General features: G+C 33.0%; 1 protein-coding gene across 3 annotated transcripts; it reads right to left on the reverse strand.

Moving 5' to 3' along the window:
• Positions 1 to 8,773: 8,773 nt before the first annotated feature.
• On the reverse strand, positions 8,774 to 42,878 carry LOC118186152 (gastric triacylglycerol lipase-like). 3 transcript variants are annotated; one of them, XM_035356203.2, is made up of 9 exons: positions 42,721 to 42,878; positions 31,100 to 31,295; positions 30,868 to 30,982; positions 30,261 to 30,411; positions 19,051 to 19,143; positions 18,812 to 18,964; positions 18,605 to 18,676; positions 13,262 to 13,330; positions 8,774 to 10,865 (listed from the first exon to the last, which is right to left on the reverse strand). In XM_035356203.2, exons 2-9 carry the CDS (start codon positions 31,122 to 31,124, stop codon positions 10,617 to 10,619), a joined length of 927 nt encoding a protein of 308 aa, XP_035212094.1. In that variant the 5' UTR covers positions 31,125 to 31,295; positions 42,721 to 42,878; the 3' UTR covers positions 8,774 to 10,616. The 3 variants fall into 3 exon arrangements, with proteins under 3 accessions (XP_035212094.1, XP_035212093.1, XP_035212095.1); XM_035356202.2 differs by lacking the exon at positions 42,721 to 42,878 and adding an exon at positions 42,347 to 42,682; XM_035356204.2 differs by lacking the exons at positions 8,774 to 10,865; positions 42,721 to 42,878 and adding exons at positions 14,563 to 14,619; positions 42,347 to 42,685.
• Positions 42,879 to 72,089: the final 29,211 nt, after the last annotated feature.

A 72,089-nucleotide genomic window follows, 5' to 3' on the forward strand; every position in this document is an offset into this window, starting at 1 on the left:
TCTTCGATCGACTTGTTATAGGATATAAGAAAAAAAAAAAATTATGACAATCCTAGTTGAATAACAGTCGTTGCAGAATACTGTTAAGAAAGCTACATAAAATGATTTTTTAAATCAACTGCTGAATACAACTGGATGTTGTGATCCGCAACAGACCTTTATAATAGCGAAGATAAATGAAAGATCTTATACAATGCGAATCGGCTACAACTCTGTTTATGTTGTATGTGATTTTATCTCATCTGAAAATAATAATACTTCAAAGAAAATTCTTTGAAATCTTAATAAAAGAATCAAATATTTATATTTATTTACTTACTACATAAACTGTAAAATCGCTTCTAAATAATAATTGGTCGGTGGAACAAAAAATTTAGTCTGTAACCGACAGGTGGAATTCTGGGGTTAAAGGAATTCAAAGTCGAACAACTGCCAGATGAAAATCTATAAGTCATTTCAGTGAATGCATAAACAATAAAAGTGTCAAAAATGCAGATCAGTTGTGGCACGCTTGTTTAAAAAGAATATTAAAAAATATCCTATTTATTTGCGTATTTTCCGCTTTTCCTCCATTCCCCCCCCCTCGAGTATTAATTACGCTTTGCATATCATATCTAAGGGAAGGGTTTAAATGGAGTAAAATCACATTAAAAAACACTTATTAATAAACAAAAAAGATACATAATCATTTATTCAAAAAAGTAACTTTAAGTTAACAATTGCAATAGCAGTCTTTTTACTGACAAAGCATATTTTTCGTTCTGTGCATTCACTTTAAGACAAAACAGAAACTTTAAAATCATGTGATGATGAAGGCCAAAGGAGGGGATTACGTGAAGAAGAGAAATATGGGGGCAAAATACTGTAATAATATGTTTTTTAATTTTAAAATCTCTGTTGAAAATCAGTATAAGATAACAAATGGCTGTTTTTAAAAAAAAATATGTAAATTAGATTAATCTTTGCATGTCCGAAAATGAAAATCCAGATTACTTAAATCTTGCTTAGTCGACAGTTAGTTCTTTCTATTTTTAATTATGCGGAGGGGGGGGGACTCGTCGGACGCAGGATATGGCAAAATTCTTGGCATAAAATTTGGGAATTGAGAGTTGCAGCTAATATCTATAGGCAGGCCAAAAACTGAAGCAGATTGTTTTTTAAAAAAGGTTTCTATGAACTGTGGAAGATATTATAAAAGGAATGTAAATAAAGATTTAACAGATGTTAGGTCATATTATACGTTATTGTTTGCAATATGGTGCTGATACATTCTTAGGGCAAGAAGAGATTAAACTGTGTCAAAATTTTTAGTTATTTTCGTAACGTACCAATCAAACAGAAGTCAAAAACTTCTGTGAATTTAATGAAAACAGTTATTAACAACTTTCGTCTCATAGCAATACAAGCTTTGTGCAGCACAATTTTATTTCCAACCGTCGAAAATATCATTGCGTTATTTTCTGTTCTAAAGGCTGTTTCTACCTCGACCTATAAAATTTGTTCCTAATTTAGAAAAATCTTTCTTTGATAATAAATTCTAATAACTATATGTATTTTCCCTTTCCTTTCCGCATGCCTTCGTGGCGTAATTTAGAAAAATCTTTCTTTGATAATAAATTCTAATAACTATATGTATTTTCTATCTCCTCTCCGCATGCCTTCGTGGTGTAATTAATTGGGAGCCTATTCGGTGCGTATTCGAAAGGACTAGGATCGAATGCCGGTGAAAGCACTGTACATTTTTCATCTCTCGTGCTTAAAAAAAAACCCTAATGACGCCACAGTGGCGCCCGAACTAAAAAGGTGGGGCACATTAATTCGTCACCACCAGGAGTTGGCGACTGGGTCCCCTACTTCCCCTTCGCCCTTTAAGAAACAGCAGCATGCCTTTGTAATATAAAGGTTGTAGATACATTAGTATTTTTTGGAAACAAGAGAGATTGAAAAATATGCAATCGCTTTCGCCGGGAATCGAACCACGTACCTCTCAATTACTCGCTGAGCGTGCAGACCACCACACCACGAAGGCATGACATGAAGGCGGGAGAAATACCTCATAAGGTAGCAAACTCGACGCGTATTCGAGCAGTTCAATTTCGAGTCCCAGCGAGGGCATCGCACATTTTTTACGGCTCCAGCAACAAAAATTCTAGTGGCTCTACAGTGGCGCCCGAAAGGAAAGGTGGTGGAAAATAATTCGCAACCACCAGGATTTGGCAAATGGGTCATTAATCTCCAGTCGCCCTTTAAAAAGGGAAGTATATAAGTATTTTCTCTGTCCTTCCAGCATGCCTTCGTGGTGTAACGGTAGCACACTCGGCGCATATTCGAGTGGTCGAGTCTCGGCGAGGGCATTGCACATTTTTCACTTCTTCCTGCTTCAAAATAACCTAATGGCTCTACAGGTTTCTTTATTCAAACATGCATATTTTTGATGAAAACTTTTCTGCTGTAGAAATTCTGCCAGAAAAAAATTATGTTGTAGAAGTAAACTATTCCTTAGTTTTGGCATCGAACTCTTTCAAAGCAGCGTTAGAGAATAAATTTATGACCCCGAAATTAAACAGACTTTAAAAATGGTTTCAAAACAGAATTTAATATATTATCGGAATGAAATGCTAGATTTTAATGAAGTGTACATTGATTACCGGCATAAACGAAGCAGCCTTTTGTGTGTTTCCAGTGGAGTAATCAAAGACAGAGTTTGGTGAAGTTATTCCTTGTCTGGGGTATCTTCATAACGAAGTTGAGTTTATAGATGACACAAAACGTTTAATTAGTTTTTCAGTGCTAAAAGATACATCACAAGTTTTAATGTTAATAAAAATTTAATTCTTAATGAGCAAGGGTGCAAATATTTCAAAGCAACAAGAGCATCAAAATATTCAGAGAACTTCTTAAAATTTGTCAACCGCCTCCCCCCAATACCAAGCCATAATGCAGCATACGATAGAGTGTTTTCTCTAATCAACACTCGATGCACAAAAGAAATAAATCTCACAATAATATCTTGAGTTAAAGGGATGATTATGGTAAACCATAATTTCAAACATATGACGCATATAAATAGTATTTGTTGCAAGAAAGTACTATTTTTCTGTCGAAAGTGAAGACTTTGGAAAAGTATTAATCTGTTCCAGATCAGTAACCAACATATCTTCACTGTTAACACAGTTATGACAGAAGCTGTTTTAAAAATTCTAAAAAAAAAAAAAAAAAAAAAAAAAAAAACTACCTTTTTGAGGAAAAGACAGGCATTGTGTGAAAGAATGCTTTGCATTTGATAATTTAGACATGGTAACCCTATCTATACCCAAAATTATTTTTTCAAACAATTACCAAATTCAGCTCAGAACTGTAGTGACATTCCAGATACATGCAGAAATATTACATGCAGATATTTAATATACATGCAGAAAATCTGTCAGCTGAGTAAACAGATACGATAATATTTTCAAAGTTTTACTTATTTTATTTAAAGTATTCCAAAGTTTTACTTATTTTGATGAAGGAATATTTTGCAAAATATTCCTCAACAATATTTTTTTCGTTTGATTTCTGGGAATAAAAGCACATTATTTCTTCTCATATAGAAAATTTTATAGTAAACCTCTATTTTATAGTTACTTATTCTGAAGCTATCAAAATGCTTTTGTTATATTTATCTGTTATATCACTGAAATTACATTTCTTACTGAAGTAGAAACGATATAGCTATTTAGTTAACATGCAGAATTTTTTCATTGAAATATTTTTTTCTCCATGCTATTAGTTCCGTCTAATACAAATTGAGGATTAAGAAACTATTTTTATAACATTTTGATTTCAGTACTCATATTTATCTACAAAACACAAGATTAGTCAGTTTTCATTAGGTTATTGAACAATTACAGTTTTCAAAGAACCGAAAATCTTTCAGAAGGGATAATTTTTGGTCAAGTACGAATATGTTTTCAAAACTATGAAATAAATAGTAAGTAATGAAAAGGAAATCCAATTAAATATTCAAATCTCTAACTATTTTAACAAAGCAATCTGCTTTGATTGAATTTTTATAATACAATATATTTTAAAGCAAATTTCAGTGTAAATGTCATGCGAAGATTATGATAGTACCTATAGAGTTTCATTCTATTTTGCAGATAGTAATATTAAAATACATTTTATCTGAGTGATGTTTTCATAAAAGAGGTCGGTGTATGCAATTACATAAAAGAACATATATTCAAACTGTATACTTAATAGTGTTTGCAAGTGAATACATTAATTTACTAAGTTCTGTTAAGTTAATGAGTATCTCTTCAGAATTGAAATACGATATTTAATCCCTAAGTAAATTTTTATGCACTAGGAAGACACATATCGTTTGAATTTGCTAATATCCTTTAATTTATGAACTTTATCATACTGCTAGTTAATATGCGAGAATACAGTTTGCAATATTTTTTAAAGAAAGTTATTACATCCTTACTTCATTTAAACTAAATTAAGGTAACCTAATGGATGTTCAGTAATGTTTTTATGAACCCTTTACTATCATTTAATTTATTTGAATAGCATTTTATTTTAGGACTGTATATCGTATATTGGTATTCAGTCAAAAATACAGAAAACAGAGTTAGTAAAGAACGATATTAATATATATAATTATATGTGTTAATATGTATATATATATATATATATGTAAGATATTATAAAATACGATGGCTGCGCTAAGAAATGATTGGCAACCTCAAAATTGACTATTCTAGATTCGATGTTCTCCCCCTAAGTTCATCCTTTCTCCCAAATTCGAGACCTTTCCAAGTTACTTAACACTACTTGAAAAAGGTTGTGGTGTGGTGTATTTAATTATGGCAAAGCACACTAGGGCTATCTGCCTAAGGAGAGGGATGCCTTCGTGGAGGACTTTCTAAGGGAAAGTCCGTATACACTGGCTCGGATACACTCCGAAACTGGCTCGTATACACGTTACACATGGGGAAAACCACGAAAACGTCCATGCAGCCAGCCCGTTCGCGTAATTCGGATCTCGGACCGAACTACCAGTGTTCAGCGACTTTACCGCTCGGCCGCTGGTGGGCCATTTGGAAAAGGGAACTAAAACCTGAAATTAACACAGATTAATCTTAAATCCCTTTGGCTTATAAAAACTTCCGAACATTCAATGCAACTTTTAAAATGGAAAGCTTCATGCTGTTTTAAATTATCATGTTCACCAAATATCTTTGAGCAGGATCTACACTTAAAAGTAACGTTATGAATTTTCATATGTCTGCGAACATTCAGTATATCTTTTAAGATGGGAAACTTCACGACGTTCCAAATGATAAAGTTCACTAAATTTCTTAGGACATTTACTATATCTGTAAGACCTTTCATGAGATTTCGGGTGTCTTTTCAAATCAGGTATTTTCGGGAAAACTTGTAAACATATCGCACAAGTAAACTTTCGAAGATGAATCCTTTTTTTTTTTATAAACTCTTAAGTTATCAATGCGAGTGAATTGCTTACAACGCATACTGCATTGGAAAGGGTTTTTTTTTTTTTTTTTTCAGTTTTCTTTCGATGTCGGACGCAGCAAAATGAAACTCACACATCTAATGAAACAAAAGAGACAATTAGAGTCCTCTCATAAAAATGCTTTAAGGAACACAAATTCATTATTTTTTTAAACTTTTTAAAAACATTTCAATAAGTGTATTGCCTAATTATACTGCAGAAAATGTCAGCTTAACCGAATATCAATAATTTTTATAAGTCAGTATGTTAAGAAAATTTCTTCTTATAACAAGAAAAAAAAAATTTTATTAAAAAGTTGAGCGAGTTGAGTTAAATAATTACTTTTTTAAATGAATGAACAATATTAGAAGAAATTATATTCTTTCCTATTTTCAGTTATAAGCCTAAAATCTTTAAAACAAATTGCAGAGGGTAAATATAAATAGTGCCTAAAATATGACAGGTACCATTTATTTATTATGTTTAGTCTCTTCCTTAATTTTTTTAGAGTTTTAACAAAACTTACTTAATTTCAAATAGTTTTATCACTGATAAAAATCACATTTTTCTTAAGTTTAATAATTTAAATACTGGATATTAAAACCTAACAGATTGAGGAAACGACATTAAATCTTAGTTCACGGCATATGTTCATTTAAGGAACGTTGTGCTAAGACGCCTAGATTTCAGACAACAAAGTGATTCTAGTTGACCAAACTATGGAGATATTAGAAGCCTAAAAATACGTAGAATTACAAAAAGTACAAGAAAACGATTGATCACTTTGAGAGAAAATAAATCACTTGAAACCCTCCAACGTGCTACATGCAAATACTCGGGGAAAGGGTAAGAAAGAAATGAAACAACCTAAACTTAACCAGACTGTTTTAGTTAGGCTGATTAATGAAAGCAAAGTACACTATTATCCATGGGAAAAACTACGGAAACCATACGCTGTCAGCACATTCGCCAGGTTAAGTCCCAGTGTTAAACATAATTAAGACCGATAAAATTTAAATGCGAAAAATATCCAAATAAAAATTTGCGGCTAGGTGTGGTGGTGTGGTGTATTTAATTATGGCAAAGCACACTAGGGCTATCTGCCTAAGGGGAGGGATGCCTTCGTGGAGGACTTTCTAAGGGAAACTGGCTCGTATACACGTTACACATGGGGAAAACCACGAAAACATCCATGCAGCCAGCCCGTTCGCGGGATTCGAACCTCGGACCGAACTACCAGTGTTCAGCGACTTTACCGCTCGGCCGTTGGTGGGCAATTTGCGGCTAGAATTCCTTGCTGAGGATTGCCTAAACAAAGCCAGACTTTTGCGACAAAGAATGTGTCCACGGAAGACGAGAGAATGCTGCCTATATCATTACCATGTTCGCGACGCAGAAAGAAATTATAAATTAGCAATTTTTGAATTAAAAATGAAGAATTGAAGGCATTTCTGTTTTCAGAATAGTAATTCACAGGAAAAAGTCTTCAAACTTCCTTAAGCTGTATTATTAAATGTTAGGACCTTTCCGTGTTAATTTAATGAAGAAGCGGCGTTAACATTGATAAAAATCCTCCTAGATACCGTCTTCCAAACAGGTGCAGAAAAACAAGGACGATCAAGAACAAAGAGAATTAAGAGAAAACCTCCATTGTTGTGAACGCAACAAATAACACGTATTTTCCTGTATTAAAAATCCTGCATCCCCAACAATCGAGAGGGGAAAATTATGAGAATAATTTATTTCCGAAGGATGAGATCACAATAAGAATGTAACAAATGAAAAGTAGTCACTGATAAACAACAAGTAATTATTGCAATATTATTTCTTTAAAAGAAAACTATTCCATTCAGAATACATAGTAATATTAGCATTACAATATCTAAATGAGATATCTTTGTTTCTATTTCCCTACGATTTGTATCCATTCAGTTTTTATTATTGGCTGTAGGTCTCAAATCATCTACAAATAATGTCTGAGAAATGATAGATTAAATTTCATTTCGTGTTTTCTTCGCTGTGATTGTTCGGTTCTTGTATTAGGTTGGCATAAAGTTCAACAGTTAGATAGGAAAGGTTCGGCGCGACATTCGAAGATAGTTTGAGAGGGTTTGTTTTTGTTAATAAAACGAAAATAATCATGTGGACGAATCCATTTTAAATTATAGGGAGCTCGTTCTTTAAATGTATTTAGGGAGGGGGAAATTATGAGATTATTTTTAAAAATTTCAGAAGCTGGCGTTAAAAAAAGCTAGGATGAAAATACACGAGAAATATGGTATTAAATTTGCTGATATGCCGCCTTTATCATCAACAGCAGAACAAGGAACACCATGCAAAAGAACGTCAATGAAACCTTAATAATGATATTAAAAGTTACTAATCTCAAATGAGAAATCTGGAACAATGATTTACTATCCCATGTTATTAAAAAATACCACAGCTATGTAAAAGATAATGATATAATTTTTTTTTAAATCTAACATTTTTTTAGCCCTAATAATAGAAAACAAATTAAATTGGATTCGATATAGCCAGAGAAATCTTCCTCCTTACCTAATAATATCTACAACAGGGATTCTCAACCAGATGGGAATACAGCCAACCTTTTTATTTAGGTATTAAGTATTTAGTTTTAGTTTATGAATATAAATAACTACTTTTATTAACATTTAAAGGTTGATAAATATTATTTATCTTTTTTTGCTTTTTGTAGTTATAAAACACATTAAAAAAACAATCTAAATCTAAATAAATGTACACATATATTTTTTGAGTTTTGGAAAGGAAAGGGTATGATCTTCTAATAATGGTGAAAGGGTTCATGTGGTATAGTAAGTCGAAACCCATCGATCTAAAAAATGTCATGACAAAATGGGAAATTGATATTACATGCTATAATTGAAAAAAAAAAAAAAAAAAAAAAAAAGTAAGGTATAGAGTTATTATATGAGTAGCACTTGTGTTCACAAAGAAAAGAAAAATTACTGTCTGCATTTCCTAGCTCCTTCATATCAAGCATCACAAAATGCTATAAAACTACATCTAATACAGCATTGTATACATTCACCCAAATCAACCCAAATCATCCCTTTGCATGCCCCCCCCATGAAAAAGAAAATGTAAAATCTTAATATTTAAAAATGACAGTTCATTTAAAAGCATATCATTTGAAGCCACAAGTAAAGAAGATTCGACAAAAAAGAAAATCTGCATTCCTTTTGGCCCTTTTTGCATTATATTTTATAAATAAACACATGACACAGGAAATAAAGAAACAATATCTTTATAGTTTATTGATTCAGTAGTAACATTCAGAACAACTTATAACTATATCCGATTCATACAAACTTAATTATCAAAATAATGTGCAAGCTGGAACTTTTGACTTTTTTAAATAGATGAACTATTTAAAAAAGCAACAGAAAACACTTCAAGCAGCTCTTAATACATTAAATAGTACATTCACACCACTTAAAATATTCAGGTACGTTAATTTGTTTTCAACTGTTATAAAAATGTAATTCTTTTCACTTCATTAAATTTGTAATAGTTTTTAATCTATAAATTTACACAGCATTCTTTCCAAAAGAATTTAAAAATGAAAAGATTTCGTGAATTTACAGTTTACTAAAGCATCAGTTCTGTTCTTATTTTTAGGATTTCCCATTGCAGAATAAAAACTTTGCTAAGCACTGAGCTTTTCTTTAAAACAGATAAACTTTACTTTAAATGGTTTTAGTAAAAGATCTCAAATATTTACGACTATACATAGGGATTCTGGATCAGGATTTTTATTCTAGCAGGTAAAATGTTACCATTAGCATGTTAATGAATACAACAACTGTGTCTTGAAAAATCTCCCCCCCCCAGTTCAGAGACTGAAACTCAGAAGCTTTGAAATTTTAAAGCACAAATATAATATATTAATGTTTGACCTTTAATCGATATTGAGAAAAAATTATGCTTAATTCATATGGTCATATCTAATAGATGCATAAATCAACCCATAATCCAATGGATCCATAATGTTTTGCACACAATTTTTAAATACATAATCAACTATATACAGAAATAATTAGTAATTAAAAATAAAATATGCTGAATATTTTCACTGAAAATAATGAAGGCACCACGGTACACATGATATTTTCCAGGGCAAAATTCGATGCTTTTATTCCTGAGATGCATATCATACCACTGAAGTTTAAGGATTAAGTCTAGAATTTTTGCAATATTTTCCCATTTATCCTGTAAAACTTTATATGGCAATATTTGATTACAAGAATACATATTACAGAAAATTCAGATTATATTTAATACATATACATACATATATGTATAAAATGACATATAAAGCTATTTTGTATTAAATAATTCTTTGTACGTTTAAAAAGCACAGCTTATTTAAAATAAAAGATCGTTAAACATGCAATAAATTTATGGTGACTACAGGAATCTCATAAATCTTTGGCACTTTTCTTCCCTCCTCTTTTATGTAAAATAATCATACATAAATAGGGAAGTTATATTTAACATTTGGACCTATAAAAACACATCTGATAAATATAATAACTGTACAAGCAGTGAGCAATTAAATGACTATCTAAAAAGTAGCTTATCACAGCTAAATGTTTTAATAAAATGTAAATAAAAGTTATTTGAAAGTTTACATATTTAAATCACTCAACAGGTTTACATGAATTTAGTTAATGGCGAGAAACTACCTCTGTTAGAAAGGCTTCCATCATATTCAAAATAAATTAATTTTTGCAATGTAAAAGCATAAAAAATCAAAATGTTAAAAATCTTAAAACACTTTTTACAACATCTGCATGATAATAACAACATAATTTATAATAAAAATAGTACTGACAGTACCCTGACTGATATAATCACAAAAAAATATAATTTAAATAATTTTAACGGCATAACATTTCTGGAAACGTTGGTCTAACGATTACCTATCCCAGTTACGAGGACGTTACCAAATGGTTGAAAGGATAGGTAATCGTTAGACCAACGTTTCCAGAAGCTTTATTAAAACGTCACATGTAAATTACTATGATAATCGCAGTTTACATGTGACTCGTTATTAGGAATAAAATTATTGCTAATAACGAGTAGAGTATTTTTTTAACAATGCTAAAACCTCATTATATACAAGGGTTTTTGCATTAATAGCCCAAACAAAGTCTAAGTGATTAAAACGATCAAAATTTACACAAGAGCTTGATACAAGTGACTTGAGCTTTCCCCGAAGGATAGCAACATCTTCAGGATCAGCCAGCTTATCATTTCTGGACCAGATAAGAGAGACAGGTGTAGTTATATTTTCAGTATAATACTGCGGAGGAGTTTTCTAAGAGTCAAAGAAAAATTATGGTTATAAAATATATATCTATATAAAATGACAAATTACTGTTTAACACGTCATTGAAAAATGAGATCTTCCTTTTTAATAAACTACTAAGCATGCTTACTAAATTATTATTATTGCACCAGCATATGAGTATTGAAACTATATCTCAGTAATAACAGGAATTTTACATATGCCAAAAAATTAAACCCATATATGCTGGTTTTTTAAAGATGTCAGTCACTTTCGCATAAAATCAGAAGCTAATCTAAATTCCTATTTTTGAATATCATGGTTCAGCACTTCCATAAATTTTGGTTTTAGCAAAGTGTAAATATAATTAACAACAAATTACAACACTCTTTGAGTAATTAACATTTAATTTTTATAGCATCTAACTCATAGTGCGGGCACATAGCCATGGGGGCACCCCTCGAATTACCGAATTATGTCAAAAAATACAGAAATTTTGAAAAGGGTCTGACATGTAAAATACAGTTTTTTTAAAACTCAAAAAATCGTTTCATTCCAAACGTTTCAATATCCTGTAAGAACATATCGGATTCTTTTTCAAAGAATTCATATCATTTCCCATTATTTATGGAGTACCATGCGATTTTTATTGCAGATGCTTACTGGATGACGCTAAAACTTGAAAGAAAAATTCAAATATTTTACAACTTTCTTGGAGATTTATGAATAATTAAGATATGTCATACAAGTTAAAAGACTTCACGTACTGTGAAACAGCTTCAAACCCACAAACCTATCTTCAAAATCTCAATACACGTGGAAAATTGCAGACATTTTCGTATTACTACCGAAGTTATGTTACTTCATGCGAATTTAAAGACTTGTTAAACAACTAGAATATTTATATGATTTAATATATTTCTCGAAATTTTTCGGAAAATAGAAGTTGATATTTCGCATATCAAACTATTACATCGAATCAAATAAATTCTGTACGCATATAATTAGCATTTTTTACTATGCAAAAGCGCCATATTCGCTATTTGTATAAGCTCTTAACATCCATCAATTTCGCTTAACAGTACAGTTACACAGCGTGAACTCGAAGGAAAGCTGAATAACTTTTTATCATACGCAGAATATAGAATAAACATTTTAAGAATTACTTAAAACATAAATTCAGTTTTTGAAAAAAGAACCATATTTTTTTATAATCATCTACACATTTCGGAAAATATATATTTAATTAATTCAGGACTTTGTAGTAAAATACAATTAATATTCAAATTAGCTGTAATGTTATACTTAGCGTCTGTTAATTGTTTTATCAAAGAGATAATGTCTATTCATACACGGCAAATGAATATAATATAAGATTCACATTAGTTACTTAACACAGAATTTTTCAAGTGAATAAAATCTTCTGGCTATATTGGAATTTAATGGTATTTCCAGAGGAGGAAATGAAAGCAGTTTGCATACGAAATACTGTAATATTTAGTTGTCTGTAGGGTAGAAAGTGTTTTACTCAAATATCTAAAGAGATAGAATATAATTCTAAGATGAATTTGTCTCAAAATAATCAATATTTTTTAAATAACATAAATTAAAATAGTCAAAACTAGAATTCTTTTACAGTATGTGATTATGAAAGCAACTGAATTTGTATTTATGACAAACGTATAAAATTTGACTACGAGATGTACATCGATGAATATACCATTTAAAATATCGAAGTTTGCTGTGAATCTGAACTGTTAACTGGTAAATAAATGCCTGATCATCTTTTTTAAAGGCTATTTAGTAAGCCATATATTGTTTTTCAAATAAAAAGTCTTACTGTTACATTCTAAGGCTTGATAAGTTATCATATAAAAATACTCGTTTTTACCTTACACTGCTTAGAAGAAATGATTTCTTACTGAAGTTTTATATTACTGGATTACAAGATATTACATTTCATAAAAAAATGATTGAAAAAATAGGCAAAGTTTTATTGTTTCTAATAATAATAACCAAATCGACGTGAACAGAAAACTGAAACAGATTTAACTGAATTCGGCCATGAAGCACTGTTTCGGAGATTAAAAAACATTTTGCCATATCTTGTCAGAAAGTTCATCATTGACGACCAAAATCTGAATTTTTTGAGAGGTGATTACGTATATAATATTAGCAGCTATTTTTTTTACTATCGCGTATTTTTAAATACACGCAACCTCCCCTCCACACACATGTATATATTTTTGACAAAAACTGAGAGGTCAAAGTTATCAATGAAAGTATTAATTTTAAAAGAACTTAAATAAAAAGATAAGATTACTTATTCAAAAGCTAAGATTACTTATTCAAAAAGCTAAGATTACTTATTCAAAAAGCTAAGATTACTTATTCAAAAAGCTAAGATTACTTATTCAAAAACTTACTTGATGATAGTGCAATAAATTGCCTTCAGTTCCATAATCATATTTTTGGAACGTTTTTGAATTTATCATCTAAAAATGAAGAAATACAAATTTAAAAATTTCATTTCAAATACTTCATTTATTAGATTAAAAATATTTCACCAATGCTTCAAAATGCTGCAAGGTCTATTGTAGACAGGTATATTGTAGGCCTATTGTAGACAGCAGCATTTAGAGGTAAGAAATATTATTAGATAAGCACAAACAAAATGTTAGTAGTTAACATCTGCTTAAAATAGACAACTTCCAAAATTAATTTTAAACAAACATAAAAGGCATGCATTCTGCATTCAACAATAATGAGTTATAGCTTCTAACAGTTAAGCAAATTTTGCATATTAACATATGATAAAGGTAAAAAAATGTCACTTCAATAACGAGCTTTATATAATAATAAAAAGAATCTTGTTATGTAATACATAGGATTATCTTCTTAAGGACTACAAGTTCTGCATATTATGATTTCAGAATGCCAATAAGGCAATAACGTAAGATCAGTCCCATTAAGGCAAATAAACCTGAATTCTGGCAGAGATGTTTTCTGATTCTAATCATAAATACATTGTTTTTAAATTACAAATTATAAAAACATTGATGCTTTAGAGATACATGTGAAAGAAGGTACAGTCATTAGGATTTTTCTGAAGCAGAAATCGTGAAAAATGAGCAATGCCCTTGCCGGGACTCCAACCTGGACCTCTCGAATACGCGCCGACTGTGTTAACCGTTACACCATGAAAGCATGCTAAAGGAGGAAGAAAATACTTTATAAGAATATTAAGACTAAAAGCATGAAGTACAACAGACGCCACCTAATGCGATCGCGGTCAATTTTACTCGGATATTGTTATCGATTTACAACACCCCGCCCGTTTGTATACGAAAGCATGGGAAATAAATCGCTCAGTGTGATCTACAGATCCGTTAATGTGATCAAAACACCACAGAATAAATTTTTTTAACTGGAGTAAATGGAAGTTAAATATTTCTCAACCCGTCCTATGACAGATTTTGAAGAACCGCGAAAATGCAATTTGCAAATTAAAGCAAAACCGAAATTAAAACCGAAACAGATGTGGTAGTTGGAAAACCACAAAGTTAAGAAAGTTTGAAGGTTTGCTTAACGGCAGAAATCTAAGATTTGGCCATAAAAATCGCGAAAGATTTTTGTAGTAAGAAAAGATGGTTGGTTTAGCCAATGGAAGAAAAAAGAAAACATTGTTTAAGAACGCATTCATGGTAAGTAAAAGATGCTGATTTACCTGCTGCAGGATCATGGTTGTCAAACGAATGGCCTAAATTGTCTATGAAGTACTGTCCTGAAAACATTTCTAAAGTCGATGAAACAGGTCTAAACTCTCATGCATTACTTCATCATACATATTTATTTAAAACTGAAAGTCGAAAATGATGTAAAATATCAAAAGATCATGTGACCGTTTTATACTGCGTCAGTATGTGTGGTAAGAAACAAAACTTCTAACATTAGGGAGGGGGGGATAATGTTTAACACTTTGACTGCCGAGTCACCCGTACTCGGGTGACGGCAAAAATGCTGATTGTTGAAAGAAAAACAAAAATGAGTGTTGCCGACAGCTAAATTCATTCCGTTCACTAAACTGAATTTTGCTTTCTTCGGTTCAACTATTCTTCCTAAACAACCAGTTCTTGTAAAATATAATCAGTAGTATCTGCACCACATTTATTATCACTGCATTTATCAGTTTTCGGATCAGAATATGAAGATATAATTTTGTTAAGAATTATCTTTCTGAAAAGTCTCGACTGTTCCTCATCGCTACTATTTGAATTTTTGTAAGTCTCGCTACAGGTTTCTTCTTCACTGCATATAATTCACTTAAAAATTATTATTTCATTTTTTTTAAACACCGCAAAAAATTTGAACACAAAAACCATTTGCCACTGCAGAAAACATATTTGGGAAAGAAGAAATAATTTCCGAATCTGGCAGCCTTTCTTAGATAATTCGTTCTTGAGGAAAGATTTTAAACTGAATGCATGTCCCAAAATGTTTTGTTCTAGACGTTCTTAACTCCTACGATCGGAAACAACTGACGCATAGTATAGCAGCCCTAGCGGCCTAAAGGAGATTTATAGTTAGTGGTTAGCGTCACTGACTGCCGTGGCGAAGGGCCCGGGTTCGAATCTCGAAGAAGGCATGGATGTTTGTAAATGTATAGTGTCCGTGGGGTATGGGGACACTCTAAATATGCGGCCAGACGAAAGTCCTCTCAAGAAGTTGGTGGTAGGGTAAAGAGGGGTGGGAAACCCTCGGACCCGTCTCCCCCGGGTTCTCTCCATCAAAGTTGGGGGCGAAACTGAGCTAAATCGCACTGTCACCTGTTAGGTGCTCAAGGCTGTTGCCAACGACAGGCGTAATCTTGTGCTCCTTGCAACGAGGAATTTCATGGGCTTGGGCTGATTATACCGCAGACAAGTGAGCATTAGTCAACAGCAAGAAGTAAAGAATTTACCAGTGGATTATAGGTACAATTCCAAGACGTGGATGACGTAATTACTATTTAATGAATGGGTTTTGGAATTAGATTAAGAAATGAAGAGTGCTATCTATCTTCCACTTTGATTCTTCTCCCTAATGACAACTGCATACCGCATGGCATGCCTCTTTTATGCATACTGAAGTTGTATATTTACTAGCAGATACCACAGCCACAATTCAGCCATGTCATTATTACAGCGATGAAAGAATATATTCACCGTGAAATGAGTGTTAGAATCCTTTATAACCTATATGATACGGATATAAGTGCAAATGAATTAGCACGGAAAACGAGCCTTCTTGATTCGAAGGATTTGCTCAATATATCTTGAACCCAAGTCTCAGAAAAGACATTAAAAAATTGCTTTTCAGTACACCATCCTTTTGATAAATGATGAAACAGAGTTCAAAAAGGAAAAATAGCTTCTCCAACTAACATTCATTAAGAATTTAATGCCTAGATGGATACTGATGAAAAAATTCAATTTGCAGTATGAATGATAAAAGAAGGTACTTGTCAATAAATTTCTAGTGCATCACGTGATGAATTTTCTGAAGAAGATGATTATGAGATCAGCGAATTTCCTACTAATGCTTAGGGATGTCTTACCAGTATTAAGAGAACAGCTTCGGTCAAATAATTTTCAGATAAATTACGAACAGTTCATAAGTACACTTTTGCATGACAATTACAGACATTCAGATATAAATTACCCTTTTCCCCTAATTAAAATTAATTTAAAAATGTTTCTAGTTACATTAAATTAACTGCATTCCGTTGATATTTTGAAGAATGTTTTCTTTTATCGGTTAATGTTATCAGTGAAGTCGTGGGAAAATGTGATTACATTAAGAAGCTCAAACTGTAGTCTTTTTGACGAGGAAAATAGGAAAAATACCACACCTTAGGTTTAAACTCACAATAAAAGTGATTACCTATCCCTAATACCACACAATAAATACAAGCCAGATGGATATTAATAAATTAAATCTAACTGACAGTTAAAAGTTAATGCATAAATAAAGTAGAGCAATCAAGGTTATATCTGACTCATTCCACATACAACAGCTAGCAGCAAGTGTCAATCCAGAGACTTCTGCCAGCTTTTTGGAAACGTGAAGGACTTTTGAGTATCATATGTTGTACGGCATAATTATTTTAGTAACTATTTTTATGATAAAAACAATTACATCATAAGAAATTCGGTCACATTTCAGTAAGTTATTTGATTTTCAACAAAACACATTCTATTAAAGTTATGCATCACAAACAAATAACTTGCAGCACGTCTCACAAGCATCCACTAAGTAAAGGTTTCTCATCATTAATCTGAATTAGAATCAAAGTCATTTAAATAATTCTGAATTCTGGATCACTCTCCTACTTGCATTCCATCACTTGTCATATGTGTTGATCATAAGACTGATCCCAGAAGAAAGACATATTTCTTTAAAATTAGTATGTTATTTAAATCAATGCTATATCATTTCTCTGTTAAAAAAATACTTGCGTGTTAAGGGTACAGTAGGTAACAACCAAGCAAATAGATCTACATATATAATTTAAGATAAGCACTTATTCTTAAACTTTCACTTCTGATTTCATTAATTTAAGATTTATTAAGAATCTACGTCTTTCTTTTTCCTTGTCCTGTTTATTCTCCGGACTTGAGTCCATGTGGCAAGATCGTGTCCAACGTCGTATGGCTTCTCAAAGTGATTACTTTTAAAGACATACTGCGATATTGTAATTTTAATTGAATAACAGATTAAAAAAAGTCTCATTGCTCTTTTATATACCTTGTATATTTTATTTTGATTATTCACTTTCACCTGTCTGCAGATATAAATATGCAAATATTTTGTTTTGCGTTGAGATTGGAAACCCAGTTCAATTTTAGAGCAATCATTTAAAAAAAAAAAAAAAAAAAATGCAAGCTTTCGTAAACCAGCAGTAAATCTCAACACAACAGGATGAAGATATGCTTTACAGAAATTTTAAGTCATTACAAATTTAATCTAGATTGATTAAAACACTATAAATGATTCTTTTGTGATTTTTAACTCATTGTTATAATGCAATGATATGTTTCAAATGCCTATTTTTCATACATGTTATAATTAATGGTATCTCAGGAAAGGAGGTGAATTTTCTAATAATATTTTTAATATCTTTCAAAATGAAATTTTAAGTCCTCGGTAAAATATGTGTAAGTACACAAAACATATACAGTTTTATTTTTTAACCGAGTATGCTAGAAAACAAGTTTTTCAAATAATATAAATGTACATTATAACTAGCACCTATTTTTACAGCTAGAATTACCATTAAAAGTAAACTTCTGGACTAAACTGGCTTGCCAAAACTTTTTATACGATTCCACACTTTAATATTCTTCAAGCCACTCTACTTCAAAATATTAATAGGCCAACTATTAGTAATAAACATGCTTTATTGGATGAAAAGGAGCATGAAGTTAAAACATGTATTTCGTGCATGAGGCATATGATTGTGATCTCACGATAAATACAGCAGCATAGCTGCCAATATTGAAATCTGAAAAATCGGGAGATTTTCACGCGAAAACCGGAAGTTTCCGGTTACATGAATTAGGTTAATGAGCAATTTATAAGTTAATCCTGAAGTAAAGTATATTAATATTTAATTAGTTATTCTAAATTTTATGTATATAGTTAAACTTTTCTCTGTGTTTTCTTTCGTTTCATTCTTTTTATAAAATAAAATACATAAAGTTAAATATGTGAATGAAATAAAATCATACTTGTGCATAATGAATAATACTTTGAGAAGATGCACCAGCTGGTGTATGAGCAACATACACACCAAGGCGAGTCTGTTAAAAGAAAATAATCAATTCATGGCACAAGAACATTTATAACATAATAGTCTATTCAAAGAAAAATCGTTATAAGATTTAAAAAAAAAAAAAAAAAAAAAAAAAAAAAAAAAAGGATTACATAAATATTACCTCATTTAGTTGAGAATAGTCGGTACCACATAAAAGAAAAATGATGTTTTCGCAAACAATCTTTAATTTCGTTTCACATACTACTGCACTGAGAAATCTCATTAATGCATTGCTTGGCAAAAATTCATTAATTCCTAATAGTCGGAAGAGGAACTGAAACAAAAATAGTTGTTTTAATAGGTAAAATATGGCAAAACTAAAAAAGAACTTATACAGTAAATTATGCATAGTTCTATTACATTAATATCTGATGTGAATGGAGCAAGATAACGAATAGAGCTTCTTATATTTCCAACATGAGTTACAGGAGCTAAACCAATGAAAAGTTTTACCTGAAAATATATGTAAGAAATATCAGTAATACTATTATACTAGTAAAAGAAGAATAATGAATGCAATTAAAAGCATAATATGAAGCATAAAACTATGATTGCAAATGCACTTTAATCATGAAAATAACAAAAATACAGCGAACAGTTATTTTTTGTTTAGAGTTGCTCTTAAATATCTAACTCATTAAACGTTTTCCAATATATTTTTAAGAAAAGGCATTCTTTCTTTTTATATAATGATTTGCGTACATAATGCATTTACTTAGCCATTTCATACAATGATTGATTACTTCTAATAATATTTTTAATATCTTTCAAAATGAAATTTTAAGTCCTCGGTAAAATATGTGTAAGTACACAAAACATATACAGTTTTATTTTTTAACCGAGTATGCTAGAAAACAAGTTTTTCAAATAATATAAATGTACATTATAACTATCACCTATTTTTAGGAGGAATAGGAGGCGTAACAAAATCAGGCATAATAATGGAAAATTTTTGGTTACACAAGATGGGCCATGATAAACCGCATCGGATATCGGACAGGAGAAAATGAAAAGCGTTAGTGCAACGCAGGAACAAGTAGTTAAACATCTCAAATGCCATGCAGCGAGCTAAATACATTGACCTTGTCTTTCATCTACTTGTATAGCATAACCTTACAGTTCATATACTATGCACTTGCTTTGGGTTCGGTATATCTTGGGCCACCCTGTATTAATAATCAGCTAAATTTAAAACTTATTTATGCGATTTGGTAAATATTACTACTTTTCATATATAAAACTGACTTAAATTTATCTTTTTATAAAACATATGTAATATTACTCTGAAATATCTGTTACTGTACATATATAAGTAAGCATACTGCTCAAACTCAGTTATCGAAGAATAAAGCATTAAATAGATTTGTTAATTCAGAAGTCAAACAACAAAAATCAGCGTTATACCTACAAAATTTTCACAGGACTGAAAGTCCTGTGAAAATTTCACAGGAATGTGAAAATTTTGTAGGTATAACGCTGATTTTTGTTGTTTGACTTCTGAATTAGTATTTATTCGGCGTGTTATTGTGTCTTAATTAGATTTGTTAACTTCGGTAAATCTTAAAAGGTACATCTCCCTAATTAGTTTCTAGTTGTCTTTTTGTAGCTTGTTTATGTATTATTTTCTCTCTGATTATCTGGAGTTTTCTGGCTTAAATATCCCATCACATATATTTAGAATGCACGTAACTGTTTTTTCTTGACTGCATACTTTCTATTTTCCCCCCTTATAGAGATTTTCCACTTTTGCTTTCAGTATATACGAGGGCAATCCCCCCCCAAAAAAGGTCTCCTATATTTTTAGATATACAAAGAACCGTTTATTTTCTATAATTGCTACATCACTTTAAAGATTGAAGAATGCTTTATTTTTCAACATAATCGCCATTTCGGTCGATGCATTTTTGTAGACGCTGTGGCAGTTTTACAATGCCCATGTCATACCAGCTTGCCGCCATGCCCTTCAGGAAGTGTTGAGGAGCTTCAGGAGCATCCAGATGATCCTCCGATCTTTACGCATTTTACGAACTCAACAATCGCGGAACTCAACGAATACGAACAGTTGAGTTATACTTACATAACTTTTCACTCAACTTTCGCGATTGTCTCGTCGGCAATTGACGGCCTCCCGCTCCTTTCTTCGTCATGAATTTCAGTACGACCGGCTGGAAACTCTCTACACCACTTGCGAACGTTTTTGACATCCATGCACGACTGTCCATACACTTCCGTCAATAGGCGGTAAATTTCAACCGGTTTAACGCGTTTTGCGTTCAAAATCGAATAACTGCCCGCACTTCGCACCTGGCGGTAACGTTTATCGGGAGCTCCATTTCGAATGGCTGCCAAGCCAAGACTGAGCATCCGAGCGAAGCGCCTGCGTGCTTATGTGGTAGCGGAAAAGGCACCACTCACAACAGTGTTGCCAACAACCGTATTAAAACTTTCTCTACGTCCCCAGAAAATAGGAGACCTTTTTTTTGGGATTGCCCCTCGTACATTCAAGTGTTAGGAAACACTACGGAAGCGAAGGACTGCAACAATAAGATTGGGCATGGAGTTCACAAGCTTCTGGAAATATTCTGCAGACAATGCGCACCATACTTTCTGCAAAGCGTTCTACAATTTGGGTGTTTTGTGACGATTTGAATTTCTGTATTCGATAGCTAATTGTATTTGCATAGCATGCCAAACGTGTTGTGTCACAGGTCTAGAAGTTGTTGCCCGCCTTGGAAATGCATTTTATTTCGGCCGGCCACATTGTACATAAATATATAAATTTTTTAGGTGAAAATTTCAAACAGAATACGTTTTTAAAAATTTTTTATTATCATTCATAAATTAACAATAGAACAGCTAAACATATATGACTACACATAAATAATTATAACAGTAATAATCAATAAAACAATCGAATAGCAATTATATAATTCAGTGCGATATTTGTTTCATTTCTTTCATATACTAGTTTTTTCAAGTTGATCTCATTATATGCATTTGCTTATCGTAAATGATGTTGCAGGTTTTCGCCAATTAAGGCGCCCGTGATTTATGACATAAGTTGATTCAAAAGCACATACAACTTTTTGGACCAGATTTCGCAAATTAAAAAAAATTTGTTATGTAAGTATTATAAAAATCAGTTTTTGATTCTGATGTTTCGAAAAATGCGTTTCAATTCGTCACTCCACTGTAAATCAATTAGTTTCATGCCGAGATTGTGCAACATAAATGGAAGTCAGTTCCCTTTATTATTTTCCCTACCATAAATGGAAGTCCTCCAGGAAGGCATGTCACCTACCCTTTAGGCAAAAAGCCTTCAAGTGTTTTCCCATCATTAAATAAACCAAACAAAACCAGAAAGAAGAAAGACAAGCTGTAGAGCATGTTGCTGCGTTAATATTTGACGATTAGTTCATTTCTCATTTCGAACTGGCAGTTGAGTAATATTGTAAAGATAAGAACTTGCAGTTTAAAGCATTATTTATTCTTAGACAGCGATCCAGGGCACTCAAAATCTCTGCCAAATTGATATCCAGAAACCAATGCTGTGTTCTTTCCTTCTAATTCTTACCTGCCTCTTGCAGCCTATGAATTTAACAGTGATAGTTACGTTTAAACGATATTACATGAAGATAATAATGCATCAGGTCATCAAAGCAACTGGCAGGGAAGATGGACCTAGAGATGTTTGGAATGTATGGAACGCAATAAACAGTACTGGAGACTCGCGGGCTGAAGTAAAACAGTCAACAATGAATGTTTCTGAAAACAGTTATGCCCACAATGACGAGTGATTTTATAAATTTTGAAGAAACTTCTGAAAGTGTCATAGTTGAGAGTTAGCCTAATGAATGAACTAAACTTGCAAGTCGACAACGAAGAATTTAATGAGTTGATTCAATCTCATCAGTACCTCTATCAAATGAATACTTTTGCGTGCGTACGGGTTCGTTTGAAATTAAATGCACAAATCCGATGAAAAATGAACAAAATTTATTATTATCACAACAAATATGCTTAAATTTCCCCAGATATTCGTACAACTACTCAAACGTTCAAGAGAACTTAATTCAAAACAGCTAGAGAAAGCTAATCTGCGAATTCGCTACACTCAACAAGAGCAGTTTTTTAAACAAACTCTTAAAACAACAACAAACTAACTAACAATTGAATTGAGAGGTTTTCCTCCTTTTATAAGATTTTAAATCGTGCGCGAGAATTTTCTGGAACTTTCTCGATATCAAAAAGAGATATTTATTTATTAAATATTAAATGCACGTGCTCTTGTATTTTTAAGTTTCCGGCTTTGCTTTAATATTCATCACGCGCTGCACTGCACGGGGAATAAAACAATTTAATTTATAATTCAACTAACATTAGCTATTTAAATACCAAATCCGTAACAATACTTTTGAACAAGAATTAAATGAAATACATAGTGAAAGTAAGGAAGGAGAAGCTGATGGGTGGTATTCAACTGACTCTTGACAAGTATGCTGATAAATAAAAATTTTAAAATACAAATTTTAATGGCTTTTTTTTTAACATCCCTCTACTTTCAAACATTCGGTACTTGCACGCATTTTCAGGAATCACTTATGTGTAAAAGACGATGTTCGCCTGTATTAGGAATTCCTTAAACTGTCGGTACGAAAGCGCATGCGATCGAATATAATTTACAGCCTTTATGGCTACTTGGATAACATGGCTCATCGATAACACCTCACAGCATAAATTTAGATAATAATTTAAAGGCACTGGTAATAATTTTTAATACTTTATTTTGGATTAATTGCATATTACTAATATCAGCTGGAAAAACCGCTGCCCAAGATGGAAAGGCGCAGCATAAAATTGGTTGGATAATAGTGATATAAAGTGTCCCTTTGCTCCTGAGATCTCAAATAGGTCTATATCCAATTACAGGCATGAGCAGCTGAATCACAGAGGTTTCTCCACTAACGCTAGATTTAATATTGAAATCCCACTTGAGATTGTGCCTTAAGATTACAACACCCCCCCGATTCTTGACTAGTTACTCTCGGGATTTCCTCGTTTGTTTTCTCTGAATTGGACGATCCATTTTGCATCTTCTCACGATTAAAAGTTGCGATTCGCATCAATTTATGGATATGCTTCAAGTTATGCAAATGGATAAACGTCATTTGCTTTACGTCATTCAATTTCGAGAATGTGGCAAACAAAAATCTGGGCACAGTAGATTTAACCACAATAGCGATGTCACCCGCGTAACGGGCTAGGACATTGATTCTCACCTTTTTTTTTTTGCACCACGTACCCCTTTCGTCACTGCTAGAGGATCACACCTCTTCCTTTCCCAGACTCGAAAAATACATATACATTTATTTAAATTTCAATTAGTTTTGTATGTGTTTTATAAATTAAATAAGAAAAAATATAGAAAATATTGATAAATACCAAAACTTGACCAAATGTAATCATTCCCCTCCAAGGGGGAAATTTCCTTTGTTTGAGAATCCCTGGGATAGGTCCTCATAATAGTCATTTCCTACCTTAGGAAAATCTGCAAAAATAACTAGAATGCCGGACCTAAGCAGGAACCTTGCGGAACTCTGGCATAGTAACTCTGAATTGTAAATTGACATTTACCTTAACATCGAAGGTATGTTAATTTAGGAAAGTTTGGTTTGGTTTATTTGGTTATTTGGTCTTTGTGGATGACTTTTTAAGGAAAAAGTCTCATATCCACGTCATACACGGTGAAAACCATGAAAATGACCGTGCAGCGAGCCCGTTCGCCTGGAATCGAACCCAATTACCAGTGTTCAGTGACTTCACTGCTCGGCGGTCGCTAGGCTAATCTAATAAGGACTTGACCATCAAAGTAATTTCTATGCTGAAATTCAGAAAGTAATTTATAAATCAGTCCGTTATGTCAGGCATAGTCTTTCGCCACTTTCAGCGTAACGAGTGCAGAGCCTTTCTTGTTATGAATAGCCGAACTTAAGAATTCAGTTTGCGTTGTTTTGTTCTGTTAAGCTCTTTCCTAATGTCAAATGTTTGTTAGGCTCTTTCCTAATGTCCTATTGTTCTTCAGGTAGCAAATCAGGTTTGGACTATTAGTCTTTGTATTAATTTTACAAGTCCCGATAGAAGGCTAATCGGCCGAAAACCATCTAGTATTGTATGGTACTTTCCGAGCATTGGAAATAAGAAACTATTCAGCCTTCTGCATGGTCGAGAGAAGTATAATTTTGTAAAGTAGGCGTAAAGTAATTTTGTAAAGTAATTCGGGATCGTATTCCTAGGGAGATTACGTGGTAGGTTATTTATAATCCTGTCGTCGTTTGGTGCTTTTCTTATGCATAATTTGTGACAAAATCGTATTTTTCATGTATGTAATCATATATTTTATAATACAGGGTGTTTCTAAATGAATATCGGGGTTTTAACGCTTTGAAGTATTTATTACGTAAAACTTAAAATCATTATTAATACATGAAACGAAAGAGCAACTCAAACAGTTCTGTTTATTGGTACGCGGCAGTGTCAGAAAGCGCTGGTTGCAGAAATGGCGACTACTGAACAGAGAGCTTTTTGTGTTTTGCAGTTTGCAAAGTTGAATCTGTAGTTACTGTGCAACGTGCATTTCGAATTAAGTTCAGATGTGATCTTCCAAGTGATAATAACATCCGTAGATGGTATCATCAGTTTAAAAATAACGGCTGCCTTTGCAAAGAGAAGAGTACATGACAAGCAAGGGTCAGTGTTGAACCAAAGGTTTTCGACGTGATGTGTATCGTGTGACGAAAGGTGCTCACGCTGAATTTTGTAAGCTTGTAGGTATAACTGTTTGAATTGCTCTTTCATTTCATGTATTAATTATAATTTTAAGTTTTACGTTATAAACACTACAAAGCGTTAAAATCCCGATATTCATTTAGAAACACCCTGTATTATTCTCACAGTCAAATTGAGCCATTCTTCGATTAAATTGTTCACGTGATCGATGAGGATAGAATCCGCAGGATCAGTATTTGGAGAGAATTGTTTCTTCATATGGTTAAGCTAAAATTTAGAGCTGTTCTTCATCGGAACAGACAATTTTATTTCCAAACTGCAAGAAATTTGTTACATGTTGCCTTTCTTCTGAGATTTGCGAACTTTCTGATGGAACTGTCTTGGAAAAAACTGAGGCTATAAATTCTGTCTTTCTTATATTCTTCAGTCCTAAGTTTTATTTCTTTACTGATCCTATTACTAAATACCTTGATCTTCGGATCACATTCTTGACCAAAACCGAGAAATGATTGGAAGATAGTTCAGTTTTTACCTCTAGGGTCATAGGAATACTTGTAATTAGAAAAATGTTCAATTTTATCACTAAATTGTCAACGTATGCTAACATGTGTTGGCTGATCTGGTGGGTAAACTGTAATAGGGTTCATGTAAATATAGCTGTAGAACTTTTTCCGGTCATTATTCGTTGCTTGATAACCATTCAACGTGCTTGACTTTAATCTTGCCTCCCCCCAGTATAAGAAGTGTAGAATCGGAGATCATGTCATTGAAAGCAACCTGAGTAAATTTGGTATCGGAAAAGTATTGCACTGGAAAAGTGATTTTGCTTGAGTCATCTACCGCTTTATATACATACTAATAAGGCGTGATGGAATATGCTCGACGTTGCTTTGTATTTTACGTAAGCTCCTCTGTACATTAGTTTTTTTTTTTTTTTTAATTGAGTGCATATTAAGCATAGCCTGGAACAAACACGCACTGAGTGTGATAAAGATAGAAAAAAGAAACTATATTTTGCTTGATAAAAGGCTAGCATTTAAAAAACTAGATTTATTACATATAAAAAAATGCCCCCTCCCAAAGAAAAGAAAAGATAATTAAACAGCTAAAATGCAAAATGTAACTGTATATTATCTGGCGCTTTTTTCATACAAAGTTTTGCGGCAAAATGATGTACCAATGATCAACTGAGAACTGTTAATTTTTTTGACAGAGACAGAGAAAAAATTCAATGCGGTAGATCCAAAAAGACAAATAAACTTCCTGGAATTAAAAATAGCATAAATGAATAGCATCTGTATGGATAAAATTGAAAGGAATCTCCACATGCTTAATATTTTGCATATTATGTATGGAAAAGCTTCAAAAATATCCATAAGTTTGCAGGTTTCATTGCCTGAATCAAACCACATAATAAATGTTATTTTGCAGTTTTAACTTTTTGCCTCTCTATTAACATGACATCATTCAAATTTTCGTGGTTAAATAGGTATTAAATATAACATGTCAAACACATTGATTCTATATATTCCATACCAAATATTACAAATTGTGTTTAATCAATACCATAAAACAGATATGCCTTTTTAAAGACAACTTATTGCCACTTTGAACAAACAACTTATGTATAGAAAATCTACATGTAGTTAAATATAATAAGTATCCAATGCTTGATTTTAATTTGCCAAATTCTTGGTATTATTAAGTAATGTTGCTTATTTATTTATTTTCTTTTCTTGGTTTTATCAAATTTGTTGATTTTTCAGGTTTTCTGGAAACTTTTTGATCAATCAAATTAATGAACTTTTTTTTCTTTTCTTTCTTGAACACTGGACCCACAAGTGGCCAAATGGTGAAGAATAGTGAGTGCTAATTAGTTCAACCTGAGTTTAAATCCCAGTTAGTGAATACACAGATTAGAACAGATGGTTTCATGATTTTCTCCATGTGTATTGTGAACATGAGCCAGTTTGCATTAGAAAGTTCTCCATCAAAGCATCTCTTTCTTTAGTTAGGTATTCATCATAGGCTCTTATATAATCAAATAACATGACTTTATTTGACAACAGTGGCTTATAAATTACATAGAAAAGAAATAGTTTTTTGAGATGGACTGGGAAGAAATATTCATGAAGTGGGGGAAAAAAAAAAAAAAAAAAAAAAAAATGTACATCACTTTCAGTAAAATAGAAGCAACAATAAGTTTTGTCTAGTTTTAATAGTAGCACTTCTTTTCTGAAGATAATATAAATCCCATGCAGCCATTTTGCAAGGAAACTTAAGAACAGCTGAAATTATTGGTTATCAGCGATTTTGCCCATTTAACCACTAATGAATTGGATAAGTTAACACCAGCTCTGAGTATTAAAAAGTTTTTTTGAATTCAGAAAACATAATTTTCAATCTTACTCCTCTCCTTTTAATATACCAAATTATAAAATTAGAAATGCAGAAATTATAAAATTAAAAATATGAAATCGTAATTTATAAAATAATGAGCAATTATGATCTAAAAGGTATCAAAATTTACAAAAAAAAAAAAAAAAAAAAAAAAAAAAAAAAAAAAAAAAAACTTAATATTTATTTGTTTACTTTATTAAACATTTCTTTCAACGCGCGCATGCGTAAAGCAAACATTACGCATAGTCGAAATTAGAAAATTGCAACCAGAAAATTATTTGATTTGTATTCGTGATATTTATAATGACGAGGAATTTGATTTAAATCATATCAAAGACGGAGTACATCGAGATGAAATACTACATTTAGCAAGGAATTATAAGCCGAATAAAATAAAAACATCTGCCCTGAAGATAAGGATAGTGCTGACAGATCAACTTCCAGTTCATTGCGCGCCGCGAAGTTCCCCCTCCTCGCCCCCGCGCAGAGCAGCGTGAAATTGATAAACAGTTTCGGAACGGTTAGATAAACAAAGGATATGCCTTCATCCATTTTTTGCAGCAATTCCACTTTTTGTTGGATGGACATCAAAACATACTTTCGTTTTGTAGATCCTTCGGGAGCTCCAGCATCGGAAATTCTATTTGACATAATCGAAAGTTCAAGCTTACTTTTATAAAATTGCTCTTACAGTCTGCAAAAAATAATAAGCCGGATCCAATTCGAAGATTAAGGAACAACGCAATCATCAACATTAACTGAAATAGATAATTAGATAATTTTAGCTTATACCGTCCGTTATACATTAAACGCGCATGCAAAAACGTATTCTGCGCTTGCGCACACGCATATGCGCAGTCAAAAGGTCTTACGCGCACGCGTAAACGCCTATGCGCATGAGTCAACGCGGCGCATGCGCAGAAACTTTTTAGATTTTGAGGTCCGGATTATAGATCATTCCGGATTATGGGTGTCCGAATTAACGACTTTTGACTGTATTACTTTCATTAACATAATAAATAATTTACATGTCTCTATGTTTACACATTTGCAACCACGCTGAAAATCTTATTTTATATTTCTTCCTTAAGTCATAAAATTTTTTGTTCCTAGCATGTTACTGAAACTTACATAATATTTTTCAAGGATGGTTCATTCAATATCCTACTTCTTTTTACGAACATTAGCTTCACTGCCATATGTTAGTTCCTTTTAAGAGGCATTACATATAAGTAATTTTACATACACACAGTATTTTTTTAATTATACCAAATGTTTTCTCTCTCTAATATGATTCAGTTTAAGAATAATACTGGAAATCCTGATATTGCATAGTTAGTACATTAGTCTTTACTTTCATCAAGGAACTAATTAGAAGCTACCACACTACAACAAATGTGGAACCAAATAAGCAACAACAATTTCACTTTTAATTGTTAAAATTTTAAATGACTAGTTAGTCTCATAAATGCAACTTACTCAAAATGCAATAATACAACTGCTCCAAACTTATACTTTTATCATTACTTTTTCTTAAATACTCTAAAAATATCTAGAAGAGCTTTAACTGTATATCTACTTGGATTATACTACATTCTCTAAAATACCATAGTGTTCATATTCTGAAATTAATGTGTTGCTCCTATGGTGATAATTTTTTAAAAATTGTTCTGGTACTGTTCTGTTATCTGGACCAGATAAAAAAATGCATGAATTTATGCACATAGGTATGTATTGTACATATACACAAACATTCATACTTACATATATACATACATTTCTGAATCCAGTCCTGATAACAGAACAGTACCAATGTTCTCTTCTAATGCCTCTCACCTATATTTGAAGGCAGAACTAATTATGAAGAAAGCAATAGGTTTTTAAACTTATAAAATTACAATGTTGATTATAACTTCAACCCTCTATTCTGAATTTACTTTTTGAAGAACTTACTTTTTTGTTAGCATTCATATTATCACTTATGGGCTAAAATCCTACACTGTTTTCTTTAGCTTGTCATGTTATAGTTTTTCTCAGATATGTAAATCATTTAAACAGGGACCTATGATAGACATACGATATTAAAATGGAGATATGTAAAGTAATTCCATGAGTTTAAAAATATTAAAATACTTATATTCTCCACATTTCTATTAATTATACACTCTATTATCTTATTTAACACTCGTCTCAAACCCACTTGTCTTCTTATGAATAAAAATATTTCAATTTAAAGAACTTCACAAAATACACACACATAGGTATATAAATAAATAAAAGTAGCATAATCTGAGTAAGATAACAATGAAGATTTTTATGACAACTCAAATATTGAAAGTTCTTATATAGCAAATCTTGGATGCTAGTATTAACAACTAACTTACTTTTTTATTATATTCTGGGCTTTCAGATAGTAATGCAAATGCAGAAGTTGTACCTTGTGAATGACCCACATAATACAACTGTTTTTGTCCTGTAGTATTTAACACAAAGTCAATCATAGCAGGTAAGTCATATTTTGCCATCTCATCAAAACTATAACAGAAATTACTTAATAAGTCTGATTTTTTAATGTTGCAAATATTTAAAATTAAAACCATTTTTAAAAAGCTAAATTGATCTGAATATTATTACATTTAAAAATTATTTCACTTAAAATGTACATATTAATATAATTAAATATAAAAAAGTACAAATTTGTATTTTAGAATATTTTTAAATATTATGCAAACGAAAAATTCATTACATTTTTTAATCATTTATTTTTTCTTCAATAAATTTCTCTTATTGTATCTGAAGTTACAAGGTAGCAAAGAATGACTTTGGGAGAAGATTTATTGCAAAGCAATATTATTTTTAGGAACGTTTAACCTATTACCCTGATTACAAGTTTGTATGAGGGCATCTAAAAATTTTTAAAAGCATGTGCTCAGTTTACTTTTTTAACTTTCTCATACATTATAATATTCTGATTAAAATAAACATGCAGACCTAAAAGCCCAAAATTCTTTCATATCTGGAGTATACTTAATGTGGCGTCTTGAATATGTATTGCCTCGAATATTCCCAAGCCAAACATCATATCCTGCATCAGCCAAAATGAATCCTGAAAGACAGGAGGAAATCCTTTTTATTATTATGAACTATATTAGTCTCAAAGCATACAAAACAAAAAATGACTAGTACATACCATAAAGAAAAAAAATTAATTAAAATATATCACCTAAGCTTTGCTCAGGAAAATTCATAACCCAGTCAGTAGAAGAAGATAAAAGACCATGCTGCAGGAAAACTGCTGGCTTATTTTGTTTTTTATTACCTCTGCCATGAGGTATTCTTTGTACAGAGAGTAAGTAACCATCTTTTGTCTGAACTGTGTAATCCTGAACAGGATAACCTTTGCTTGATATTAACAATGTCTGTAAAGAAAAGTCTGTGTCAAATAATTTTAGGTATAAAATAAGAATATGAAAGTTAAATTTAAGACAACAATAAGAATAATAAAACTTCAGCATAAAAGTGTAATTGAAACAAAAAAAAAAAAGTGACATATCATTTAAGATAGTCTGTTAAACTCATTGTACAGTATCAAACAAGTATAAAATATTACAATAAAATATATTTTTTACAATGAAATTAAGAATACAAATTGATTTCTTCATAATTCTTGAAACTGTGTAATCTTGATTCAGTTTAATACACATATATTGTCAAATTGTGTGTAACTTAAACGTATATACATAATAACCACAAACTGACCTTGAACGTAAAAAAAAAAAAAAAAAAAAAAACATATGGTATTGATCAATTCAGTATGACGTGATGTTTGTCACACTGAAAGCACTTCAAACACATGGGACTTAGTTATACAGTATTTACATTACAAATTAATGATGTTACTTGGTATTTATATTACAGACTAATTACATTGCCTGAAAAAAATTAATATGCGGCTTTAGCATTTAACATATTCTTTTAATTCCCCTCTTGGTATTGAACAAGAATAAATCATTACAATGAAATAAAGTTTTCTAATGGAATTAAGTATACAAATTCCTTCCTTCCTAATTCTTGAAATTAGGTAGTCCTGATTTAGTTTACAAACATATAAACATATTACTAAATTGAGGGGTTACCTATAACTTGACTTAAACACAAATGCATGTGAAACATATGGCATATATCTTGGCACAATGAAAGTACTTCAAACATTTAGTTACTCAGTGTTTACATTATAGATTACACATGTTTACCTTTTGATTTACACATTGTCCAAACACTATTTTCTCATTTACCAAGAGTTTTAAGGAAATATACTCAGTGTCTTAATATGAGGATCTCCCATAAGTTCAGGTAAAATGAGGCTCCCATTTTTTTAGATCTGCCATTGCTTATAAAATTAAAAATGGAAGATTTTCTGTATAGAAGTTTTCAAGGATCATAGAAATTAGTTTCATAATATGCAAGAGCTTTCCTAATAATAATAAAGAGAAGGGGCACCTGAAAGCAAGAAATCACAAATTTTATGAAACCACGGCCATTGTTACTAATATGCATCACAAGAAAACGCATATTGGGAACAATTCATAAAAAAAAGTTTCTTGGAAGTAACTCTCTTCTTTAGTATTGTAGCATGTACCTCTACAAAATACCACATGCACAATATCTTAAGATAATAGAGCAATCTTAGTAGAGATTAATAGCAAACTACTTCTAGCTGAAGAGTAAATTGGATTGCTGAACACTGTTAATCTGACCCAGGTTCTAATCCCAATGGGTTGACTGTATGGGTATTTTGGTTTTCTTCATGTACAGATTAAACACTTATTTCCCTTAAATTGTCCTCCATGAAGATGCACTGTCTTAGCCAGATAGATAGCTTCTGTATGTTTTATTGTATTCAATTAAATAAACAAAGCCTTGATTCTTCAACTACACAAATAAGAATCTTAGCTAAGGTTCTACTCCTGATTTCAATAAATGTTAACAAATAATGCAGTATAAAAGTTACTAATAATGATTTCCTTTTAAAAAGTGCTAGAGCAGAAATACCTTATAATTTTAATAAACTAAAAATTAAGTAATCATATGAAATTTGTTAAGGTAACAATGGATTTAAAAACTTTACGTATACTCAGGGCATATTAACACGCAGATGATACAGATAAAGTATATGACTGTGATTCACCATGCAAGTCAAGAAAGCTAATTCATTCCATTGCAAGTTTCTATATAAATGTAACCATTTTCCATTACTCTGAGATTTTGCACATGTGCTTAAATCATATTCTTTCTCATCAAGTGGTAAACCTAAAGTTATAATATTTCTCTAATATTATAACTTCATCAAGTGGTATCACCTAAAGTTATAATATTTCTCTTATGAAACATGTTAGTAATCTAAGTTAATTCTTTGCTTTCAAAATTCTTCTGAGGATTTCTGTGTAAATTTTCCTCCAGAAAGATTGTTAAATTTTTTCCAAAAGTGTTTTTATTTTTGAACATGTGAATTTACTTCCTGAACTCATGAGTCAGTACTACAAATGAATTCAGCATAGAGCTATGACTTTGTTTACTGAGGTATTAACTATTAGAATTGAAACTGAGGTGAAGATTTCATATGTATGGAAATTTTGAAAATTCCATATATGACTACTGAAAGAAAGAAATTTTCATTTTTAATTTAATAAAAGAAATTGAAAAATAAAGGGGGGCATAATGAACTTGAAGCTCTGACATCTGAAAATTATGTAACTATCTTACTTAATTCCTTGTCTGTGCAAAGTGAACCGTAACCTATGATAATATTGAGGCTTTGACTGCGTGTGCTGATGCATTTTTTAAACTTGAAGTGTGTGCTTTTTTTCATATTTTTTAAAAATTACTTCATAAATAATGAACTGCTTAAGGCTGCAAAACACTAGCAGTTCAGGATTATCTTTTATATGACTAGCCAATCGTACTGTTCTACTTTAATTTATTTTAATCTTACAATTTTCTTTAAAAACCAGACTGAAGGCAAAAATTACAAATGGATTTTGAACAAAAAAGGAAGAAATTGGAGGGGAAAGATGAGATGACTGTGTTGGAGATGATTTTATGATAATTGATTCAATTCTAAGAAAACCATTATTCCTGTTTGGAATAATTTGAGTTTATTAAACAAATTTTTCAGCATGACAATTATAAAATAAAATACAATTCTAATATTACAGACAGGAATTTAAATGCCAAATGCACATATGCACATATGTAGCATGCATAAATTTAACATTATAGTTAGTCATATGCAAAAGTCACAAAGTATCCCATTAATACTTTTTTGATTGTGATAAGTTTGATTCTGTGTGTTGTTGAAATGGTATTTTTTATACTGACTTTATCATAATACTCATTTCTGTAACAGAACATAAAATGTATAGTCCAAATACTTCATTTTTCATTTTTTAAATATTTTTTATATCATTATTAGAAAATTCTACTATGCACATGTGTAATACTTATGTAACTACTATACATACATAATATAAATCATCCAAAAACTACTGTGGATTGTGATGAACATGGTGAAAGAAACATACTTCATGAACATGTGTGTTTTATGCAAGCATTTTGCTTTCACAAAACAGCTTAATTAATATATTTTATGGCTGCCTTGATTGGTATAGTGGTTAGCAATGTTGGCTGTTGTATTAGTGGGACCATGTTCGAATTCCAAAGAAAGCTTGGATGTTTATAAATGTATAGTGTTTTTTGGCATGAGGGCACTTAAAACACTGGCGAGTAAGAGCCCTTTGGTGATAGAGAAAGAAGATTGGGAGACCCTCAAATCCAGCCCCTGGGATGTTCTCTATCAGAAAGCAGCATCCTGTTTCTCATAAATATAATTCAATTGTTCCTGTGGTGCACTTTGGACTTTGGACAATGTTCTTGTGATGATATAATTAAATGAATGAAGGATATTGGCCATTCCTGACAAATGCATTAAGTTGCAAGTGCCTGCTCACTAAAAAAAAAAAAAAAAAAAAAAAAAAAAAAAAAAAAAACTTTTTTGTGCATTTAATGAAAAAGGTCTAAATAGAATTTCACTTCAGTGTAAAAAGATGAAAAGTGAAAATATTGTTCAGCATTTTTTTAATAGAATGATTGTAGTAAAGTGCGATTTTTTAAATTTTGAAATATCATTGCAAATGAGATTCAGGAGCAGTTTTGTGGCATATTCTGATAGCCTACATGAAGAATTTACATTTAAGAAAAAGTGCAAGGCTTAGCAATTAAGTGAACTTTGTTATTTCAGGTTTTCAAATGCTCCATCACCCAGATGGTAAAGTGGTTAGGGAAGCCTACTGTAATACTGAAGGCCCCGGGTTCAAATCCCGGAGAAGACATGGATGTTTGTATAGTGTCTCTGTGGCATTGGGGCACTCTAAACTTATAGTGAGCAGAAAGCCCTCTCGTGTAGTTTGGTGGTAGGGGAGAGAGGTGAGAAATCCATGGACCACTTCCCAGAATGCTCTCCCTCAAAACTGGGATGGAAGTAGGAGTCCAAACTCCTTAAGGCTCTGGGAAATCAATCTTCCATGAAATATGGATTTGACAAATGGACACAAGAACAGCTACTACAACAACAATGAATGCTAGTCAGAGTACATGACAAACACCAACTGTTAACACTGAGAGAGGCAAATTCAGAAACAGGCAGAGAGCCCTTGAGTGCTTTGCCATAATCTAATTAATTCAATCTACTATTGAGATTTTAAAATCTTCTAGTTGTTTGCTGTCTCTTCCATTTTTAAAAAGTTAAGTTGCATCATATACAAGTTAGTTCCATTTACATCAACTCTACTTTTATCATATCATTCTTTCTTTCAGTGACAAAAGACAACAGTTTAGATATGTATATTACACTAAATATCAAAGATACATGTACAAGAAATGGATAAATTCTTTACAAAGAAGTAATTTCAGATGCTGGCCTAGAATTTTTCCTTTAAATATATCATATATACTTTGAAATATATTTAAATACATATATAGTCAAAAGTCGTTAATCCGGACTCGTCGGGGACTTCGGCGATTCCGGATTATAGATCATCAGTTTAAATCTGGTAAGATGGCATGCAGAAATTATAAAATTAAAAATATGAAACCGTAATTTATGAAATAAAGAACAATTATGATCTAAAGAGTATCAGAATTTACAAAAAAAAAAAAAAAAAAATGCTTAGTATTTATTTGTTTACTTTATTAAACATTTCTTTCAATGTAAGTTGCTTAAGTTGCTTCGTTTTATGTGATAATACTTTCTCTTTAATTCTATAAACAGACATAATTTCTTGTTCAGTTACAAAGTTCCGCTGTTCAAGTCCTATAATTGCTGTGTCGAGAATACCGACTAATTTGTCAATCGAAATTTTTTCGTTTTCAATAACCTCTGTGTCACTTTTTTCACTGTCGGAAGAGAATTATAATGAGGAATTTGATTTAAATCATATCAAAGACGGAGTACATCGAGATGAAGTACTACATTTAGTAAGGAATTATAAGCCAAATAAAATAAAAACATCTGCCCTGAAGATGAGGATAGTGCTGACAGATCAACTTCCAGTTCATTGCGCGCCGCGGCTTCCCCCCTCCCCCCCCGCAGAGCAGCGTGAAATTGATAAACAGATTTCGGAATGGTTAGAGAAACAAATCACCTCTCTGTTTCATCCTTTATCCATTTTTTTGCAGCAATTCCACTTTTTGTTTAATGGACTTCGAAACATACTTTCGCTTTGTAGATCCTTTACATATTAGTAAATATATATCGGAAATTCTTTTTGACATAATTGAAAGTTCAAGCTTACTTTTATAAAATTGCTCTAACAGTCTGCAAAAAATAATAAGCCGGATCCAATTCGAAGATTAAGGAACCACGCAATCTGCAACATTAACTGAATTAGATAATTTTAGCTTAGCTTATACCGTCCGTTATACATTAAACGCGCATGCGTAAACGTATTATGCGCATGCGTACACGCATATTCGCAGCCCTAAAGGTCTTACACGCATGCGTCAACGCGACGCATGCGCAGAAAGTTTGTGGCTTTGAGGTCCGGATTATAGATCATTCCGGAATATGGGTGTCCGAATTAACGACTTTTGACTGTATTTCTTATTCAAGTTTTGAATGTATAACTGTCTATGTTATTGTAATTCAGTACCTATTATTAATAATCTGCATCACTGTATTTGAAATTTCAGTAGGGGGGATCAAAATAATTTTAATTGAAAGTTTTTACTCACTTTCATACAAAAGTTAGAAGTTATTTGCTCATTTGTGAAAAGAGCATTTGCATGTTCACTCAGCATAATTAAACACTATGAATAGCAGACTAGTATCAAGGTTAACAAAGAATTATAATAAAAAACTTTCAGCTTTCCAAAATGTTAAAATTTATTTTTAGATTAAAAGAACGAACCTAAACTTGATATACATCATTATTTGTAATATCAAATACTTGATCAGCATTTGGATGGATGACTCATTAGTTTTTATTTTATTCCAATTTGAACAAAATTCTTAATTTGATTTTTTAGTAAGTTGTGCCATTTAAAAAAAAAATTTGGCTATTATTCGGTTTTGAGGGCCGTAAAAAATCGCCAAACTATTGTTGATGCCAGTGCTGCCAAAAATAATTGCTGCAACCCTAACGCAAGAAAGAAAGTATAGTAGTAAATAACTATCTAAGATTGATGTTTTAAATTTAGATGAAAAGTTAATTTCATGAATACTTTTTTATTATTATAATTTATATAAAAAAGGCTAAACATTACTGAATGGAAGCATAAGAGTAAATGACTATTTCAAATCATTATTATAATTTATATAAAAATTGCTAACCATAACTGAATGGCTGCCTGCATTGCTATTTCGCTACCGAGTTATCGCTAAAGTATAATTTCATCTCGTTGGTTGTTCAAACATAATTTTCTATAATGAATGATGCCTTTTCTTTGAAAAAATTCTCGGTAAAGTGCAGAATCGCCCACTTATTTGTTTGCCGCTTTTTACAAGGGTTAAAAACAATTGGATTTTTGTCAATATTCTTTTACTTTTTGAGTGAAAATACGTCGATGTGTACATAGATAAAGGTCAAGGGTGTGCGAAGTGCCATTTTTGTGCAGTTCTGAGATTTTTTTTTTGAAAGTGAAAATAGGTCGATGCGTACATGGATACCGAGTATGTGCAATTCTTAAAAACGTGTCAAGCAGTAGATGATTCTGCCACTTTACCCATAATTCTATTGCAGACTTTTCTTCACGGGCAATTCCCAAACTGTTAAATCCATAGGATATCAAAAAAGGATTTAAAAATTAAACTGGTATTTAAATGGTGTTTTAAGAAATATAGAACTATATAAACTTACGCAATCTGAAATCAGCGCGTCTGCTAGATTTGGCGCGCTGTTAAATGGGCACGTTTGCTAGATTTGGCGCTTTTGCGCATACATTTTCGCTGCAATTTTTTTTATGGTCCTCAAAACGGAATAGTACCAATACTTGTGATATTCAACTTTTTAGTATTTTTAAAAAAAGTTTTAATAGTTTAACAGGACAAACCCAAAATAATATTTTTAACACAGATTATTAATGACAAAAAGTCAAATTATTTCATCAATTACTCTTTCTGAGTTTAAAGAGTTTTAATTGTTTAAAATAGAGGAAAATACGAAGGGAAAAAAAAAAAAAAAAAAAAAAAAAAAACCTCTCAGTTAAAAGTTAGTCATAGTCATTTAAATGCATTTAGGCATTCATAAATATTTTTCTAACATGTTTTTGGATTATAATAACAATGTAATAAAATTTTTAAAATAAAATAAATTAAGCATATGTTTAAAATATTGATAGTAAAAATTGTATGTGAAATTTTTTTCAAAGTATTTTTTTTTACATGGCAGTTATGGCTTACTCATGCAATTGTGCTTTCGTGATGGTTTGGTAATTATAATAATCCTATTTCAAAACACTTAAAAAAAAATCACAGAATGTATTAAATGAAAAATTGCTAGATTTATCAGCATGATAAATGCGTGCGTAAGTTGGAGAATAAAATCTAAATATTCCAATGATCTAGAGCTACGAAGTTTTTTTAATTAACTTCAGTAGTAATTTAATTTTCAGCAGAACCTAAGAACTAGAATAGGTTTTATCCCGTACGCCGATTATCCACGACTATCCAAATTCAGGTGACAGGTCAAACGATATTTACCGCCTTTAACCCGTTTAACAAATTTTTATAGCCAATAATAATTTAAAAAATTCGGATTTCCGGTCCTTTTCTTTTATTTAAAAAGAAAGGCATTCATTTGTGTACGATAGTGCGATATACTCCAGCCGCCTCACAGCTATTTTCTGTACCAATCAAATACTAATTTCTGAGCATCTGTACTTAATGGGTCTGAGGATCATTTATCAGGCCTAGCAAGTCTGTCTCCGTTGGTCCTCGCAGATCTTCATCTGAAGTTGTTAAAGCTGCTTACACGCCCGACTTTAGTAATAACGTCAAGTACATTGCTTGAGTACCGTTTTCTCCATTGAAGTATTCTATTAGAAATGCATATGGATTCGAAAATCGTCAAAATCTTGTTACTGGGTTTGCGTTTTCCGCGGGCACTCAACTTACCGTAAATATCGTATTCATTTTCAACAGTTTCTTCTGTTGAATTTGCTAGCTACCTCATGTCGCAGTTTCATTCTATATCATTAATTTGACAATGAAAACAGAGTGTTCGGATAATCGACGTTTTGCAGGATATTCAGTACAATTTAGCTAGTAAGTAAAATTCAGAAAGGAGAAACCTTATGTAGTCATAGATTGTACAAAAATTATCGGTTTTGCCGAAAACGTGCATAGGTTCTTCAAAAGCAAAAACATTCTGCTCCCGAGGAAGACCAATGTTTAAGATAATGTATATTTCTTCCTTCTGAAAAATAAGGACCTATATCAGTTGGTAACGTAATCGATACGGTTTTATTCAAAAATCTATGCCAATCTAAACTTGTTTTACTTTGCCTAATTTTTACATTGGCGTGTTTCACCGTATAATCTTTCCTTGAAAAACAAAACAACTGTATATTTTTGCAGGGTTTAGACTGCTTTTAAAAATACTGAAAATTTGAACAAAATAGGCGATAGGTCTACTGTATGTTAATAACTGCTGAATCAACCAAAAATGTATCTTGTTAAAACATATAATCAAGGGTGAAATCAGGGGCGGATGGAGTTGGTCTAACCTGTACAGGTAACTCGATAAAAGGAGCCTGAGACGCAAATGGTACTGGTACCATTATGAAGGTTTAGTATCGTTAGGGAAGCAACTCTCATCAAGGCAGCCGGGACACTCATGTGAAGGTCTTAATTTTGGCGAACAGTCGCCAATTTACACAAAGGTGCTACCTTTTCAAGTTGGCAATCCCTCGTAGAGACATAAAGGTGCTGCCCTGACATAAAGGCACAAATCTGTCGGTATCCTTATGAAGTTCTGTTCGACGATGGGGTTAGGTCGTTAAGTTTAATACGGTTACATTTAGTTTATTTTTCGAGTTCTTTAATATATCATTAAATAGTTTCTTCCTAGGAGTTTATCGTTTTGCTGTATGATTCTACAATTATGATTAATGTTTCTTTTAAAGCCATCAATATTAGGTAATAAAGCAGGGTCACATGCACCGGCCGCCTTGGGAAATTTCCCGAATTCCCGATAGCCTCATCCGTCCCTAGCTCAGATTACCAGCAGTATCTCTGAGCGAATGAGCAGAAATGCGGGTTGTGAAATTCTCATTGCTTTAAAAAAATGAAAAACAAATTCTTTCTGCTTGCCTGAATAATTAATCACTCTACTAGAAACTTTTTCGCAAATAATTAAAGCATGCTTATAAAATAAGATTGATGGCAATATTATCCTTATCACTATGAAATTTGAAATACGGGTGTTAGTAAAATATTTTGCCATAAAGCTAATTTATGAAAACCCAGTTTAGTTAATGGATCGAAAATGATGGTGATGGTTTCAAGAAAGGAATGGACAGAACTTAAAAGAACGCAGGATTACTGGATTAAATTTATCACTAATTCACAACAAAGACTTTACGAAATACTTCTGAAAGTATGAACAGTAAAATGCTATAGTTTGATTACAGCAGAAAACTAGAAAAATGTGCTACCTTTATTAATTTTATATGACTATCTATCTTATTTACACTCTAGCATGTTATAGGATTATAACATTAAAGCAAATAAATGGAATGGAAAAACACAGTCCGCTAAAAGCAAGCACAGGTATAAGGGATTTAAGCATTCGCTGCATAGCCCACAGGAATGGGCCTGACTAAATTCTACGTATTTCCAGTTCATCCAACCATTTAACGGATTTAGCCAGAACAGAACAATAGCTTTACATATTTATTATTATTATGAAATAATTTTTTAAATAGTTACGAAGCTCAAATTAAGGTAGTTTAACAATGAAATAAAAATATATCACAGGAAAGAGAAGAGGGGGAAAATGAAAGAAAAACATACCATGTCCTCTCCCTCCCTCCACTAAACTTATTAGGAACTTTTTCACAATGTAGCAGATACGAAAAACGAAATTGCCTCAGCTTGTGCTGCCATCCATTGGCGAGATTCAGAAACTCTAAAATAGCTTAATATTTTGGATTTTCTGTTTTACAGTTTACATGAAAACGATATTCAGTACATTATTACTGCATTTTTACGTATGCTCGTGCAAAAACGAGAAAGAAATCATTTTCTTTAAAATTATAATATAGAAAATAAAATTAAAAAAAAAAAAAAAAAAAAACATGCAGAAAGGGCATTTTCAAATATTTAAAGATCCCAACTTAATCACAAGTTTTAACTATATTTTAAAAATATTATTAGCTGTTTAATCTCAATATTATTTACATGCTTATTAAAACTGATTCCAAGATTTAAAATGAAAAAAAAACTAAGTCGGATAAAAATGCTTCATTTTAAGGCATATATTTAAAAAAAAAATCTTAGTCGTTTAATCTCAGAATTATGTATACGCTTATTAAAACTGCTTCAGAGATTTAAACATGAAGAAAACCTAATCAAGATATAAATATTTCCTTATCAGGAATATACTTTTTGAAAATTATTAATGGTTTAATCGCAGGATTATTTATATGCTTATTAAAACTAATTCTAAAATTTAAAAATGAAGAAAAACCTAAGCAGGATAAAAACATTTAATTTTCAGGGATTAATCTTAAACTTTCATCTACAGAACTGTTATTCTTCGTATTTAAGATAAACTGATATAAACAAACCCCTTAAAAGCATACCTTATTCAATTAGAATTAATGCTGCTTCTTGCATAAGATAACTTTTTCATCACTTATTTTAAGCACTCGAGAATTTATTTCCCATGAGGAAAAAGGTTAGCGGTATACTTACCACATTTCGGTAACAATCTGGATCTCGATGAAAATATAAAATATCATTTTTGTATTGAATTTCGCAACTGTGAAATTGAACAAAAGCTAAGAGAAACAGAGCATATGTAATCATGCTGTTTGCTGAAGTTCACCTGAGCAAAAAAAGAAAGTATTTCTCTCCAATGGGTTTGATAACACCTTAATCAACAGAAAAGTAACAGCTGCAGCTGACACAATACGGCCATTCATAGAAAAATTATCTCAGGTTCGCAGGTAACAGGCGATTTAATCAATACAGCATAAAATGCGTCATATCTTTTTAAATGTCCTTGATCTGTAAAATAAACTCGGACGTTAAACAACGAAGTTCACGTGGTTATGATTTATACTCACGTTTCACATCTCCTCATAAATATGAAACACAGCGCGGAAAATACTCATTAATTTTCTCGGTGGTACTTCCGCAAGGTTTCACAGAACGTCAAACGCGCTTCTTTATCTGTAGTGTACATAGTAGTCGCTTTCAATATAGGAATCGTATCTTAAATTCACCGCCAAATATCTTTGTTTACAGAGCAGTCTTGCAGTCATACCAGTTTCTGCAAGGCGGAGAAATCTCTCTTATTGGTTGCTATGGTCCCACCCTCTGGTGGCCATTGAGAAAAAAGGAAAACATCAAATGGTATCAATATCATCAGAATATTAGAATGCTTTACCTATCTCATTTCATGCCAGGATTTTATATTTTTTAATATGTTTTTATGTTATTGACCGCAGGCGGGTTGTTGCAATTAGAAGGCGTAATCGACAAATAAGACGCTTTCAACACCAATTCCTGCTCGGAATTAGTGATGCAAGCAGTCACAACTGTTATACTCTGTTATACAAAATACTGGCAGAAATTGAATGGTCCAGCAGTGCTGATGAAATATCGTGGTTTTCTCCTGCAAATATAATTAAATGAAGATGAATTTCGTGGTTTTAAATAAATTTTAGTATTCTTTGTAGGTCTGGAAAACTTTTGGCATAGAAACATATTTTAAATTCGCTTAATCATTTGATTGAAATTTTGAAGAAAAAGCATTATCAAAAAAAAAAAAAAAAAAAAAAAAAAAAAATTGATCTTTCTGCAAATTTATAGAAGTTGCTCGATAATTTCAGGATTGCGCCGTTAGAATGTAAATTTAATTTGCAAAATTCCTCTCCACATTAAGATTTTTTTCAATTTACACAAAAAATAAATAATTTATATTTTATATAATTTAATATTTTAACAATAATTTATAATTTTTATTTTATGTTATTGTTTTCAGAGCAACTTTAATTGAAATACATTTCACGAAAATGTATATGAATAGCGTTTTATTTTCAGTTGCATAAATCATGTTTCCTGTAAGATATCGATACGAATTGTAGCTGATTCCTCGAAAAACATTGCTAAATGGAAAATATTTTAGCTTATCCAAACCACATACATAAATTTACTTAATTCTTTCAAAACCGAACTGATATGTCAATTGAATCGGTAATATGTATATGTTTAGCTGAAACAATGAAAAAACTTTTTTCTTAATTAAATCACTTTGTACGAGTTTTAAATAAAGTAGTTTCACTTAAAAATTAAATCAAACTACATTCTGAACGCGTGAAAAAATTATGTAGGCAATATATTTTTTTTATTAAAATCATTTGTTCATCTATCCTAGCAACTAGATTTAAACAAGTATTTTAAATTAGATAAAGCGAAAGACAAGAGGCTGCAAAAGGTACCCATAAATTTTCAAGAACATTTGAATTTCTGTCGAAAGGGATTCGCTTTCTCTTAAAATGCATTGAGCATCTCCTTGTTTATATAAGCATTTTTTGTTGTTGTTGGAACTAACGACAAATAAGTTTTCGTTTTGCCATTTATTAGGGCTTTAAAAAAAAGTTAAATATCCCATACATCTACGAAGGATATAATAAAATGATGACTTATTATCTATCGTTCCTAACTGCAGGCTGTGAATGAGTAGCATCAACACCGTCTTTATACCTTAAGAGGGTGTTGGTAGCATCCGGTAGTTCGCTCTATTCCTTCCGATGTTTTGCAATACATTTTCTGAACTCATAAGAGCTGTCGATAGCCTTTTCTTTCAGCAAGAATGATATAGATCAGCGTTTCTCAACGCTGGTGATACGCAAAAGAAAAATAGGTGGTACGCAAAAAAAAACAAAATATTTTTTTTAACTCTTAAATTAAAAAAATCTAGTGAAGAAAAAGAACGATTGACAGAAATTTCCTCGAACACTAACTGAGGATTTCAAAAATAACAGACTTGTTAACATTCGGCTGAATAAAAATAAATAAATAAATAAATAAAAAATAAAATAAAATAAATAAAATAAAAATTTAAAAAAAAAATTAAAAAAAATTAAAGACATTTCAAATAAAGGTATTAAATTTTTAATGCATTTTTGCAATTTTGCAAAACCTATTTCTGTGAACAAGGATTTTCTTCCATGTTGTATTTGAAAAAAAAAAAAAAAAAAAAAAAAAAAAAAAAAAAGTAGATTCTAATTTACTGTTAAAACTAAGTGAAATAAGGCCGGATATAAAGAAATTGATCTCTCTTAAACAGGCTCAAATTTAACACTAAACACTAAATTTTAGAATCAAAATATTATAACTTAAATTTTGATCATTAAAATGGTGACCAATTTTTAATCGAATACTTTTTATGTGTGCATATTTAATACAAAAAGCCAACAGGCTGTGCAAATAGCAAAATATACATTTTTTTTTTTAATATTTGAGAAATTGAAAATAATCATTGTAAAATGTAGTGGTGGTACTAAAGTTTTTCAATTTTTGTTTAGATGGTACGTATTAATCAAAAGGTTGAAAACCGCTGATATAGATTTAAATAACTTTGGATATAAATCATCCAAATGTAGAATTTCGCATATCGAGAACGACTAGTGGCCGACTGGCTTCAGTAGTGAAATACCGTTAGTTTTATTCTGGTCGAAATTCAGTTTTTAGGGACTGGGAAATTTCTGACTATATGATTTTATGTACTCATTTACATTTGAAATTTTATGTACGCTAAAAGAATTAGAAATATTTTACGTAGCAAAGCTTAAATTGCGCCGAAGCCCACTGGAGACGACTCCAGTATTTCTTAGTTTTTGGAATAAATTATAATTGCAGTCGGAGCGCATTGAAGCCTAAATAAGAAGGCTCCAGAACTTCTTTTATGTAACTGCACAATTATTTCAGTAGAAATTTGATCTGGAAAATTTTATTTTAAGTAATGAAATTATAATATTAAAAATCGCTTATTAAATTTTAATTTATCTCTTTACATTTTATTAAATTTAAAATTATTTAATTACTTTAATCATTAATTATTTAATTATTAATTATTAATGATTTTATTAGTAATTTTATTTATTTATTATTATTATTGTTCCTTTTTTCTTGATAGTCTTCTGTAGGGCTACGGTGCTTCTAATTTTAGAAATTAAACCCTGTTTAGCGTAGTGTTTTTATCAACCTATCTGAAGTCTTTTTGAAAGGGGCTCACCAGCGGCCGAGCGGTAAAGTCACTGAACACTGGTAGTTCGGTCCGAGGTTCGAATCCCGCGAACGGGCTGGCTGCATGGGCGTTTTCGTGGTTTTCCCCATATGTTACGTGTATACGAGCCAGTTTCCCTTAGAAAGTCCTCCACGAAGGCATCTCTTTCCTTAGGCAGATAGCCCTAGTGCGCTTTGCCATGATTAAATACACCACACCTCTTTGAAAGTTCTAAGCGATTCAGTGCCCATCACGTTGCTTTCTCCACCGTCTAGCTTCATGTTACAAAGTGTTGGTGAAAATGCGGATTTTTAACAACTCGCTTGTTATAGGAATTGTTGCCATTTTCCAACTTGACGTATTCTGTAGACGTTGCTTAGTAGAAAAAAATGCAAGGGCTAGAAAAGTTAAATTGCAGTCAAGAGGTTAGAATTGAGTAGATATGAGGGTTTCTACTCAATTTCCAGACGTTTTGGTGATTTCTCACCAAATTTGGTGTCAGAAATTAGTTTCCCAAACCATTGCTAGCTTGGCGATATCTCACCACTTTAGCGAGATAGCCATTTACCCAATATTAAATAGATTTGTCCCTGTAATCTTATTTTTCCGGTATAGCTCTGACTGGCAATTTTCAAGCATTTTATGTTACTGAATACGAAAAATACTACAGTTTCACATATAAATCATCTAAAATTGATTACATATATGCAAAACTTGCAACAATATCCTTTTAACTGGCGTGTAATCAAATTAAATTTGCAAACACTAAATTCTCATGATAACGAGGAGGAAAGAGACAGTTTTTGGACTCCTAAGAATTAAGAAGATAGTTATATTTTCTATGATCCTAAGCGTCGAGGAAAGGGGAAAAAATTTATTCCCTTCTCCTCGTGTTCAGATTTTCTAGCTGCATAGGATTTATACCTTATTTGTTCTTAGTTCGCATTTCAGATTTTATGACCAATACCAAAGCATTCAAGCTTTACTCGAAATCCTTGCTAGTCAGTCGAAATTGTGCAAAAACCGAAACATTTTCTCTAATTTGTGCCAAAGTTTAAAAACTGTTTCTGATTAAAAAAAAAAAAAAAAAAAAAAAAAAAAAAAAAAAAAAAAAATTAACGCATCTGAACTTAACTGAATTGCTTAAAATTCCCTTTATTGTTTGGACATGGCTCGGGAAAGCGCGTGAGTTGCCTGAGCGACCTCTTGGCGATGCGCATAGCGCATGATTTCTTAAATAATCAGGCATATGTGCATATTTATATTAATGACTTTGCTGCATTCATCGGTATAGTGGTTAGCGTTGTTGACTGTCGTATGGTTGGACTGAGGCTCGATCTCTGGTGAAGGGCTAGCTGTTTGCAAATGTATAAGGGTCTGTGTGGCATGGAGGAACTCAAAATGCTGGCGAACCAAAATTCCTCTGAAGGGTTTTTGTGGTAGGGGAAGAGACTCTCGGTTCCGCTTCCCGGAGTTTTCGCCATCAAAGTTGGGATGGAATATTCCCGTCCTTACAGGTCTAAAATCAGTCGCCCCCTACGGTGTCCCTTAGGCAACGTTCTTGGATTAAATGACTGATGAGTTTTGACCATTCCCGAAGAACAGAGTTTAATTACAATTAAGTTTCCAGCGTATGCCCATTCGGAACAATAACAACATAATAGTTTTTCTATTAAGTGATGATTAAGAAGCCAAAATAATTAATGAAAATTTTAAATCTTGGGGCTGTACTGTTCAAATTAGTATTTGCGCTCGTTTAATTGTGACTTTTATTCTGCAATTACATATGCGTCCGCAATGTAAGTAAAAAACTTAAAAGATACACAATTTGCATTTTTTGTGACGAAAACTGAAAACATTCTGTTCCAAAAATAAAGATTTTGCAACTTATTAAAATTATGTTTAATTACAATTAATAACTGTTGTTTGTGCTGTAGAGACATTAGGATTTTATTTGGGGGAGGGATGCTGGAGACGTGAACAATTTGCAGTGCTCTCGCCGGGACTGGACCTCTCGAATAGACGTCGAGTGCGCTTCTAGTTACACCACATAGACATACAGAAAGAAAGGGAGAAAATACGTTATATACTCTCCTCTTTTAAAGGTCGCCGAAGGAAAAACCAGTCGCCAAATCCTGGTGGTGACGAATTACCGTACATTACTTTTTAGTTCGGGTACCACTGCAGAGTCATTAGGATTTATTTAACCCTGGATGTCTCGAATACGCGTCGAATGTGCTTTCAGTTACACCATAAAGCCATGCGGAAAGGACGTTGTACAGACATTAGGTATTTTTGGAAGCAGGCAAGATGAAAAATGAGCAATTGCTTTCGCCGGGAAAAGAAACACGGACCTCTGGAATACCATCCCAGCGGGCAGAACCACTACACCACGAAGGGACGTTAGGAAAGGGGAAGAAATACCTTATAACGTTAATACACGTTATAGTGTATCTAACATAAATTTTAAAGTGCCGAACATACAAACCAGGTCAGAAGATACATGAAAAAGATTAAATGACAAAACATAGCTTTGAGCAACGAACAGTTAAATATCGATTTTTAATAGGAAAACAAAACAATTTAAATTTTATGCCCGTAAATTTAATAATAAAAGACAAAATAAAAACTACAAGTATTACTAATTTTGCACTTTTTGATATAGGAAAGTGCAATCTTTTAAACTTCCTTCTTATTTTCGTTTATCAATTAAAATAAAATGTGTCCATCTGCAGTTAGTAACCAACATATTATTTTTAATAATTCTTGAAAGTAATTTTAATTTCAAAATCAAGTGAGAAAATTAATCACGGGAAAAAGAAACTGAATGAAATTTCTTTAAAAAAGGTGTTTCATTTAAAGATATATGTTGGAACAGTCATTTTGTAATTTTACTTGTAGATTTTCTTTCAAATTGAATCACATAGGAAAATTTCTTATAGGATTGCTAGTCCTAATAATCTGTATTTAATACGTCTATCTAAATCGAAAGTACTTAGCTTTTAAAAAAGAAGGATGAGTTCTTAAATAAACGGTTATGTCATATAGTGATTGTAACAAACACAGACTGCAAACACTCTAGGTTAAACTAACAGTGTAGGAAATTTGTGTATTACTTATTGGGATATTTAATAAAAAAAAACTAACCGATTCTCAGTAAATTAAAATATTTATTTGCCACCCAGTCGGTATAGTGGTCAGGGAAGCTGACTGCGATGTCGAAGAGCCTGGGTTCGAATCCCGGAGAAGGCATGGCTGTAACTGTCCGTCCCTTCATAGGAAAGGCGATGGTGGCCCACCTATTAGGTGCCTCCATAATAAAAGAGACTACCACATCCGGCCTTGTATAGTTTAATGGACTAGATTACATTTGTAATTGTTCACAATCTGCCATTGGCGGAAAAAAAATCATTTTTTGTGGATAAACTTATTATGGGAGAAAAAATTCACTGCACGAGAAAGAATCTCTGGTCTATCAATTAGCAAATAGAGTGGGTTATTCAGAAATTCCTTATTCGACTCGGGAAGAAGGCACAGATGATTTTCAGGTTTTTTTTTTTTTTTTTTTTTTCTCGCAAAATGCAATTGCTATGCAAGATGCTATCAAATTTCTTGAGAAATTTGGAGGAAGGAAAACTTGAGAGAAACATTTCTTTTCTTAGTTAACCTAAGAAATTCGAAACTATAGGCAACGTTTTGAACCAATACAATAGCCAGCGTTATTCTTCAGCAAAATTAAAATGCTCGATCGAAAATGGGAAATAAACTGCTTAAAGATGCTTAAAACGTCATGCTTTAAAAAAGCGCTTTGTTTGGATACTTGATATCGAGCAAGCGCTTTGTTGTAAAGCAACATTAATGAAGAAATCGAGACTAATGAAAGGCCTTTTATAATATAGAGTATCGAGTTTGTGTTTAGATATCGTTGGGAGACTTTTCTAGTATTTTTTATAAATAATATACTAAGTTGTGCTTCCGCGACCACAGCGTGGATTTGTGCAGGTAGTTAGTTCACAGCACAAGGACGGTTGATTAATGGCGCTATATTTCAACATTCATATGAGTAATAAAATTTATTTTTATAACCCATACTCTAGAATTTTATACTCAGTATCTATATTAACGATGAATACGTGACGAATTCACTGATAAAAAATAATCATCATGTCATATTCCCGCCCAAGCAAACATAATTTTACGTTAGTCCCTTTCAGTATCTGCATGAAATGCAAGATTCTAATCATACAACTTCAAAATAGTGTACAGTAAGTTAGAATTCAGATTGGGCTATTATATTCTCTAGCTAGTCATCATTCTAATTATTTCATCATTCTAAAATAATATATTATTTCCCTCTAATTCCCCAAACTTAAGTGCTGCTTAGCAACCTTCAGTTGCTTTAGCACCCTTATTTTCACCCCGCTGAAGATTATTTTTATGGCTACTATTAATAAATTTCAAATTATAATTAAAAGAACTCATTATATGGATGTCTTTCTGAAAAATTCATTTCTTTGTGGTAAATAAGGTGCCAGTTTATTAAGATTTCGAATAAAAAATGTAGAACCCATTTACCATCAGCAGAGCTAAAGGCACGCAACATACACAGAATGATTAAAAGTTATCTGGCTAAAATATAAAGGCAGGTAGAGGGAACCGAAATAAGTAAATTTCGCAATAGAATGTGCCTGCTAAAATGACACAATGAAGTGGTATATGGCGCTGTTGAGCATGAGATAAAAGCATTCTGCTGCCGTAAATTGCTACATCCCGTGCGGTTTCGAACGTGTGTATGTGCATTTAATTATGGCAAAGCACACTGGGGCTATCTGCCTAAGGGGAGGGATGCCTTCGTGGAGGACTTTCTAAGGGAAACTGGCTCGTATATACGTTACACATGGGGAAAACCACGAAAACACCCATGCAGCCAGCCCGTTCGCGGGATTCGAACCTCGGACCGAACTACCAGTGTTCAGCGACTTTACCGCTCGGCCGCTGGTGGGCCGGTTTCGAACGAATGCTTATATTTAAAAAATTGAATTTTGGCTTTCTGAGATGCTTTGATGAAGCTTTAAAGAACACTTTTAATGCTTCTTGGCTTATAAATGTAAATATAATAATAGTTTCAAATATAGTAATAATAATATAGTAATACTAGCTATATACAATATATAGCAATAATAGGTTCAAGCTTATATAAGAAAGAAAACTATTTCCAGTAAATCAGTAACAACATAGTAATAATAGCTTCTTGCTTATGTATGTAAAAATGCCTAATTCCAAACAAAACTTGGATTTTCAGTATTTGCTACTGAAATGTTCATTATTGTAACAAATGCTAAAATTTAGTGCTTTAAAAATGTAACAAATTAAACTCTAAAAAAAGCTTATTTACTCGTACTTTGTAAGGTTTATCCTAAGTTTTTAACAGTTATCTTTAATTAAAACTACTTTCCTATACCTTCTAATTTCAGCTTACAAATTTCCTGCCAGAGTGTGTTTTTAGAATCGCGGTTAATACAAATGAAGGAAGAGAAGTACTTCAGTCGAAGTTCCACTGACTTCGTTAGAGAGCAAGAGATTCTGATTAGCGCGCGTTTGCCTTTCGGCTACACTTTCTCTAAGCTAGTACTACGCTCGGCCGTATTTCAGGCCTTAATAGCTTCGTCGTTTAGTTAGCATTTAGGGGCCAACTCCTGTAGAATTTTGATAGCTTCGGCTATATCGTTTTAGTTAAGTATTAGTTAAGTTTGATTTTCTTAGTACTTTTAAGTTCGAGCCTAAGTGGAGGCTTTTCTGTACGTCCTGAGAAAAGAGCCATCTGTTAATTGCCCTTATTTTCAGCAATAAAGGGTAATTAACCTTTCTTGAGTTTACCTTTCTGTTTCCTGAGCTAGAGCGATTATTCGCTCACCAGTTCTCAAGGTTCTACACACATAGCTGTAAATTCTAGGCTGGAACCCTAAAACTTATTTTAAAATTATGCATTCTAGACTTCTGGTTATTAATTTTTAAGAGTTACATGTCTCATGCAAATATTGAATCTGCCTTTGAGGATATTAAGATTTTAAATAAAGTAGAAATATTAATATTTATTTATATTACGCGTTTCAATGAACTGCTGTTCGAAATTAAATGCGATACGACTGCATTTTTTTTTCAAAAATAAGGAAATTAAATATTAAAGCCATTCAATGAAATGAATTTTAAAACTTTAATTTTGGGCTACAGATGCTTAATGGATAGTGATGATTATAGATAACAGATTTCGTTCAATAGTTCCTTTCTTGTAAATGAGTAAACATTTTCCATCTTTTTTGCATTCTTAATAAAAGATACTGTTGAAAACAGCGTATAAAAGACATATTCCTTGAAAACAACCAAGGAAATACATTTATAAAAATCTAGAAGTTAGATAAAATATTGATAATGGCTGAAAGGAGGGAAAACATCATGCTGTTTCTCTATCAGCTGGGCAGTTTCCAGTTCCCTTGTTTACATTGCATTTATTGTAAAACTTGTTATGTATCTACCGGATTATTGGTGGAACGCATTCTTTCGTAAGCCTTGTTTGTACTGAAAGGACAATATAAAGACTTTAATTAAAACAATTTTAATTCATTAATTTACGAATCATTTATCATCACTTTCATTAATTTAAAACAATCTTTAAGTAAGCAATCTCTGCGAATATTTATCAGAAATAGGTTGTAATAAAAAGACAATGCAAATCATTAATAATTCATAATAACAAGCGAGTTTTCAATGACAAAGGCGGGTGGAAAGGGATATCTTTATGGTTGCCTTACAGTTCACCAAGGACACGCCCAAAAACAGCTTCAAAAAAAAAAAAAAAAAAAAAAAACAACCACATGCATTTGCATTAAAAAAATTAAACCATTTATATAGATTTAGGTTCGAGACCGAGCTTCAAACATACTGAAATGAGAGAAACACTGCTGTAATAGTGTATGTTCAAACGGCAACATCTGCTGCTTTTGGCTACGGAAATTTTGCTCTTTATCGTCGTCATGCCTGATTAATCAAATTCCGTAAATGGCATAATGAAACTCCTCTAGTATAAGCAGAATCCGAAAGATGTGTTTCCAACTAATATGTGTTTTTAAAATCGGAATGGTATTCCCTTCTTTAGACGTTGAACTAACTCGATATCAAGTATGATACGACAGAGATTCTTTTTTCCTTAAAAGTGAAAGTACACTTTTTATGATTATAAAGACTTTCGAAAAAGAAAATTTCCTCTAAGGTTCTCCGAATATTTTGCAAATGATTACTTGAGATGTTTATGTCGCTAATAAAAGCAAACACTGATATGCCTAAAACAGGTTTAGAAAATAACGTCCATTTTGTCTGGAAATGTATCCGAATTATCACTCAAGTTAAGTTGAAGATTCACAAATAAAAGCACGTTATATTTAAAAGTAAATGTTGAGGTTAGTCTCAGTTAAGAAATATATTGGCATAAAATATAGGCATATATTTCACCGATTTTGTTTTCATCAAAATTTTCTTCCTTTAATTGAATTTAAACAAATCCGCTGAAAACTTTGGAGCTCACGTATCCACTAATATCGAAATCAGTTTTCTTTTCCTATGACATCATGTAGTTTGTGTATGAACCACTAACAGGAATTAGAATTTCCAATACTTTGTTTATGAAATATTTATGTGAAGAATATCCATATTTATTTATCATGTCGATAAGTTTCGAGTGACAGACTCGTTTTAGTCCGATTTTCATCAACAAATAAGTCCTCTTATTGATAAGTTTCATCAACAAATAATTCAGTGTTTCCCAACGTGAGGCCCATGCCCCACAGGAGGGCAGTTTGATTGTTAAGGGAGGGCAATTCGGAAATGAAGTCATCCAGAGTTTAAGCTGACGACAAAGGACGTTCAACTTTCTAAATTTTCTTCAAGAAGTCAAAATTTTTCAAAATTTCATTTTTTATTCCCAGTAAAGAATAATATAGTGATGCATACGTAAAAATGTTTTTAAATTGCGGGTGCATTTTAAGTATTTTACTATCAATAATTTTCGCTATAAGCATGGATATTTAAATGCTTAGAAATTTCTTCCTAAAAACCTATCATTCAAGTTTCTTTTGTGAGCATTTCAATTTTTGAATATTAAAAATTATGTATGTGTTAGGGGGCATAAGAATTTTAGAGAAGATTAGGGGGGGCATAGAAAAAAAAAAAAAAGATTGGAAAACACTGCTCTAATCCGTTTTGGTTTCGCTTAAACTGTCGATAATTACTTCTAGTGTATTAAAATAAAATCATATCGAAATAATTGAAACAACTTCTTATCGGAAAGCGATCTTCATCTTATAAGTGAAGTCAAAGAGAATGTAATAACTCACTTAAAAGGATTCTAAGAATCAGTTAAATATTAGTGTCCAAAACGAAGTGAAGAGAACAACTTTCTTTCTTTTCGCCATCGAAGGAACAGCTGGACCACTGGGTTAGATGCTTTTCAGCCTGTTGGATACCTTCGACGGAATTAAAAATAAACATATGAATAAATATGAATAAGAAGCTTAGTACTGTGTCCTCCGGGGAACGGCCACGAAACGAGGAACATTGAAATAAGGACCAGAACATGGAAAGAGGTGCATGGTTGGGACTGCTGAAACTAAGCGGAACACTTTTCACTATTATGGTACATGTTAGGCATAAAGTTATATTAAGGATATCCTATAATAATCAGGTACAGATAGATGTTAATGTATGATGATCAAATACATTACAAATTTTGGAATACATTAACTGAGTTCTTGATTAATCATAATATTAAATATAATTAAAAAAACAGCATAACAAACAACAACAACAACAACAACCAAAAAAAAAAAAAAAAAAAAAAAAAAAAAAGACACCAAGTAAATTAATACATGTATGGATCGGGCTGCTGACGGCACGGTGTCCAAAGAAGAGAACAACTGAACTTTAAAGCCTTTTAATGAAGATTTCTTTCTTTCTCTCAAAAAGAACAATTTATTTTGCTTTCTTCCGATTCCTTTTTAAATGCCGTATTTAAAAAAAGAGCATATTACTTCATTTTGGATATCAACAAAAGAAAAATAAGAATAAACACATGATAAGGCATTAGCATGTCACTTGCCGTTTAGAAACACTGAACTTGTGAGAAGAGCATTCTCATAGTGTACGTATACGTTAAAAGCAATTAAACTAGATGTCGCTCCTGATTTAAGATTTCATCTCTACAAATTTGATCATGACGACTTCCAAAACGACGAAGAAGCAGCCTCAAGGATTATGTTAATAATGAGGCTGGAATAGCATTTTATGTCTGCTTTCTTAAGGTTGTTGTTTAATGTTTAAATTAATTTTGGAATATACACTATGACGTTGTTTTGTTCAGTTTAAGTATAAGGCTTATTAGTTTTTTTCTTGCAGATAGTTTTTATCTTACATTTGGTATAAACGAAGTTATATTTACACAAAAATGGAAATTCCTAGAAAATTGTTTCTAGTAATAATATTGTAGTATACTACAACACTGTTTGAAGAATGCTTAATATTTTTAGAAGGGGCCTAGTTGTATAACAGAAATTATGCAAATATCACTGTCGGCTTGGCACAACGCGAGCTCATGCACAGCGCGCATCGTACAGACATTAAAATTAGGTAATGACTTTGTAGTATGGGTTCTGTCTGCTGTGGGAAGTCCCGTGATGTCGGTTGCTTAAGGGGACTCATACACCTTAAACCCCTTATGATCTTCGAATATGTGACTGTTGCAAGAATTGGGATATTTTATTTATTTTAAAAGCAATTACTTCCAACTTTTTACAGCTGACTACATAATATAGCTGCTTTGGAAAATAGTAACCAGAAAGTTTGTGTTGCCACAAATATTTTTGTAATTTAATCCTCTTTGTGACAAAATATTTCGCCATGTTTCCACCTTGCGCGCATGATATTTTAAAAATGGCTAATGGTACATAGTTGAAATTTGATGCAATTCTTTATATGGGCACTACTTTCTAACTGAACCAACAATCTGATGAATATTTTAATATTGAAAAATTTTATGGACGAAAACATTAAAAATTGTGTTAATAAAATACATTTTATAAACTTAACTCAAAATAAAATAAAAATTTAACATGAAATTTTTAGAATTTTAGGTTCACAGTAGTTTCAAAATATTATGAAAGCTATATATTAAATATGGAATTAAATTGTGAAACAGAATGTTTTAAACTGTGCGCGCAAGTTGGAAACGTGACGAAAAATGTTGTCACAAAGCGGATTAAATTATAAAAATATTTGTGGCAGCACAAACTTTCTGATTACTATTTCAGAAAGCAGCTATATTATGTAGTCAGCTGTAAAAAGTTGGTAGTAATTGCTTTTAAAATAAATAAGTTATCCCAATTCTTGCAACAGTCACCTATTCGAACATCTTATGAGTTTTAAGGTGTATGAGTCCCCGTGACTGAAGCATTTTGTCATCCCGTAGCCATTACTTCCATTGTCAAGTTGTAAAGATTTTAAGTTTTACTAACGTTTATTTTATTTTAAAACTTTGCTATCCTCGCTTATTTTCCATTTCCAGCCAGAATAAGCGCAAGTAGATTTGGTTATGCTAATGAGGTTGCAAACTGTATAAGTACTAATTCAGAAGTCAAACAACAAAAATCAGCGTTATATTTACAAAATTTTCACAGGACTAGTTTCGATGGTTTTACCGAACCACCATCTTCAGCTGCAAAACCGCAAATGAACAAGATTCCTTTTTAAATGCCGTATTCCTTTTAAATGCCGATTCCTTTTTAAATACCGTATTTAAAAAAAGAGCATATTACTTCATTTTGGATATCAACAAAAGAAAAATAAGAATAAACACATGATTCTTGTTCATTTGCGGTTTTGCAGCTGAAGATGGTGGTTCGGTAAAACCATCGAAACTAGTCCTGTGAAAATTTTGTAAATATAACGCTGATTTTTGTTGTTTGACTTCTGAATTAGTATTTATTCGGCGTGTTATTGTGTCTTAACTGTATAAGTATTTAAGATGTGGCTTTTAGCCAAGAGACAGAGAAAGAGAGAGAGAGACTTCTCCTTGTTGCCTTACCACGCGCATGCTTTTCAGTCAGTTCATGTCTGCCTTAAAGGCTGATATTTGAAAACGTATGGTAGTTTCTTCATTTCGCTCACTATATACGTAGTGTCAAAAAGTCCAATCTTCGCGTACTAATTCTCTGTACAGCATCTAACTTTAGTTTTTATTTAGTTAGGTTAGTTTATTTCTTGTTTTCTACGTTTTAGACCATAAGTGCTGGTCTGTGTATTCCGAAGTGCGGGAACGACTGTACGCTTTGAGAAATAAAGGGTAAATTTAACCCTTTTTATCTTTGTTGTATCTTCTACACACGCACGAACATAGTTTTAAACAAGCTCCCTGTCCTTACTCAGGACTCCAGTTATATTTCCAAAAGCAATTATTAGAAGGAACATGCGAAGTAAAAACATTCTCTTTTTCTTTTTAAAACAAGTGTGATGTTTAGAAGCAAGATTGTACTAGTGCCAAATTATGAAGAATCGTAGATTTAAACCAGTTTTAGCATTAATCCTTTTTGTGAATGTTAACTAACAATTAATTGCTTTTTAATTTCTTTTGTCAGGCTCCTGTTTTAATTTGCTAACTTTTATATCTATTTCTAGTACGGTTTCATATTTTTTTCGAATTCATTCGTTAAAATTATATTTCTGCTCTTTCTTTATCTTTCAAAACACGTCTGAAGTATTTTCCATAATTCATAATATATAATAATATTTTCAGGTGCTATTTTATCATTATTTTTAAAAATTCAGCTATTGGAACATCGTTCCAACATATCAAAAATCATTACAAATGTGTTGTTATACAAATTCTGTAATTTCATAGAAAGAACACATTAGATGTACTTAAGAAATTCTATTATGTTTATTATTTATAACATTTGTATCATAATATCTCAGAAAGATAGCTCTCAAATGAGGCTTCTTTGAGGGTAAAGAAAAAAAAAGAAAAAAACTTTTTAAAAACAAACGAAGGATTTCGAAAACATATGAAGAAAACGCCCTTGACATGTTATCGTATATCTCAACGTATCGTTATCGTATATATTTTAATTTTGTTGTTGTGCTGTAGTGTATACCCTTTGATATAATTTCAAAGATAAGGTTTACGAAATCAGTTGAGCCAATTTTTTACACAGCATATAAATTTATTGTTAAAGTGATTTTTACTTTCCTCATTCCTCATAGTAGTTCTCAGATGGAAATCTTAAGTTGCGATTCTATTGTTCAGCTTGCTTAGCCGTGAAGCTAAGTGTAATAAGTGCAATTTACTACAATCTTATATAACTCCTTTTCTCCAATGACTTTCCTTTTTCAACAGCCCTGGATAGACGGTGAATTTCTCCAGCATTTTATTTAAGTTTATCTACCACAGACCTCCAGTTTTTGATTTTTCAAGACAGGAAGATTTGGTTTGGCTTATTTGTTTTATGGCAAAGCACTCGAAGGCTATCTGCCTAAGGTGAGCGAGACCTTCGTGGAGGACTTTCTAGGGGAAATTGGCTGCAAGTTACACATGGGGAAAATTAAAAAAACGCCTATGCAACCTGGCCGTTCGCGGGATTCGAACCTCGGACCGAACTACCAGTATTCATAGATTTTACCTGTAGATCGCTGGTGGGCTTCAAGACATGAAACTCATTCCCGATGCAGTCAGTATATATTACATAAAATCGTATAACTATGTTACTATAAAACTGCGAAGCCTAGTGAATTCGCTGGAATTTATCTGCGAATCCAATTATAGTATACAACATCGAGTCATAATAATCCGAATATCTAGCAAAGCGTTTCAACTTCAGACTTTTACCAATAGATTATTGTAAAGATCCAGTTTCAACTGCCTTAAACGGTTAGCACAAGTGGTTGCCATAATGCACGGCAAAAATTCGAATCCAGGTGAAGGCTTGAATGTTTGCAAGTGTTACGCGTCCGAGCGGCATAACGGCAATTAAAATATTTGCTAGTTAAAAGGCCTCTCGAGAGATTTAGTAGTATGGAAGGAAGGAAGAAGTTACTCTGATCCGTCTCGCAGGGTTGTTCTCCATCAAAAGACAAAGTCAAATACAAAATATATTTTATCAGATTAATTTAAGATTACTCAGAGGGCATAAAGCTGCCGATTTAATTGAACATTGCCGTAAATATTTACGTTTTCTCATGCAATCAAACCACATGAATTCGATTAAGCAGAAGTTAGGATGGTGGCAGCTATTCCCGCGCTGACGGCAATAGCACTGTTCTACAACTTTACAGCAATTTGGTTCCTTCTTCATGCAAGATCCGCTTTTGAGTAGAAAAGCAACTGGAAATTTAGGAGGGAAAAGAATTGGATTGCTGTCCATCTCTCGTGTCTATTCTCAATGACGTTGATAGCTACTTAAGCGAAACTCCCTGAAGATAGATCTGTCTTCAATGGACTTCGACTAGATTCGGGACGTTGTATAAATGGAGTATCACATTTAGCGCTTTGGTGCACAACTATACTGGCGGACAATTGCTCAGGACGGGTCACAAACGGCTATATAGCTCGTTAAGAAATAAAAAAAGGTGTTTGGATGCCAAGTGAAATAAAATAATGCTAGAATACTAGGACATAAGGATAAAATTTATTGTGCTTTGAAATCTATAAGGCTGTTAAAAGTGTTCAAGGAACAAAATGATCGTATTGTGCTAAATACGTAAAATTGAAAAAAAAAAAAAAAAAAAAAAAAAAAAAAAAAAAAAAAAACAATTGCAGTTACTGTCCGCCGGCATTCTGACGTAATATATCAGTTCGAGATATGGTCACCATGGAGGGCGATGTAAGATGTAAGATTCCACACGTCGTGCCATACTAACATACATAACATACATAATATTATCTAACAGCTGGGGGGGGGAGTAACTTATCCCATTCCTCTGTCAGTGCATGGATGAGAGTGTCCTTGTTTATTGGAGGGCATAGCAAGACTCCTCCCCAAAGCATTCCAAACATTTTCAATGGGATTCAGTTATGGAAAGCGTGCTGGCTATAAGAGACGTTGAATATCCTCGCTGTCTAGACAGCTACTGTTCAATGAACTACTAAACAGCGACAATTCGATGACATGTTGCGTTGTCGGCCATGAAAACAAATTTATCACCGACAGCACCATGGAACATGTGAGCATGAGCCGGCAGAACATCATTAAAGTATCGTTGCCAGTCATAGTCCGAGTTGCAACCGCATGTAGGGACGGGTGGCCATTGATCATGGTGCCGGCCCATACCATGATACTGCATCTTGGATATCGTCCTTTCCTGGATATTTCCTGGACGATAAGCAGTACCATTCTCGCGCCGCATTTGTTGGCGTATATTATCCAGTAACAGACTGAACCTACTTTCATCTAAGAATAGTACACAAGCCTAGTTCTATTGAGTCCAATTGCGATGCTCGGGATATCATTGCCAACGGGTGGTACGTTACTGTCTGAACAGTGGAATGCATATAGCAGGACGGCGGGCATATAATCCTCCTTGATGCAAACGTAACCCTACAGTTTTTCGGGAGATTCGCTTGCCAGTAACAGCAAGTAACTTATTTGCTACCTCAATAGCTGTGCTGCGCCGGTTCTTTTTATCGATAGCACATTGTACTTATCGTCTGCAGGCGACGCACTGCGAACACGACCTCCATAGTGACGTTTGCTATACATTTCATTTGTTTGTAATGATTTCCAAAGCCTTGAAACAACACTGTGGCTGACATCAAACTACCTAGCAACACCTGATATTTTTCGCCCTTCTTAAATGTTGTCAATAATATAGCCCCGTGTAAAATCATCTAATGTGTCGGGAAGACACACTGAAAATTGCAAGCTCGTCAAATTGATTCTTTCCGTTAAATTTTTCTTTCGAACAACAAAGGTCAATACGTGTCAAATTCTTTCTCTTTTATCAGCGCATTACTTGACGAACAACTTTGGCAATCCAAAATTTGCATAAGCACAGCATGTCTTATTGTATCCTGCACTTATGCTAATTTTCCCATTCTCTTGCCATCCATTTCGTGGTTGCTATCGCTGGTACTGTCATCCGTCCTTAGCAGATGTCCACCTGTATATAACTAGCGCTCCGTTAAACGCAAAAAGATAAATTCGTGTTACAGATCTACGACTCGGAAATCGTGTTATAATTTTCTGCTAACACTCCTGCTACAAATTTCATCTTATTTCTTACTTACTGTTCATCTTAGTTCATCGTTGTCACTCAGAAAGGTCATAGAGCAAACCAAAAGGGGAAAGGCCACAGGACTTGACAACCTCAGTATAGACCTCGTGGAAGAATTACGTTTAGTAGATCCCCAAGATCTCACAGATCTCTTCAACACGTGTCTCAAAAAGGGTTACTTCCCAGAGACATGGAAGGAAGCTGAACTGGTACTGTTCCACAAAGAAGGAAAAGATAAGACAAAACCCAGCGCCTACCGACCAATATGCTTATTGTCGGCATGGGGCAAAGTCCTGGATAAATTGATCACGCAGAGACTCACATACCATTTGGAAAGTAACAACCTATTAAATCAAGCTTAAACGCAAAAAGATAAATTCGTGTTACAGATCTACGACTCGGAAATCGTGTTATAATTTTCTGCTAACACTCCTGCTACAAATTTCATCTTATTTCTTACTTACTGTTCATCTTAGTTCATCGTTGTCACTCAGCTTGTGACTAACGTGCATATTCAAATTTATATAGCAGTGTATTTTTAATAATTTTAATAGGAAATGAACTAAGAGCATTACCATTAATAAGGAGATATTTGGTAAATTAAAGCAGTTCTTTTAATTTAAGCTCTGTACGAGTTATTTAAGCAACTTTTATATGCCAAATGGTTGTGAATTGTACTTATCGGAGCAGGATGTTGTAAATCCGTTGCGTATTAAATAAAACGGTAATCCATTTTGTATTAAAATTAGTTTACATTCAGTCAAATTGTAGTTTATTTGTGTTTATTAAATAAAACGGTAATCCATTTTGTATTAAAATTAGTTTATATTCAGTTAAATTGTAGTTTATTTGCTTATAACTAAAATGAAATTCGCCGTGAAAATGCAGTTAATAAACAAGAAGATTAAATGAAAGAAATTATTCTTCAAAAATTAAAGATAAACATTTAGCAATAAGCACATTTTTATATTTTAAGGCTGTAGGGTTTATATTTATTTTAACTAACATTTATTTTAAGTTTAAACTATCTTTCCTGTCAAGCCTTACTTTCTCCTGGAACTGCCAATGCCAGAGTATGTAAATTTTAGTAGAACGCGCAAGGATTCAAATTATCAGCGGAAGTATTCTGAGTTAAATAGAAAGGAAACGAGTTCGAGGTGTGCTGTTCTTATTTCACGAGCGCGGAGGTAGTTAGCCAGAAATTGAAGAACCCCGCGTTTCGGCCTGTGTGCTTGCCTTGAACTATTGTTAATCGTTCAACGTGATCTTCAAGTTTGCTGAATTAGCAGCGGTGTTGTAAAACGCGGTGAGGTTAGTTACTTTTAGAGAGCCTCGTAGTTAGAGTCTTGTCTTTAGTTTCTTTTCAGGTTATTATTTTTATTTTACCGCCGAGTTGGCGTAGTTTGTGAGCGTCAAGAGCACGCACTTGTAATTTATTACGTTGAATAAAAAGGGACTTAAACCCTTAACAAGACTCTGTCATTTATCCAGTTTCAACAGTCACCTCTTGGTTGCGTGCAAGTTGGAGGCGCGCAACGCTACATTGGCGCCTGAGCACTTATCGAACTGAAATGGCCGAAAATCGGATGGAAGCTGCTGGACAACACCAAGAAATGACAAGCCAATTGGAAGGATTTGGATACCTGGTCCAGACTTTGAGAGCGTCAATCAAGCCAAACGTCAATTTCGACGGAAAAAATTCGGTGGCGATATTTTTAGAAGGCCTAGAAAATCACTTTCAGCTCTACCCGGTGCCTGAAAGACAAAAGGTTGCCATCGCCACATCCGCACTAAGAGGACAGGCCGCGCTATGGTGGAAGAATATAGACAAATTTTTATTAGGGGAATTTGGAAGCCAGACATATACATTTGAAAATTTCAAAAAATCGTTAGTAAAGGCCTTCCCCATATTTGAAGATCGAGCAAGGCTGGAAGCCGAACTATATAGTTTCTATCAACGGGATATAGAAGAGTTGACGGACTTTATTTTGCGAAAAATTAAGCTGACGGATATGCTGTATGGGAAGAAACCCGACGCGGAGATTATTGAAATAATCTTACCAAGATTGTTACCTGCTGTTCAAGACTACTTCGAAATTAGAAACCCAAGCACATTGCAGGAGCTCTTCGAATTGGCGGTGAAGTTTCAAAATCGCAGAATAGCGGAAAAAGCTAGAGGGGCAACGTATTCTCAAAGTACCCGAAGGAAATCTTCAAATGAGCAGACCAGAAAGGCAAACCGCTCTTATGGGGAAAAGAGCTATCAAGCTAACTCATCGAACCTCGAAGGTCAAGGCCCAAACGAAAATTCGAAAACAAACATCCGCGTACCCAGAAGGCACAAGTTGAAAGGAAAGCTTTAAACGAGTAGAGGGGCCTGTGAAAGCGAGGGTCCAGACCCCGGAAGTTTTAAAAAGAACCCTCAAAAAGACATTTAAATACGGTCATCGTAAAGAATTCACATCTACCAATTATACAAGTCCTGGTTGGCGATGTACCAGTAGAAGCCCTCATCGATACAGGAGCAGAAGGAAATTTTATGAGCGAAAATTTCTTCAAAAAGAATTTTTATAGGGTACGATTATTTAAAACCAAAAATACGGAAATTATAGCGGCGCAAGGAAAAACATGTCACTGCATCGGGAAATTATCATTAAACATACAGGTAAAAGAGGAAAGCCTCAAAGTATTAATTTTTGTAGTGAAGAATCTGCTAAATCCTCTTATTTTAGGTATGGACTTTTTAAGGGCCTAGAGGGCCATGCTGAATTTTCAAGACAGTTCCGTGGTGCTGGAGATGGACCAGAGGATGGTGGAACCTGTGGAGAAACCGCAAGTGGACCTTAGCCATCTGAATGACCATGAAAGGCAAGCAATACAGCAAGTGGTGAGTAATTTTTCTAACTTGTTTTCAGAAAAGCCGGGAAATTGTCAAATAGTTACGCATAAGATACAATTAACTGCCGAAAAACCTTGTAGGACTAAACCTTACCGCTATGACAAACAAAAAGACGTAATCATCGAAGAACATATTCAGGAGTTGTTAAAGAATAAAATAATAACGCCCATAAATAGTGAGTACGCGAGTCCAGTCGTACTATGTAGGAAAGAGAACGAGTTTCCTCCTTCGGATAAAAGGGCTTGGAGGTTTGCTATCGATTACAGAAAACTAAATAGTATTACTAAATTCCCAGTTTACCCTTTGCCGGTTATAAAGGAAATTATTAGACAGATCAAATCGACAAGATACATGTCTACTTTGGACTTAACGTCTGGCTACTATCAAATAGCTATGAGACCCGAAGACATACATAAAACCGCGTTTATAACAAAATCGGGCACTTACGCATTTTTACGCATGCCCTTTGGGTTGTGTGGGGCCCCATCAATATTCCAGAGAGCTATGGACATTGTTCTAAAGCCTGTCCTAGGAAAATCAACTTTAATTTATCTAGATGATATAATTATAACGAGTAGTACGTTGGAACAACACATCAATGATCTAGAACAAGTTTTTAAATTATTAAAAGAGGCCGGTCTTACAATTAACGCCTCAAAATGCAAGTTCGCAACTAAAGAACTTAAATATCTCGGTTATAAAATTTCGCAAAAGGGTATAGAAACGCAAGATTCAAAAATAAAAGCCATCAAGAATTTCCCACCGCCCAACACCGCCAAGAAACTTTCTTTCCTTGGGTTATGTTCTTACTATCGGTCTTTCATAAAAGATTTCGCTAATATTGTTGAACCACTATTAGTAATCAAAAGAAAGAGAGGTAAATTTACGTGGACAGCGGAAGCAAATACAGCATTTGAAAGATTAAAAGAAGCGCTCATCAATGCCCCTGTTTTAAAATTCCCGGAGGGGGACGAAAACCTGGAAATTGCAGCAGATGCGTCAGACTATGCGGTGGGTGCGGGTTCTTACGCAAAATAGCCATCCTCTGGCATTTTTTAGTAAAACGTTGAATCAGACACAAAGGAATTATACAGCTACAGAAAGAGAAACATTAGCCGTATTAATGGCTGTACACAAATTTCGAGTTTATTTCGGCAAAGCGCCAGTAACAGTCTTTTCGGATCATGCGGCTGTTGGTAGACTTTACATTGGGAAAAACCTAACGCCCAGGTTAATAAGATGGGCTTTAAAACTCCAAGAATATAATATCAGAATAAAATATAAACCGGGTAAGGAAAAACAATGTAGCTGACGCACTTTCTCGTATAAAACTGGACGATGAAGGAAATGAACTTAAATGCGCTGTGTTGACTTCAAAAATTTTAGATTCTAGAGATACGATTATCACTGAACTGAAAGCTGATCCTGAATTTGGAAATATCTATGCATATTTGAAAGACCCCGAAAGCTTTGAGCACACAGATATCGATGCGATAAGAAATAGAGCATAAAACTATGAAATAATAGATAATTTATTATTTTATACGAAAACAACAAACGAAAATCTTGAGTACAAACCAGTCATCCCAGCCTCGCTTCGATTAAGCATTTTGAAGGAATTACACGACGCGAAAACAGCGGGTCATTTAGGGGTCAGAAAGACTTTAAAAAGGGTACGCGAGGCGGTATATTTCCCGCAATTATACAAAATAGTAACTGCGTATGTCAGGTCCTGCAATCAATGTCAGTTAATAAATGATATTAATTACAGCCCGGCCGGGTACTTAAATAGCATTCGCGCTACATTTCCGAATGAAATTTTAGGCACAGATCTTCTTGGTCCCTTCCCCCCAGAGCGAGTTAAATAAAAATCGTTTTCTTTTAGTAATAGTAGATCATTTTTCAAAATGGACAGAAATTATTCCACTTAAACGCGCGTCAGCCAAAACAGTCGCAGATGCATTCTTACACAGATACATTTTAAAATTCGGTGCACCGATAAAAGTCATTAGCGATAACGGAAAACAATTCATTAGTCAAATATTTGAAAACATATGCAATGGATTTGGCATACGCCATATCAAAATGGTTCCGTATAGACCACAGGCAAACATAGCAGAAAGAGTGAATAAAAACATAGTAAAAATAATTCGCAGTTACGTGAGCAAACATCACAAGCGCTGGGATGGCTACATAAATGAATTAGCTTATGCTTTAAGAACGGCAAATCACGATACTATGGGAAAAACCCCAGCAGAATTATTTTTAGGCCGAAAGTTAATTACGCCTTTAGATAAATTATTCTTTGTGCAACAAAGAGAGCAAGAGTTTAAACAGAAAGATGTGCAAAAACTTATTGATCAGGCGCTTAAAAGCTCGGATACGGCAAGAAATAAGCAAAAAGCATATTATGATAGAAAACGCCGTGAAGCAGATTTTAAAGTTGGGGATAAAGTATTGAAGCGGAAATTTTCTTTATCAAGTGCCCCAGACAATTTTACGGCAAAACTAGCTCCAAAATTTGAAGGCCCCTATGTAATTCAGGAAATCAAAGGAGTCGTATTATACCTTAAAAACGAGAGAGGGGAGATCTGTAAAGCAAGTCCCGACCAGGGGAAAAAATACTATAATCCAAATGATTTTGAAATCCTTAAAAGTTTCTTGCAGGACTCAAGTCTAAACGAAGTAGAAGGTCCAGAAATAACAACAACTGTTCCACCACACAAGAAGCAGAGAACTGAAGAGAGACCTAGCCCTTCTACAACCCGGACGACGGTACCAAAAAGGAAAAATAAAAACTTTCAAACTCCACCATTTAAGAAAAACAAGAATACAGATGCACCGCGTAAAGAAACCGTGGTAAAGAGCAAAACACCACCTACAACGGATCGCAGGAGAAATTATACATCAAGGAGAACGCGCCCAGGGCCAGAGAGTCAGGTGCCAGCAAGGCCGGCGTTCCGGAAACTGAAACGGCAGCAGGAGGAACAAAAATACCAGGAACAACAGAAGAAATTCAAAAAGGACTCCAGACCGGAGGACGTCAAGACCAGCCGTCCCATGGAAAAACGGAAACGACAACAACCCGACGATTACTCCGCCAAGAGGCCAGCATGCAGAGGACGCAAAAGAAAAACTAATGTGGACGACACTCGGAGGTCAGTAAGGAGAAGATTGACGTCCATGAAACCTATAACTTGGGAACAATATTGCCAGAAAAGAATGACGGAGTTTCAATCATCGAAAACTCAAAGATAAGTTAAAATCTTCTATAAATTTTTTTTCTCTTTTGTTCCGAAATGTTATGCATAAGTACGAAGTTCTATGTTTTGACGAAAGTCAATATGTCTCGGTTGAGACTTAGTTTTGTTTTACTTTATTTAGCTAAGGCAAAAGTATTATATTCTTTAAGTATAAAAGCTAAGAACAAGCATTTTCTGTTGGTCGAAAGACTAATTCTGTTATGTTAAAGCCAAAAATGTGGCCGAAGACAAAAATAACTTCGTATTCTTGTATTAATAAGAATTTTAGTTTCAGTGCCGCCAGCTTGGCGAAGAATGAGTAAAGTAAAAATTTATTTTCTCTTATTCATTTTATGGTAAATTGTAAAAATCATATGTATTAAAATTTTGTAAATGTACGTAAATACTTGAATGTTATGTAAAAGTAGAATTTAGTCTAGAAGCATAAAATTTTAGATGCTAAAAGTAAAATGCTCAAAAGGAATGAATTCAAAATTTAAGTATTAAACTGTAGATAAAGTCATGCTTTAGAGCGAAAGCCTGCATGTTTAAAGATGAATGAGGGGGAAGTTAGAATGAATGTGTTTTGTAGGGTTCTCCACCTACACTTGAATTTTTAAGAAGGTTAAAGTAGCTCATCGAGTTGTAGAATGTCGAGTAAGGTGTGTCGATTTGGTCGTTGAATTCTAACAAATCATGGTGGTTAGGGGAAGTGTTGTAAGACTAAAACACGAATATTCCCGTTTGACACCGCACATGGTGGAGAGCCAGGGTAAAGTTAAATTAATGCTTGAAAAATTGAATGAATGTGAATTAAGCAATAACTAAGGAAAACGAATCGTTTAAAAACAAAAATTTATTGTGTCAAGAAAGTGTAAATTATAATGTATTTAGAAAGATACTGATACTTATTCCTTCCAGATGCTGGAAGGAAAAGAACAAGATTGATTGATGAAGTCCAGGAAAAGTTGCTGTAAGAAGAGAGAGTTATAAGTATCCACAGAAATTTAGTATACAATTTGTTACATAAGATTTTGTGTAAACGAGGTTCTCGAGAGTTAGTTCAGAATTATAGAAACTTACAACAGGTCGTTTGTAGGACCTGCTTCCAAGTTTTCCAAATTCTGGCAGCGGCAAATGTAGGGTTTATATTTATTTTAACTAACATTTATTTTAAGTTTTAAACTATCTTTCCTGTCAAGCCTTACTTTCCCCTGGAACTGCCAATGCCAGAGTATGTAAATTTTAGTAGAACGCGCAAGGATTCAAATTATCAGCGGAAGTATTCTGAGTTAAATAGAAAGGAAACGAGTTCGAGGTGTGCTGTTCTTATTTCACGAGCGCGGAGGTAGTTAGCCAGAAATTGAAGAACCCCGCGTTTCGGCCTGTGTGCTTGCCTTGAACTATTGTTAATCGTTCAACGTGATCTTCAAGTTTGCTGAATTAGCAGCGGTGTTGTAAAACGCGGTGAGGTTAGTTACTTTTAGAGAGCCTCGTAGTTAGAGTCTTGTCTTTAGTTTCTTTTCAGGTTATTATTTTTATTTTACCGCCGAGTTGGCGTAGTTTGTGAGCGTCAAGAGCACGCACTTGTAATTTATTACGTTGAATAAAAAGGGACTTAAACCCTTAACAAGACTCTGTCATTTATCCAGTTTCAACAGTCACCTCTTGGTTGCGTGCAAGTTGGAGGCGCGCAACGCTACAAGGCCAAAATCTGTTATTTTACAAAAATCTTTTTTTTGCCTGCAATAAAAAGCTGAGAAATTAAAGACATTCCTCCAAGGGAGTATACTGAATTTTCATAAAGGGCATACTGTTGAAGATCAAATTAAAAAAAAATATGTTAATAAAATGAAACTAGGACTGCATGAATTCGAAAGTTGGCTAGAGTATTTGCGTATTAATATCTTTTTAAATATTGCGTAACAAGTCAAATAATGAAATGCACATAATAAAATTTTAAAATTCACCAGATTTAAAGTCTGAAATGCTGAAACGGATTTTTTTCATATAAGATTTGCAAATAGTTTACGCTCTAGAATCATAATTCAGTTTTGCTCTATTTATGCAAATCGCCCCATGATATATTTCCAAGTACAATCAGGAAATAAATTATATTAATCAATTCTTATTTCATCTTAGTGCCAGATACATTTGAGCATTAGTACAGTTAATACGGATTTTGACAAAATCAGAGACTCAGTCTTTTAAGTTTCAATTCTCTTGTTAAGAAGGCATCGGTTATTTACACATGGCATAAATTTACGTAGAAGTTCAAGAGAAAAAAGGGACTATTCAATTCAAATAATTCGCAGAACTAGTGTTAAATATATCTAATAAAAGTTAGGAAAAATTTAAATAAGAAGGAAATTTCTCTGCGTTCAGAAAGCTCGTAAGCTCTCACTTATTAGAATTCAGTTTTCGCATATTTTCTTGGGCGCATTACAGTTTCACAATACAGGTAACTGATTTCGTATTTTTCTTTATACATTCTCTGTTTGCTAGGAACTTTCATTTTTCCTCGCTTAAGTACTGATTTGTGACTTGTGACTATGCTTTTTAATTAAAATATACTAAAAAATCGCGTTTCCTTTATATGATGTTCATAAGAATTTTTTAACTGCAGTTTATAAATTTATTCTAAGCATAAAGCTAGTTATTGCTAAATTGTGCCTGCATTTTCTACTCTCTCACTTAAATTTACCAATTTCATGTAATATTATTTATTTGTGGAATCAAGGCTACTAAAGGTAGCTCTCATTTTCTGAAATCATGTACGAGTATATAATTCATAAAATAATCGATTTAATATTTCATTGCTTTTATGATTCCATTCTTATAAAGAAATTTTAAAAAATATTTTCCTTTGCTTATTTTACTGAAGATCTATTTTTTTATCGTATAAGATATTTTCTCCGTCCTTTCTGCATGCCTGGTAGTACACTCGGCGCATATTCGAGAGGTCGAGGTTCGAGTCCCGGCGAGGGCATTGCACATTTTTCACATCCTCCTGCTTTAAAATATAATAATAAATCTACAGTGGCGCCCGAATTAAAAGATGATCGATGATGATTCTTCCCCACCGGTCCCGTAATTCCCAGTCGCTCTTTAAAAGGGGGAGTACATAACGTATTTTCTCAATCCTTTCTGCATGTCTTTGTGGTGTAACGGTAGCACACTGGGCGCGTATTCGAGAGGCCCAGTTCTTGTCCCGGCGAGGTCATTGTACATTCTTCATGTCTCCTGCTTCTCAAAAAATTCTGATGACGCTATAGTAGGCCAGAACTTAAAGGTGGTGGATGATGATTCTTCATCATCAGGATTTTTCGATTGGATTCCCTAATTCCCAGTCGCCCTTTAAAAGGGGGGATATATAAGATATTTTCTGCCTCCTCTCCATGCCTTCGTGGTCGTCGCTGAACACTGGTAGTTCGGTCCGAGGTTCGAATCCCGCGAACGGGCTGGCTGCATGGGCGTTTTCGTGGTTTTCCCCATGTGTAACGTGTATACGAGCCAGTTTCCCTTAGAAAGTCCTCCACGAAGGCATCCCTTCCTTAAGGCAGATAGCCCTCGAGTGCTTTGCCGTAATGTAATAAAACCAAAACCATGCCTTCGTGGTGTACGGGTAGCACACTCGGCGCGTATTCCAGAGGTCCAGGTTCAAGTCCCGGCGAGGCCATTGCTCATTTTTCATGTCTTTTGCTTCTAAATAACCTAATGACTCTACAATCGTTTGTGTGTGAAAAGCTCTAAGCTTGCTCTAATACTACACTCAGGACCTAAATTTTTAAAATTAGAATCGCTGGAACTCTATGAAATGTTATCAGGAACGGGAATAAAAATAAATATGTAAAATACTATACAAAGTAAAAAATAATCAAATAAACTATAAGGGGATAAAACTATTAATAAATCACATTAGTAATAATTAAATGAATTGTGAAAATAAAAAAATAAAATTTAAAAACGTAACTGAAATAATTAAACAGGTGAAAGGTAAAGAGGTTATCACATCTAGCGACGGCCCCTGCTAGAAGGGACTTTTCTGAGAAACGAGATTCTGATAGCACTGGTTTAAGCGGGAGGATTCCTAGAAAAAAAAAAAAAAAAAAAAAAAAAAACAGCTCCGCTGGAAGCGAAGTCCCGCCTAGCTACGGGAACGATATACCGGCTACGCGGGATTTTTGAGAGATAATCGATTACTGTTTGGCGTTCAAGTCTTTGTAGTAAGTGAAAATGGTAACCTAGCTAAGTAGGTTTCGTGGAAATGGTGCGGGTCCTGAGAATTGTCCCTTTCGATGTCCAGTCCGTCATAGCGGAAACATATGTGATTGGGACTTTTTAGTACGTAAAAACAGATAACAGAGAATAAACGTGATACAGAGGATAAAAGTAGGTTTTTTTTTTTTTTTTTTTTTTTTTTTCACCCTGTCTTCCTAAACTGCCGGAGACTTACTTCTCAAGCATTTGTTGGGAACAGCTGAACCAATCAGTCATTTCGCAGACTCGTACCGAGAACATTACTTATTACCGAGACCATGGGGGATGGTCCGATATTGCGCTCGCGAGAAGACGGAATGTTACATTAATAACTAATCAAATCCAGGATTACAATAAAATAAAATTAAATAATTAAATATCTTTATTAGAATTATTAGAACTGATATGCGAGAGCACTTTTATTTGGGCTTCTGAACAATTTAAAGACATTTTGACCAAATAAATACAGTCCATAAAAGTGTTTTTGGGATT

The sequence above is a fragment of the Stegodyphus dumicola genome, chromosome X1 (genome assembly GCF_044657685.1).
Source record: "Stegodyphus dumicola isolate Sdum_Otavi_A_Nest chromosome X1, ASM4465768v1".
Taxonomy (NCBI): Eukaryota; Metazoa; Arthropoda; class Arachnida; order Araneae; family Eresidae; genus Stegodyphus; species Stegodyphus dumicola.

What these genes read in the sequence shown, in the direction of transcription:
- LOC118186152 (XM_035356202.2), bottom strand. Translation starts at nt 42,460, where the DNA reads ATGATTACATATGCTCTGTTTCTCTTAGCTTTTGTTCAATTTCACAGT. An exon ending in TTTTCCTGAGCAAAGCTTAG is followed by an intron (nt 30,983 to 31,099) that starts GTGATATATTTT and finishes CCTGTCTTTCAG; the next exon opens with GATTCATTTTGGCTGATGCA. An exon ending in GTATTATTCATTATGCACAA is followed by an intron (nt 13,331 to 18,604) that starts GTATGATTTTAT and finishes CTTCATTTTTAG; the next exon opens with ATGATAAATTCAAAAACGTT.